The sequence below is a fragment of the Drosophila kikkawai genome, chromosome 2R (genome assembly GCF_030179895.1).
Source record: "Drosophila kikkawai strain 14028-0561.14 chromosome 2R, DkikHiC1v2, whole genome shotgun sequence".
NCBI classification, from domain to species: domain Eukaryota; kingdom Metazoa; phylum Arthropoda; class Insecta; order Diptera; family Drosophilidae; genus Drosophila; species Drosophila kikkawai.
In genome coordinates this window covers 9,089,421-9,161,509 of record NC_091729.1, presented here as the reverse complement: position 1 = coordinate 9,161,509, position 72,089 = coordinate 9,089,421, and the positions used below count along the sequence as shown (strand labels likewise).

Sequence of the window (72,089 nt, the reverse complement as noted above, 5' to 3'; positions counted from 1 at the left end):
AAGAGGTTGCCACAATATTCGGGGCGTAATTAAAGGTATTAAAGTGTTGACCAAGAGTGAAAATTCCTGACGTGGGTTGTTGGCTGGCACGAGAGATTGCTTCCCTGGGTGAGAAGTAGGTGGAGAAAGCGGACAATGTAGAGATCGATAACAAAAATAAGCTTCAGAATAATTGGGAGAAAAGGCATGGCAAGAACTGGATTGCAATATGTTTGTATATACCAAACAAATATAATATAGAGCCAGAAATATCAGAACGAAAAGTAAATATTAATGTGTCAAATATAATATTCTTATATTCTTGTAAATATAAAATAATTCATTTAATTGAATAAAATCTTAAAATTCTAAAATTAAAATTCTAAAAAACCTCCAGACTAAAGGTGTGTCATCTTCAGGTAGTAAAATAAAGCCACAATATCAAGTTCTACCAGCAACCAATCAATCATGGCCAAAAGCAAATAATGACACCCTCGCACCAGACAGCTGAAGCTTCCGCATTACTAAGCCAGATCATCGCGATCCTTGGACTCGAAACTGCGGAAGGTGAAACCCAAAAGATGAACAGTTGTTAACTGGAGCAGAAAACTGGTACTGTGTCGTGTCCCACAAAGACATGATCCCAGAAGCTGCAACAATGGTGATCAGGTAGAAAAGCCAGCTCACAGCATGAATTTGCGATATGCAAAATGTTGTCCCGGGAACTCTCTTCTGCCGCCTTGGCAGTCCAATTTGGCTCGCTCGTTGTTGTCACCATGATAACCATCTTTCTTGCACTCCGACGAAAACAAAGTATTAACTTGCTGCCGCTGATTTTATGGCCAGAGAGACCTGCAGAAGGTTGCGATGCAGCAAATGACAAGCAAATTACTCGGCGGGTATTCCAAAACAGTCTCTTGGCTGGACTTTGATTAACTGAGATTTAGAACGTCTTAAGGTCATATAGGAGACACTTTTAGATGAAGCTAGAATGTAACAGTTTGAGAGCCATTGTTGTTGAGGTTTTTGTATCATCCCAAAAGTATGCATCCAAGGAAATCGAACTGAAACGCCCAAAGAAGACAAATAAAGGGATATATCTAAAATAGTTTAAGTTGTATATATGTATGTACGTTTTAATTGGAAGTACAACATTTGGAAGTTTTGTTATCTTTGGAAAATATAATCAAATAACTTTAAGCTTGTCAAAAAGGAAGGTGTATTACTATTATGACAATAATTTGTTTAGTTGGAGATAGTAAGAATCAAACTATAATTGTTTATTTAAAATATAATTACTATTTTGAAAATCAGCTGCCATCTGAGAGCGATCTTGGTATACATATTAAACTCTTCTTACTTAGACAGTTATAAGTTTATACATAAACGCAAAGTAAATTCTTATGGTTTAATTTAGAAGCTCCTTTTTATCCAAACCTTAAAGTCGTGAATGTAAACTTGTTATTATATTATAATAACAAAGGTTTCGTGTGTTAATAAGGAATTCTTTGCAAGAATACAAACGTCACTTGCATAAATTACCAAAGATACTTCACTAATCTATCAATTTCAAAAAAATCCCAACGCGAATTTTCATAAATAATGAGTCTACACATTATTATAATATTTTTTGCTGCTTTGGCAGAAAGTAACTTTTCCGTAAGGCAAAAATAAATCAAATTAAGTTCCGTTGACGCATGCAAATTTTCCTCGCTGCCTGAAAGTATGCAACATGCGGAAAGCAAGATTCCCCAGCAACAAGGGAAAAGCGCCTAACTTGTTGTTTGTTTCTCCCTTTCATCCCTTTAGTGTATCAGGGAGAAAATGTTGCTGTGTGATATAATAACCAACACGCTTAGCCAATTATATGGAATATATTTGTACTTTCTAGGTCGCTGCTGTCGTCATTGTCCTGAGCACACAAAGTATCGTTGTGAGAATCGGAGGCTTCAACTTCAGTGACATGCGGGTTGGCAAGCGGAAAACAAGCAAGAAGAATTGAAAAGCTAAGAACATGATGATTTAAGGGTCTTAAGGTAGTGACGAGTAATATGTACATATTTCTTGCCGACTGTGGAAGCTAGCACTAAGAACGACATTAAATAGTTTGTGTTCGACCAAGTGCTAGACATTTCTTCCTGGTCACAAATGCACATCTCACTCACACTGTCAGCCTCCATTATCCGACTAATTTCCACCCGACTATCGTTCTAACTACGAGTATCATCTATGAATCCCATGGCATTCCTCTAGTTGCAACCCACACAAAGCTCTCCGATCGGGTCGCTGCATCTTTCTTTATTTTCTCCGCTGGTCAGCCGGCAATTTACAGCTGCACATTGCGCCAATTGCTATTAATTTATGAGCCCTGGACAGAGAGTGTCAATTATACTATAACAAGAAGATAGTCAACGGCGAACAACAATAGCAATATCAGCGAGACGAATCGCACGCGACATAAGTCACATTCCTTGAATAAAATATATTTCCATATGTATTCCCATTCCTGGTCATTGGTTCTGTCTTTGGTGATCACTGATGGGTCATCTGGGGCAAAGATGCACTGTAAATGCATATATTTTCAATGAAAATTCCTTGCAATTATATATACAGTACAAATTTGAAGAATTATTCATTCCGAAATAAGCTTATTTTCTATAGTTAAGCTAAAATTTTATTATTGAATATAACTATTTATTAAAAAAAAAGTTACTTTAAATTTCTTTAGCTTATGGTGACAGTAAGCTACACTTTAATAAAAATTAAATTTCAAAACAAAAACAAGCTTTAACAACATTTCCTCTATAAATAAATTACATCATGAATAACCTTTTTGTCGCCTTCCTTAAACATTTTCGCACCCAGGATGTAAAAACAAAACCGCCAATCCGCAAGTTAACCCTGAAAAGCAACTAATAATTTCTTAATTTTTGTTTGGAATTGACAGATCAACAATATTTCTAGCATTAGATTCGTTAATGCTGCACAAATCCCGTATATATAATTGTCAAATAAATAAAAATAAATAAAAAATATCATTCATTCGCCGTGTTGCTGTCGCCAGAGGTGTCCATCAAAATGTCTCATTGAGTTGTCTATTCTTGCTGCCGTGGCTATGGATTTGCCTAGATGACTGTTGAACATGTTGCCGTTGCTGCTGTTGCCATTGTGTGGCTGCTGCTGCTGCTGTTGCTGCCGTTTGACGTTTGGCGCGTGAGTTAAAACGTCAAACTGTCAGTTCCAACAATTGTCAACATTGTCGCTGTCTCTGCTGATGTAATACCCGGTAAGTGGAGGGTAGAAGGGTATATTAGCTTTGTGTGAATAGGTGTGCAATAGGCTTAAAACGATTTTGATTGGGGCTATATATGGGATGTACAATATATCGAGAGAAGAAGTTCAATTTGATCATACTACAAAAAGATCGCACATTTTTTAATATCAACATAGTTAAATTTAAAGAATCTTTACAACTAAATTTGTAGTACTCTTTCTTTAACTATTTCCAAGATTAAAGTTTGACTTATGTATCAAACAGGACATGAACTTATCGCAACTTTAAAATATTGATGTGTGTTTATTCATACAGTAATTATACGTCAATGTGTTCTGTCATCCCTGGAGTGCACATATTAATGGGAACTTAGGATGTCAAATTCAATTTTATATTATTTATATTTACATAGTTTTGTATTCTTATACTATTATTTACATATTTATTTTATAATATATATACATATTGTTGATAGTTTGTTACATAAACCATTTCCGAGGATATCCTTAGATAGTGAGTATCTCATAGTCGGAGCTCGACCGCAGCACTCTTTCCTGTTTAACTTTATTTGGTTGCTGCTGATGCTGCTGCTTTTGTTGCTGTCTCGCAAGTGTGTTGCCGGTTTCCTTGCCGTGCAATGCGATTCGCATTTCTCACTTGCACTTACTTACATTTCCTGATTTGCCGCGTTATTTGTGCGCATTTTCTTTTCAACACTTTTCGCTGTGACGCATCATCTCAAAACTCGGCCCGAAAGTGACGTTCTGCACGTTTCGCCTTTTTTGGATTGTCTTTGCAGCCGCTTTGTTTTGCTTTTGTCGATTTCCAGTCGCTTCTGCACGTTTCCCAGTCGAATGTCACGAGCGATGCATGCTCAAGTGGGTCACCTGGCTTGGGTGTTGGCTCTGGCTGTGGCTTTGGCTTTGGCTTCGGGCTTGGCTATGGGCCTGATTAGCCGACGTATTATCCCCGAGCCCAGTTGCAGCTGCCTGAATAAAAATAGAACACGTTAACCCCATAATCGAATAAGAGACAGGGGAAATTTAAAAAACAAGAATGAAAAAACTACAGGCAGGCCTTTGGATTCTACCTCTATGGACGTTTTAGATAGTATTATTGTATTTCTTTGTTTTAGATTTAAAAATAGAAAATTCACTATAAATCTGACTTTAATGGGTTAACGACTCTCAGGCTATAATCACATGTCTAGCACCTGCCGTGTCACGTGTTCCTGGGCCACCACATGCACCACCTCATCTTTCTTGGCCAGGTCTCTGTCATTTATTTGCACAGCTGGAAATCAATATCCGTTCAAATCCCACACGGCCGCCGGAGCTTAGTTCTCGCCTCAATTGCAAATGACCAGGCGGCGCGGCGCTCAGGTTTTCGTTGTCTGGGCTCGCTTTCTGGTTTCAGCTTCTGCTTCTGGCTGGAAATCGAGGCTCTTAAGCGGATTAGTTTGATTTTGCAAGCTGAACCCCGTACCCAGAGTCCCCTTTGTCTGGATGATGTTGTCGCCGTTGTCGCATTGAGAAAATCGATAGGGTATTGTACTCGAGAAGGTTCATATCTAATTGCCGGAAAGGTGAGAATGGCTTTTATTTTTAGTTTCAATAGTGCTTGCTGCTGATAGGAAATTCTTTAAATTAAAACCTTCAAGTGAAGCCAATCAAGAAAGCCATATTATTGTACCAATTAAAATAATAAATTTCGGTATAAATGAAGACAAGTTTGAAATATTCTTGTTTAAATGCTATTTATGAAATATAGTTCATTTCAATGGTAATGTAGATTCTATATGTTGAGAATCGATGCCTGTGAGACCACCCTTTTGTTTTAAAAGCTAAAATACAATACCGTTTAAGCAAATAATCTTTAAAAACAAGATGAGTGTCTCCAAGCGATTTGCACTAGATTTGAAGATTGATCCACGAAGCTTTACCTCTCTTGTACGAATTCAGGACATTATAGATCTAAGCGCTCACATACGCACTTGCTTGATCTGAGTCTATACAACTTGGTAAGAACAAACTCTCCGCTCGTACCAAGCTAAAAGCATACGCATATGGTGATTCCAATGTATGGCCGTTATGCATCTTGTTATTAAAGAGTCTTTGATTATTTCAAAACGAATTAACTCTGACAGAGGCAGCTCCTCTGAGGTGCACACACCTTTCGGGCATATAAAAGAGGTGATTTATTTTAATGAGGCTTTCTTCAGGCCAGACACTGCGATCGAGTCGGCCCCAAGCCAAAAATGGGCGACTTGCGCACGTGGGGGCGGGCCGAGAGATGGCGGGTGAAAGCAGGAAATACAAGGTCTGGCCAAATCGGTGGTTTTTACGTCCTTGCCCCAAAAAAAGCGCCACAATGGCATTGACAGGGGGAAACTGGGGATATCCACACAATGGGCCGAGCTGTCAAAATTGACAAGCGACACTGGCCGTATGAATCAGATGGTCATTACTCATTGGATGCGAGCGCCAAATGCTTTACGCAAATTGTGTGCGCGCGCACATTTGTTACATATTTATTTTTGAATTTAGCAACTGATTTAAGCGGCTAACGGTAAAAACGGGTTACCCCTGACGCATGCGAGCGAATTACAAAATCTTTTGAAATTACGCCACAACTGTCCGCGGGAAAGTGCCAGAAGACCAGACCTCTCTCGCCCTCCGTCTGGTTTCTGCACTTTGCCTTCAAGTTGCCTTCCAGTTGCTCGTCTTTACAAAAGAAAGTGCGTGTGAGTAGAATGCGAAGCAGGCAAAGTACAAATTAAACTTCAAGCAACGCAAAAATCAAAACACAGCAAAAGACTTTGTGCTCTGATCGCACCTAAAATACTCTTCAAAGTCATAAAAACCAGCGAATGAACCAAACATGAACATAAAACTCGGCAAAACATGCTATCTTAAACGCCACTTGAAATATATAATTTTATAGAGGAAATTAAAAATTATATTATATTTATAAAAGTATATATTATATGGGTGTATAATAAACATTTCTGTCGCTTGAACCCCTCTTTATTTAGGGTGTAACAAAGCGAAAGTAATGCATGTCGCTGCTTAAATGTTATTTTAAAAACAATGAAAATAAAATGCCCCGACAGATGGGAAGTCGTAATTTTCACAAATTACCTCAGCTCGCAGTGGAGGATCAGCGGCAAAAGTGGGTTAATTGCACAAAATGTGTTCCATATTAAGGTGTAAATTGTTATCAATTTTGCTTGGGGTAACCCAAATTGCTGCCCAGCGAGCTGAAATTATGTGTGTTGTATTCGCTTATTTGTTGATCTGCCAATAATTGCCTTTATATATTGATCGTGATGAAGCATTAAGCAAATGAAACTCGAAAATAAATAAGAAATTTCTTATTGCCATAGAACAGCAAATAAGTAAGTACTGACTTGCTCGACAAGGTCTGTGAATGTGTATATTGGCAATATATTTACAAATGGAGAATGCAATTATAGGTTAAAGTCAAGATGGGTCATTCTTTAATATCTAAAGAATAATATTTATATAACAAAACTTCACCAAAATTACTTTATAATAAACACTTAACAGAACTTAAAAACTATTTAAGGTAATGAAAGCCTTTTACAAAATCTCGGCCTATTTCATTAGTCACTCAGCATAGACTGGTGTCAATTAATGCCAAATTTTCCACCCACACTCGGCTATAAAATGGGATAGCATCACCAGACGATGTGCCAGCCCAAATTGAAGATAAATTAACATCAATTTTTCACACATTTCACTTTTGAGTGCACCGACCCAATGCATTTTCCCAACCGACAATATTTATAAATATTTTCTAAATATAACACCGATGAAACTTTTTTCTAAGGCTTTTCGACACGGCAATTTATTAACAATTTTCACACGCTGCCGTTTGACAGCGGTCACGCCCCCACATAAATCGGTTGCCCCGAATGAGAAGAGGCCATTAGTCAGGTTCGTCTGACAGAAACACTTTAAACGCGCCTCTGCGGTGAGGTTGCACTTGCATTTCGAAATATTTAGTATTGAGTTTTGTGGAAGATATATTTGACAAGTTTCTGCGTCTATTTTATAATCAGAAGCGAGCGAGGGGCAAAAATCAATTGAAGAATTACCCCAGGCTGTGGGGGACAAGGTAGCGCCATATGGCGCCCAGATGCTCATGCCTTGCTGCAGCGAGGTCCCCTCCACCGAGGAAGGGCACCATCGCCTTGTGGAATTTATATCGTCGTTGCAAGGCTTTCCTAAAGATTCCTTGCTGGCTGTTTATTGTTCTGCAACCGATATGGCAATAAACAGAATTAACCTTAATGTAAGTCCATGGGAAATTGCTTGATATTTATGTGGCTGCGCCTCACCTTGGTCGGATGCGGGTGTTGGATGGTCGGTGTAAGACCTCCAAAGACGGCCAACTGCTACGTGTTGCACGCTTACTCTCGTGAGATATTTCCATTTTTAAGAAGGCAGAACATTAAGTTCTATATTAAACAGTCAAGGGAAACGTGCTGACGGTAGTGTAAGACAGACTAAGGAAATGTATAAGAAGCTAAAGGTAATCTGAAGGCAAACAATAAGCCACGAACCTGGAAATATTATTCATTGAGATTTAATAGTAAAATTTAAAAAATAAATGGTTTATTTACTACTATTATAAGAGAGATTATATTGTATTACAAATTATAGTTTGAACCCTTAACCCACACTCCTGTGAATATGAATATTTAGTACTTTGTTAATCAAAATCTGATAAAATATCTCACTCTCAGTTTGAGCTTAATCAATGCTTTGATTAATCCTTGCATAACCCTAATCAAACCAATATGCAATCCCAAGTCGCCCACATCTTCCTCTAATATCATAACCCCTCTGACTTTTTCATTAATATTAATGCGTGGCGTGAACCTTGGGCACTGTGCAACCGATTCGACTAGTCTCCGACTAAACTCTTTCCCAAAAACAACTCCAAATTCAACTCTATTTCCATGTGTTGCTTGCATTTCTTGTTTATGTTTACAATAACAAGAAAACGGAACGAACACCAAGCAAAAATAAAACCGACTTTGGAATTACGCTTATCTGAAAAAGAAAAAATAAAACACAAAACCCAAAAAAGCAACGTAATATTTAAACGAAACTAAACGAACCGAACTAAAGGCTGGGGGTGTCAGAGAGTGAAAGTGCCAAAACGCAAGCAGAAGAGTCAGATACACAGAGAAAAATGAACTAGAATTGAAAATAATCAATTAAATAAATATTATTTTGATTTAAAAGTGAAACTTGAGCTGAAAACTTAAGCTTACATTTAAGATAACCTTTTAATGAAAATAAAAAGTGACTTTTATATTTATTTGCTGATCTTTCTAAAAGAGAAAGTGGTTCTGACCTATAGTTCCGGTTCTGGCTTCTATACTTAATACCTTTAGAGAGAGATAACCCTAATTTCGAGGTCGACATATCTGCTGATTCTGATATAAAAAGTTGTAAAAATCGCACCTATTTTTGACAAGTGCATGAAAACCAGCCAGAGACAACAATAATCAAAACGCACTGCAGTCGAATCTCCAACGTGCCCCCAACCTGCCCTTCCCCGCCCATGAAAGTCTCTGATTACGGCACTCAACGGTAGCAGTAGCTGTGGGAACAGAGCACTGCCCACCCGCCACCTCGCCAACGACCAGACTGCACTTTTTCAAGCGTGCAAGTGAAATTTTCCATATGAGGCAACGTCAGTGAAATTTTACGTTTTCATCTCCGAGAAGCAGAAGCGAAAATTAAATTTTCTCGTACCTCTTTTTTTCGCTGGCGTTGGCGCGTGCGTTTTGTTTACAATTGCGGCCTTTTGTTATTGTTATTATCACGAGTTGTTGTTGTTTTTGCTTTTGATGCTGCTGCTGCCTTGTTGTTGCTATTGTCAGTCAATGACTGAACTCATTGTTGTTGTGGGTAAAACTCAACGAGATCGAGAGGGGCAACTCAATAACTGATTTCATGTTGCGCTTGCCTCATCGCCTTCCTCTTTTGGGGGAAATCAATTTTCCTTTATATTAGCCAAGGTAAAATATGTATTTATTTATAATTCTCTGCTTTGATTGGCGGAAAGTGAAAACTATAAAGTATTAATGATGTAGAAATTTTAACTAAGGATGAATTGTTAAATTTAATATCTAACAAAGTTCCTGTGCTGCAAATATGTGTATTTTTATACCCTTGCAGGGTATTATAATTTCAGTCAGAAGTTTGCAACGCAGTGAAGGGGACGTTTCCGACCCTATAAAGTATATATATTCTTGATCACCATCAACAGCCGAGTCGATCTAGCCATGTCCGTCTGTCCGTCTGTCCATCTGTCCGTCTGTCTGTTTCTGCGCAAACTAGTCCCTCAGTTTTAAAGCTATCTGAATGAAACTTTGCATATCGTCTTCTATATACTCTCACTGCTATATATGTCGGAACGGGCCGGATCGGACGACTATATCCTATAGCTGCCATACAAATGTTCGATAAATTTTTAGAAAAAAAATTATAACTTTGCTGTTTTTCAATATTTTTGCACCATTTTTTAGATATGGCCATTCTATATTATTTCTGAATTTTGATAAAAATTTTATGAAAATCGGACGACTATATGATATAGCTGCCATAGAAGCGATCGGGAAATGAATAGGAAAAAAATTATAGCTTCGTTGTTTTTCAACGTATTTTTATCTACTCTGAGATATAGGCTTTTTTTATTGTTCTAGAATTTTGGTATAAATTTAAAAAAAAATCGGACAAATATATCATATAGCTGCCATAGAAGCGATCGGTATATGTATAAAATATGTAAAGCTGGGAATGTAAAACTGTAACTGTCAAACTGTAAACATAATAAGTATAGGTAAACTGTAATGAAACTCTGTTTTGTGAGTGTTTTCAACATTTAAATCTATAATATAAACATCGAAACCAATCTGCAAGGGTATAAAAACTTCGGCGTGCCGAAGTTAGCTTCCTTTCTTGTTCTATGTTTTTTCATTCATTTGACATGTTACATTTAAAAATAAATAAAGAGAGATATCTGGAACATGCAGGGTAACGGATAATTCCTTTGCAGTAACATAGCTATAAACTGCTTTAAAAACATTCAGTACTCCCACTGTGTACAAGCACCGGTTAATAAGAATTTGAAAGCTTATACTTTCTTCTCTTATTAGACATAAAAAAAATGTTAAACAAATATATAGAAAATTCTGGATTAGTCTGGGCAAAAGATAAAACTGGAATAATAACAGTCAGTATCCGGACTATATACACAATTTCGTTTAATAAGAATTTGAAAGCTAATACTTCGTTTTCACAGTATTTTTAATTCCTATGAATTCTTTCGAGATCCAGGCATTATATTCCAACATTTGCTGTTGTTAAACCTAAACACAAATTAAACAAAAATCACGTTTTTAAGTTTATTAATTATTATTAATAGATTTTCCTTTATTTTTAAATAGAGAAAATCAGTTAAAATCTATATACTGGTGTCCGTTAAATCTTATGTAGTATTTCCTAAATTCTCTTAAAACTCTAAATAAATATCGAGAAAAGCTGTTAACAAAACTCTGTTATGTATCTTAGCTTCAAAATTGGGGAAAATGAAGTTTCCATTCTGTCATATTGACGTCATGGTGTTGAGTAAGTGTCGGCGACAGAAATTCAACTCTGCTGTAACAGACAGACTCCCCATTGGGTACAGCTTTGACGTCATCGATGGGGCCGTGAGTGAGAGGAATGTTAATGTCAGCTACAGATTTGGCATGTAATAATACTCCAAAAATGTTGCTAACATTGCATAACTGTTGAGCGCCGAAAATGCAATGTACCCTCGTGGGAGAGAGCGAAAGAGAGGCTGCACTCTCGGTCATATTGCGCATACGCACTGAGTGTCCTTCGGCTCTGGCCAACAGCTGTGGATGCTGCGGCTGCTGGCGGGACAACTTCATCCATGACGTCTCCTTGAACTCAACATTTGGCGAGGCCATTGGAGAGAGATAGCTGCAGAGCCATCGCATGCCAGGGGTATTCATGCCTCCCCCGAGAGTGTCCGGGTGTGTACATCAGAAACGGCAGCTCCCAGTCCAACTCGGTGGGCAATAGTTTCGCCAGCTGGCCATTCGAGATTTGTATTTCCTCCGCTGATTAATTATTAAAAAGTCCGGTAAAGTTCATAAAGATGCGCGTGATACTTCTTTTCCGCTGACCCGCTGAGATCCTAATTTATTTTTGTTTGTTAAAAGAGGAGAGTAGTAATGACTTGATTCAAATTAATGTTATGACCCTTTAAAACTTATTCATTCCCAAATATCAAATCGAAAAAGCTGCAGGTCCTTCTGCGTATTCAAGGCTGCCCATGGGTAATAAAAAGCACATTGCATAGTCCAACAGTCGTAATCGAGCCACCCTCCAGCACCCAAACCTCTTCCAACAGCCAAAATAGCAGCCAAAACGGACTCCTCATGGTCGGTAGTAGAAACAACATTGTGGTAGATACAAATCGATAAAATTAAAAGGCTACATTCAACAGAGGATGCCAAAATGGCCCCTCAGACAAACGGAAAGAGATGGACACCGGAAAAGCAAGAGAAGCGAAAGGAATCAGAAACCGAAAGGGCGAAAAAGTGGAGGTTCTGGCCAAAACATAGAAATGATTTCAGCATTTCCAGCTTTTTCTGTAGAAGCTGAAAGTGTTGCCAAGTTTCCGCTTAATTAGGCTAAAACGTTGTACGGAGAAAAAGCGGAGCGCTGACTTGTCTGGATGCTGTATCCTGTGTCGGGGCGAAAAGAGATGATGACTCATACAGCTGTCTGCCAGGACTTTGGGGTGCGTAGTCTGGATGCTGTTGACGTAGGCTTTTTGCTACGTCCTTACTCCCGCTTTTCTTCTCCCTTTCCTATGGAACCTTTTTTTTTTGTTAGAGATAGGAGAAAGTGATATATTATGTACACGAACATTCTGTATACATACGTATTTTGTTTAGTTATTATTCTATTCGGTGTAACTTCCTGGGGTGCCAAAAGCTGTGGATGGTTGTCTGGGACTTTCATCACTGAGAATTTGGTAAATTTTAATATTAGTTTTGTTATTCCTGTAATGAAATTAATGAATTTCCATTATTTTTATGATACCAAACATTAACCATAAGCAAGTCAACTTATTGACGCTACTATTACCATTTTTTCAAGCATAACATTTGTGTGTTGACCACAATTCGTATTTATTAAAAGGATTAATTGGTTGACAATCTTAATAATCAACAAGTTATCTCTAAAGTAAACTTCTCCACTCCATTAAGCTAATGCCAAAATCAAATCTTAATTATCTGAACCCAGAAAATGAACCCTCATGAACCAATGTGATTTTGTAATTTATCTTAATCTGTTACACTTCACACCGAGGCGTCGCACTGAAATCGCCGATATAATTTGTGTGTGAACTATTAGCGGGGCTATAAATCCGCACATGGCAACCATTGAGGAGCATGTTCCCCTTCCCGGGTGCCTCAATCAATTAGTTTTAATCTAAACACACCGACACACACGCTCTCCGTATCCGAATCTGCTAGCATCGTCACTCATACGCCCCATGTGCCGCCGTTCCGCCTCCTATCCAAAGCGAAAAGTTTATTCACATTGCGGCGAATTTTGCTGGCGCTCTTGCCTCTTTTTTTGATTATAATTAAATTTTCCATGGCGCTCTCTCATGGCGGCAATATTTTGTGTCCGTTACGTGTATCCGTGTAACGTCTATCGCAGTTTTGTTATGCCAATAGGAATGCAAATCTTTAATGGGTAAATCTCAGTCTGAATCTTTGTTCCTCCACCCCCGCCTGTTGCCACCCACTCAACGAGCGGCACACGATTTTGGAAAGCGTTTTCGGGCGTCAGGCGTGACGGTCAATGATCACTTTTGGGCAACGAGAGCCGAGCATCTACTGGTCTATATGATATTGACGCACTCTAATAACTTTTGTAAACGCGGCTTGGGCAATTTTAAGCTTAACAATTATTTTTCGTCAGTTGATTACAGTTAGAGTAGTTACGTTAACTAAATACGGGGAAATTCCCGCTTGAGTGAATACATCCGACTGTTTCAATAAATATTATGAACAAATTTAAAGAAATTATTCTATGATAGTTTATTCGTAATAGAATGTAATGAAAGCAGATAAACATTACGGGCTTTCCTTGCTTAAGACAGAGTATTTCCACTTCGGTGCGTGAAGATCGATTAAACATTTTCATTTTCATTCCCCCACCCAGCATCTTTAATAATTTAATTTGGCTGTGAAAATTAAACACGCAAGGCTTGTGGTGCCTTCACCCGATCGCCAATCCCCATTTCTCACTCCTGGAGAGGGAATTTTTTGCAGCATGCAATCTGTCCATAAGATACACTTACTAGCTATCCTTTACAATAAGACTTCCGTTTTTATTTATTTTTTTCCACCGGACTCAGTGTATTTCCGCCTTGGACGTTCAATGACTCCGGGGTTGGACACAACTTTTGCGTGACTCGGGAGAGCTCATGGGAGCTGGATAGAAATACATATAGTATACATCAAATTGCTCACAAAGCCGTCGATTCATAATGTGAGCCGCGCCTGTCTGGACACTGTGACACTGTCTGCCACTAGTTGATTAATAGGCTAAAGTGAAATCCCGGCCCGGGCTCGGGTGGCTGACCTTCCCGCAGCTTTTCCATTTCCTTGTGCTTTGTTCTCGCTCTCGCCCAAAATAATTGAGTAATGTGAAATATATAATGCCAAAAATATCTATACAGAGGCATTTTCTGTTGGCTATTTTAATCAGAAAGCGGCTTCCGTATAATATTGAGTAAACAAAAGAAAGCATATATCGAAAGTCCCATTGGGATTTTATTTGGCTCATATATTTGTGTTCCGAGTATTTCTCTTTCACAATTTGTCAGGTGTAGAATGCATTCCAAGAATTACTTTTCATATGGTTGGTCAGAAGTGATTCAATTAAGAGACCGTTAAATGGAATTCCAAGAAAAATTATTGTTCACTTCAGTGAATAAAATTAAAATTAAATCGAAGATATATGAAATCAGAATTAAAAGACGTGAAAAAGCAAGGAAGGAAGCAAATTACACAGGCAAAAGGGATTAATATAATCTTCACAGATTATAGAATGGTACTTTCAGGTTTCAGATACCCGTCGCTGACATCAATCATTAGCTGCTTGGCCTATCTTGGCACATTTCTCTGGAGCCTGCCACTGACAAGAGGAGCTCAAAGGAAGACACAGCGTGGCCTTGTCCTGTGTTGGTCTGGACTTCAATTTGCCTACATTTAGTCTGTCGCATCCTGACAATCCGTACGTGATTGAGTGCCTGACATTTGCAGACGCCAAGGGACAGAAAACAGGGAGCTAAGCCGAAAGGCGTAAGATGGATATCGTGTGAGCTGGAGGAGGCTCCCCTTGTGCCACTGATGATGCATCAGTAGCAACTCATTAATTCCACCGTCCCGCCCCAAGAGAGGGAGCAAATGAATTAATGGCTACACATTAGAAGGAGGGACCGGGTCAGTTTGAGTTTAGATTTCAAGGCTGCCCCGAGCAAACACATCTGGGTGGGAATGTGGATAAACTTGTAAATATATTTTGCAAGAATTTTCTCCGAGTCGTTAGGTTTGTGAAATGCCTGGAGTGAAATGCACATTTAAATTTCGAATTCAGCAATTGATATACAAGACTCGCAAAATGCGCATAAATTAAATGGGTCAACATTTGGCTCGGATTTGGAATTTCTTGCCAGCCTTCTCTCTCTAGCTGGACCTAAATCAGAGGAATATATTTATACCCGATACCCATAGGATACAAGGGTATTATAGTTTAGAGCCAACAGGTACATTTTTGACCCCATAAAGTTTATATTCTGGAATCACCGTAGTCATGTGGGCTAAAAGTTTAAATGACTCACGAATATCTCTTTTAATTTAATACTTAATGTATTGGGTTCTGGGTATTTCACATTCGAGCACACTCTATTGTAGCTTTCTTACGAGATTTTACTTTCAGGCAACAGTTGTAGTTGATATCATAAATATTTATGATATCAAAGGGAATAAAATAGCATAAAAATCTAGTGTATTATTTCAATTTATTTCAAAAGAACCATATTGTTTACCAATTCTGCTTGTTTATAAATAAATATTTATTAAAAAATATGTAAACTATAACTATTTTTGGCAAGACAGAAATAGTTGTTACTACTTACGTACATACTTAATAATTATTAATTATTTTTTGCTTATTTAGCCTTTTTCCCCTCTTCCAAGTTTGCTATATCATAATAGCTAGTCCTATTTTCACACTTTTCCTGCATGGGGGAAAAACAAACCATCTGGCTCGGACGAGTGCGTGTCTTAAAAATGATTTTGCTTTCGCTGTTCGCAATCCACTGGCTTGTACAAAATCTTTTATTTTTGTGAACTGCAACGCGTGCATTTTATAGTTTCAAAGTTGTTGAGTGAACGAACCGTGGGTGTAGAGGTCTCTGGGCTCTTTTAGGCAAATTTCACGCTGTTCTGGAGGAAAAGAATGCCAGCTAAAAGTGGGAATACTTTATGATGCGTTCTATTTAGCTTTCAGCCAGGAGGAAAGCAAATAAAACTGGCAACCTCAGTTGCGAGCTAAAAACCTTTGCCAAAGGCAACCCTTGTGCCGTAATTAACCCATTAGGTTGCTCAGAAAGCGACCTTTGAGTGACGCAAAAAATCCACTACAGACAAATGAAAATTTTCACTTATTTTGCGATTATGCTGTTCGTACCGAGAAAATTTAGTAATTTCCCTATTTTCATATTTTCGGCCTTTTTAATGGTATGTGGGTCGGAGCTGGGGATCGCTTGGCTGATCACCCCGGCGATTGTGTAAGGTCTATGTCTGGGTCTGGGTCTCGTTGTTCGTGCCTTCTGGACTGTAAACTACGGCAGTGCGGAGACCTCTATTTGAAGGTTTTAATTACGCCAATTGCCCGGAGAGTAGGTCAAGTGGCAGAAACTATTTTGCATTGATACATGTGTATATTTCTGTTAGTCAAGATCAGAAGCGTTCCAAGGAGAGAAACGTCCATGCAAAAATCAAATCAAATTGTCATTAAAATGGAAAGCAAGCTGCTTAAAACTCTGGATATGTTTTGTTCAGAATAAAGAATGTTATCCGGCTCGAAGGACCAAAATTTAAACAAATGAAGTTTTTGTAAGAAACTAGATCGATTTCCAAGCTATACGCTTTAAATAGGTGACATAAAAGAAAGCATTGATACAGAAAAAATATATATATCTTCATGCATTGATCTAAGATAACCTTAGATATTTTACAGTAGTTGAAACCATTTTGTTTTATTTCGATAAATTCCGTATCAAATTTCTTGTTAAATTTGATTTGATTGCTAAAGTTGAGTTCTAACATATGGGATTTTCTTATAAAGCACTTGCTAGATTTCCACAGAATTTGAGCGATGACCTCACCACTCATTACCCCAGAGAACTTTTCCATATTTCATTCTAAATACCATTTTCCCCCTTTGATTTATTTGACTAATTTCCATTGCTGGGACTTTGACCCAAGTCTGGGTGTTTGATGCGTCGCTGTCATGAACTTCCAACTCAACCGGTTTTCGGTACTTGAGATTTTTTCTGGAGAATCGAAAATGGGAGAGTGTAGTGGAGAATCTTATCGCCTGCACTTTGATCTGTAGTTTACATAACCAACACATTTCTTCGCGGAGCCACTCTTTCTATTTTCATGTCTATTTCTGTTTTGGTTCTGGATCTGGTAATTAACATTCTGATGGCGTTCGAGTTTCGAATCTGATTCGACGTTGATTGCCTGTAAAATAATTAATTTATGCGTGCATTAACCGTTACTTGATAATGAGTGCCAGCCGGGGAGTCGGCAGGGAACTGTCGGTCTTATCTGGTCTCTCAGAGCCGATTAAGTTCAAGTCTTCAAGTGCGGACTGAGCTCGGGTGTGTCAGAGAAAAAGGCGAAATGGGATCCGATGGGGGGATTTGGAAATGGGCAGTGGCAGTGGAAGTATATAAGTATCAGCCACTCCAAGCTCGTATTTATGGACTGGACCCTACATGTACAGTGCGTTTCACAACGATTCGATGGGAATTCTGTGAATTTTTCTACAAGGGAGTAAGAAACATTTATTTTCAAGATCAATTCGTCCTGACACAAAACAGGGCTTTCTGAAATCGTTTATTATTGCTAATGTTTTTTGTCACAGTTAATAATTTCCCAATTAAATCAGTTTTATCGCTTTGCAACGCACTGTATGGGTTTATGCACACATTCCCATACCCCGGATCATTGTGATTAATTGTCAACATTTGCGGTGTGGCTTGGCTTAAGCAACTATCCACGCAGGGCGTAACTTTTGGGGAGTCGGAAAAAAGGCTGGGGAAAGGGAAAGTTCGGAACAATCCAGACTAAATGAAGATTTACGTCCACTGCCGGATATTTATGGAGGCAGAGTCAAGGAAGTGGAACTCTGACTCCTCATTTGCTGAGCGTAATGAGCTTTAATTATACCATTTAAAATCGACTTTCTTGGACTGACACATCGAAAAGGAATCTTTGTTGTAGGGAATAAACTCTCCCGATATTTAAAGTTATTTCTATACAAGAAGAGTACCAACACATTAACTCAGTAATCAATACTTCTCAAGAAGTATTCTTTATTATTTCTTGACCTTTAAAATATCAGTTTAGCTCTACTACCTTCCCATCCGATAGTTAAGTATCTTCCCACCATAAAATATTTAAAGCTGCAGTTCAGTCAGGTCGAAATATAATTATTTTTCAGATCTCTTCAATTAAGTAATCAGTCCGACGACTGCCTTTAATTGTGAGAGGGTGGAGAACGCATCCGTGAAAAAAATCCACAGAAGCCAGAAGTTATTTTTCCTTTTTTTATTTAGAGCCCATGAGACAACGGCAACTCATCATCGAGCGACCGCAAGAAATATCATAATGTCTTTCCGAGAAATCAGCATAGGTCGCCAGACAAGACTGGGGGCTCAGCGCCAATGATTGCCCATGGGCGTGGGTCTGCAAGGGGCTGCTGAGGGGTCCGAAGGGGTCGTTGTCTCGCCATTCGTTCGATTGAATCAAGACCCCGACGACGAACTCAGACGGCCAGGCCAACTAAATATACTTGTAATCAAGAAAAAATAAAGTGGAGGCAGAAAGTTGCGTAGGATCCGCAAGATCTTGCGCAGACAATGCAGCTGCACCACTGCTTCCTCACAGCCTTTAGGTTGTTTGATTACTTTATGTTTTTTTGATAAACGCTGCTCATCATGTAATTTTAAACGAGCCGCGCATGTTAAACAATTTCCCGTGACAGTGTAAAATGTGTTTTAGGAGGTTCAGGCTGGGTCCACAGAAAGAAATTATTGGAAATAGTAAATAAACTATTTTTTATATAAAATTATAATTTCTGAACAAATGCATCTACATTAGGATTACCTTTTCAGCACCCTTTGGATATACATATGCTATTTGTTTTAGATTCATTAATTTAAATACTTGAGCGGATAGATTCTATCATATTTGAAAGGAAATATCGTTCATAAAATCTTGACTTAAATAAAAAAAATAATGTGTAAATTGTGTTATTTTTTCACAGAATAACCTTTTTTATTAAATATTTACGTATACTACCTATTTGACGTTTTTTCCAGTGCAGGATTTAACTAATGCTAAAGGGCAGACGACCATTCGTCAGTAGGGCCCCCAGCGCCCATTACAACATGACTCGCAAAGAAAGCGAGTGTTGAATGCAACTTTTATTTTATGTTTTTCTTGCTCTCTCTCTGTTTCTTGGATTTTTTCTGGCCGAAAGACTTTTGGCCCCAAGGTAGGCCTAGGCTAAAAGAATTGAGTTGATGGATTTCTTCCTGTCGTAAATGTTGTGAGTAAAAGATACGTCCAAAGCGTTCAGCATTGCAGTGGCTTTAGCTCTGTGTCCCTAATGGTAGTTTTGTGGCCTCTTCTTCACTTTTTGCTCACTTGACTTATCATTCATGATGCGTTTTTGGCCCTGATACTGTTGATGTACGAAGATTTAAGCCCCTGACAGCCGCAATATGAATTGTGGGAGAGTTCTGGATGTAATATGTGGAAAATGTGTCACAAGAACAGTCACTATTATTGTAAGACAAGCTTACAGTTCAGGACAAAGAACATTAAGTGTAGATCAAAATATTTAAATACATTTTTAGAGTTAATAATAATAAATTTAATAAAAAAGTGGACATTTGCAACCGTATTTTTTAAAAACATCTTAAATTTCTTGATATATTTATAAGACATTTGATTTATACAACTTTTTTATCGAAGTTTCTTTGAATATGTCCTGTATATTAGTTTCTCTGTATTTCAGACTTTATAGTATGTATGTTTTATCATCGATCTCTCATGATAAACATTCTAGGCAGATCCGTTCCCAATAACATTACCAGCCTATATTCCCTTATTCTTCTTGTAAAAATCTGAGCTTGTTTTGATTTCTTGGGGCTGGCCTTTATTTTTCTTTCTTTTGCTTCTTTTGGTTTTTAGCTCCAGCTGTGCTCACATTTTGTAATTTGAATAAACAAATTGTTGTTGTTGTGCAGCTCTTGCCTTTTTTTTTGTTTTGCTGATAAGAGTGGATGGATGCCGCAGAAGATTGCGAGACCGCGGGTCTTTGTTTTGCCTTGCTGCCGCATTATCAGCACTTGCTAAATGTCAAGCCATAGCAATTCCGGCTTTGAATCAACTTCAGTCATTAATTATTATTATTATTATTGAAATGTGTCTCTCAAGATAACAGTGTCACTGTTAAAACAACCACCCGCAGAGCTGTTAACAACAGGAGAGCGATGTGGAGAGCGAGTTTAGCTGAAAGAGACAGCGTTTGCTTGTTTGCTTTTACTTTTTGTGTTTGCTTGCCTTTGCTCTCTGGCACGTGAGTTGCAAAAGAAGTGTGTTTGCTTTTGTTTTTGCGTTTGGTATTTGACTTTGGCGTTACCAGACGGTCGAGCCCGTTGAATTCTTCGTCATAAGAGATCAGCCTTGGAAATTGGAAATTGGAAAATTGTCAACAGCCAGGGGTGGAATTTGATCGTTCCTTGTGGGAAGGCCAATCAATCTCGTAATAATGTATTTTCAATGGCCATCGGTCGAATGCGGGTATCACGTTTGAAGTGTTTCGTGTTTCATATTTCCCGATATGCAAGTAATGAGATGTCATTACGAATGCCCATAAGGGTGGTTTCATTCGTTCGCTAGAAGCATGCAACATGATCGATCTGTACCATAATGTGCCTATATTTAATGTGGGCTGGGTAATGTTTGTTGTGGTTTCGTGAACGGATAAGTGCAGGGGTGGCGGCACTCCAACGGGGAAGTTTGTAAGAACTTATTTACATTAAAGATATGGGGTTGTAAATGCTAATAACATTATTTTGGACTAAATCATTGTATTATAGGACTAATCAGGGTATTATGACGACTGTATATTTATTAATTACTAAATAATCATTAGATTAGATACTGTAATTTCAGTGGGTTATAGAATATTGAACAATTCACAAAGCTGTCAAAAGATACTTAGCTGTATCTCATAATTTACTTTTCATGCCCACTGTGCTTTTGTGCCAAAGCCGCAGCGCTTGCAACAATAATAAGTCCACCAGAAGCAAAGGCAACAACAAGAAGCACGCACACACATACATACTCTCCCACAGAGATGGCGCTCACAACATTTAATTTTCCTGCTCCATTGTATTTACTTTGCTTGTTCTCTCTTGCTCTCGTACTTGGCGCTCTCTGGCTCCCTCTCTCTCGCTCTCTTTGTGTTTGCCACGCAGCGTTTTGTTGTTGCTGCGTTTGCTTTCTGGTTTTAATACCCCTTATTTGAAGGGTATATTTTGTCGTGTCATAGGAACACAAGTCCACCGACATAAACTGTTTTAGTAATAGTCCATACGATATTATGTCTTCTTATACCCTTGCTGGGTAATATAATTTAAGACAATAATTTTCCGACCTTATAACGTATGTTATATGTACAATTTCTTGATTAGCATGAATAGCGGGACACCGGCTAGTATCCTCCTGGTGGTAGAAGCCACTCCATCCTGGACCACTTGGAAGCTGCGGATAATCTCGTAGAGCTGTGGTGGCAGAAGCTCTTTGATCTTGGATAGGAGCCACTGATGCCAGACCCTGTCAAAGGCCTGCTTAATGTCCAGAAAAGCAGCCACCGTGTACTGCTTCTTCTGGTACCCCTCGACTATAAAGTCTACAACTCTGTGGAGTTGTTCGGGGGTGCCAGGAACCCAAATTGGTGCCTGGGGATCGCTTCAAGGACCTGCGAAATCCTCTGTATCCTGTCCAGGATGCAGCGCTCAAATACCTTGGCCAACGTGGGCAGGAGGCCCCTTCTTGATGATCATCACCACGTTGGCGTTCTTCCAGCTGGTCGAGAAGTGTCGAAGTCGCAGGGCAGCGTTGTACACGAGGACAAAGAAAAGGAGTGCCTTAACCGGAAGGAATTTTGCAACTCCCACGCTGTACAACCTGTTCGCGCACGATGCTCCGTTGCACCTGAGCTCGGTCTCTAGTTTTTGGAATGAATAAAAATATGCAGATGGTCTTCTCTATATTCTCAGTTATATATGTATAAATGTTGCACCGGGCAAGATCGGACGACTATATCATATTGAAACTATATGAACCATCGTGAAATTAAAAAAATATATATATAAATAAATTTGTCTATGGCATAGTTTATTTTTATTATTATAGAATTTGTTTTAATTTTATGCAATTCGGGTAACAACATCATAAAACTGCCATGTAAAACTGGAACATACTTATGTATGAATAAAATGATGTCTCCTGTAGGTTTTCCTTTGATCAAAATGAACCGATTCCCTACGATTCAATTGCACTCTGCAGGGGAATACAATTGGAACTGTGTTAATGAGTAACTCGCAGTCGACCCATTCGACCTCAGCGCGCGTATTGTGTTTTTGCGCCTGCAGCTGCTCCACTCGGTTTATTTCGTTCCGTTGTGTTCATTCGGTTCAAATTCTCGCGCTTGTGCGGTTGTGCGGAGCGGACGAGTTGGAAAAAGCGGAAAAGCGAAGCGATTTCCTTTCACACTGTCGGCGGAGGTTCAATATTCTGTGTTCGGGTAGAGAACTGCAGGCGTTCGAAAATCGGAATCCGAGTTTGAGAATCTGAGGCGGCACTTTTGCACTACAGTATCCGAATCCGAGTCCGCGGTTTAGAGTCGAAAGTGAAATTCGTCAAGCCAGCGCCAACGGTAAAGTAAACGCAACGCAACGCGACGCGACGACGACGACGCGCAAAGTAATTTTTGTTGAATGAATGGATGGAATAGCGACAAAACCCCAATCACGCTAAATTAATCAAATCCAATTGCAAATTATTGTATTCAATCCAAGTCCCCGTCCCCCAATAATAAGAATTAGTATTGCAAAGAGCAGATACTACAGTGTTTAACAGTTAAATCCATCAGCCAGAGCAAAATCGTGTGCAATAAAAAGTTGAGAAAACCAGAGACCAAAACAGAGGAGATTCGGCGGAGTCAATTGTCAAAAGAAGGTACGAAATACGTTAAAATTTTGGTCCCGTCATAAAGGTATACACATTCGCGGAGTTGACAACCGTCCTCCCCTTCCCCTCTTTCCCCTCTCACATCACATCGAGGCAGAGCAACAGTAATACGAGAGTTGTGAGAAATCTACCACGTACAAACTCCCAAAATAAAGTTTTTTCTCGGACGAGAGCCAGAAAGTCATTGAGAGAGAGAGAGAGTGCAGAGAAGTATTGAGAGAGTTGTGCAGCTTCCACAAGGATATTTGAAACCCGTATGTGTGTGTGTGTGTGCAGAACTTTTGCAATAATGTCCTTCGCAATAAAAATATGTTGAGAGCGGCGTTTCAGAAAATCCATTGAAATCTATGTACCAAAGGGTAAAGTGAGGTAAATCAAAGAGGAAAGTGAATAGTAAGAAAGTAACAAACGAATTACATAAAAGATATGAACAACTGTATATTTGAGATTTTAATAATGACGTAAAAATATCCCAAAGATTTAATTAAAATGTTAGAGACGTGTTTAGGAATATATCATAATAATAAATAGGAGTCTAGAAACAAGCCAGACTGAATATGTGAACAAACTTTTTTAAAGTATATATATATACTTTTTTACTGAAATAAAATAATAGAATTAATAATTAATTAATGTACGAAAATCCCGCGTTTTTAACTTGCTCATCATACACTCACTTCGTACACTGTAACTCTTAATCAGAGATCTCATCTGATGCTGATTATTTAATTACAAAATAATGCTTTAGAAACAAATTCGTTGGGGCAATGACACGTTTAATATTCATTATCGCTCTCAGTAAAGTGCATATGTATAATTAGTATTATGTATATCTCACTATTTATTATTCATGAAATTGTTGTACAAGTTTAAATTCATCTAATCTCTCTGACAACGCCATCTGTCTGTTTATAAACAACATTTAAAAGTACCAGCCGGCAGATCAGATTATTTTTTTAATGATTTAGAAAAGCATGTATTATAATAAAAGGTGTTCCACAGATTTGCAAATACAAAAGAATATTTTTAAAATGCCGCTCAAAACTCATTAAAAGTGTATTTGTGGCAAGAAATCGATTTTACGAGCCTCTTCCCTGAGAACCTACTCAATAATTCTTCGCGGAGGATAGATATAAACGGATTTCGTATTCTAATTTTGTTTTTTGCTTCTGTTTTTCAAAGTCAAGCGTATTTCAAGAACAATCAATAAGAGAACAGAGAGGAACACAAGCCAATAGGCAAAGAAAAATAGAAAAAAAAAGGCAATCCAGGCCATTTTATAAGACAAAGTCAGTCAGATTCCACAACTCGATAGCCATCTGTGGCTAAATTAAGATTAAAATCTGCTGTATCACACAAAAACTAACCAAAGGTCTTGTCGCTCTTGAGCACAGATTGAGATAGCAAGCTGAAAATTCATGTTGCAGTGAAATCTCTCGCCACACTCACCCATATCTTTTAAATACTTTCCTCGGTTTTTTGTTGCCCTAGGGCCGGCTAATCAACGCGTGGTTGTCTCAGGTCTCCCAGCCATTGTTATTAATCTTTTCGGATTTGTTAATCATTTTCAGAGTGTTTTTTTCATGGCCTGCATACAATTTGCAACACGTTTTGTATGTTTTCTGTTTTGCTTTTAGCTTTCCATTTCACTCAAGTGTTGTTCTGTCCTCGCCCGCAGCTCGTCCAAATCCATATAATTTTGGACTTTGAAATCATCTTTCATTTCCATGAGAAGGTTATCGAGTGATCTTTGCATTCAGTCGTTCGAAAGTTTACTTTTGGTGTTAATTGGATTCGAGAAATGCAATTAATTATCCCACTTCCATAAAGAGTTTGAGCAAAAGTATCTAACGCTTCTATTTTAAACGAAAAGATTTTGATTTTATTAATGAATATTGAATTTTTAGAATGTAATTAGTTCAAATTCAGCCTTGGCTTTTAATAAAATTCGATAAGCATTCCAGTATTCCTCATTCTTGTGCTATATTTACTACTAAGGAAGCAAGAGTATAGCTGTCACAGAACTCATCAGTTTATGCAAATTCATGAAAGAAAATTAAATGAATTTTTTAGGTCTGGCTCGTTCCGATGAAAGCCTGCTCAGAAATTCTAATGAAATTCACTCACAGTGACACAATTATGCGATGCCCTCAGGTGTGATTCGGCTGTTCCTACGCCGACTCATAATTTGCATATGGATCTTCATATATTAACATACATACATCGCGCCGGCCGGGTGAAGTGTCATAAAAAGTAACCCACATTGGCCCACAAGGGGTTTCCTAACGGACCCTAAAATGTTATTATTATAAGTATTTATTTTGTAGTTTTCTTCATTGTTTACTCTGTTTTGCGCAATTTTTTATGAAGTGCGCAAAAGTTTTGCGGCCTCGTCTCAAGAGGAGTCGAGTAAGTTTCGGGCCTGGGCAACTAACAGCGATGAAAGAGCCGTTAGGTGACCCCAACCAACCCTCGAGGGCCAAACCAATTTGCATGAAATGTGGCAATAAAGAAAAGCAAAAACAATCAAAGTGAAAATGCTGAGTGGTTGCTAAGAACGGGGAATAAGTGAAGCATACTCGATGAGACGTAGGAGAACATTCGTTTCAAAAATGGAAGAGGAATCTCAAAGCATTAATAAGCAATTTTATGTGGAAGCCAGCAGACCCCACAAGATTATATTTAGTACAAGACTTGTTTATATATTCTACACGTTAAAGCCTAAACAGACCTACCCAAAGAATGTTTCTGTTTCGGGTCGTTGCCTTTGTCTAGGGAACTCTGTCTTTGGAAAAGGTACTTGAAATAAATAAACAAAAAATATTCCTTCCCTGAGTACTCGAAATTCAAGAGCATACTGCTCAAATTTAGCACTCAGATATAATTCATGACTAAACACTCACACCCCTAATACCATTATCAGAAAATGTCGGAAAGCCATGGTTGAACTTAAGTGCCAAAGTTCTGTCTACAATAAACTGTATACAATGTACTATATATTATTGACGGCAATTTGATAGACTACTGAAACTAACAAAAAGAAACGGTATCTCTAACGAAACACACAAATATACCATATACATATGTAGTCCAAAGAAGGTTGGACTTGAGTATATATGGTATGTACGTTTTATCGGACAAGTCCGCAGTTGAGAACACGGCAAAACCCCGATTGCGATTAATGATGATTTCTACGTCATTGATGAGAAATCACGTCTGTTATCAAAACAATATAAACTGAAGAAAGCGGTTGGCATTTTTATGAACTTCCGCTTAAACTTGGTGACGAATATTTTGGTTCCGATGAACTGTGAGATGAATCCGGCGAAATACAAACGAGAAACCCCCATTAAGGTTCGAGAAGACAGCACAAAAACAGGTGTCTTTAAGAGACTTGCCGCTCAGCTGATTATTCAACATAAACCCATGCGGAATTATTATTGTTGCTCTCCCAGTGCCAAGTTTTCCATTGTTAAATTTAGCATTGATCACGGAGAGACAAGTGCGTCACAGATCTCTGAGAATTTAGTCGCTATAGTAAACAGTACGACACATTGTGTGTTTGTTGATATTTATAGGGTTTCTTGATCTATCCTAATCGTATTTATAATCGTATTAATTATTTATAGCAGATTGTTTACAAACACTAGAGGAAGTATTACTTCCATAGATCTCACTGTTTCTCAACTTTTCTCTCATATTCCGCAGTCAATTTGTACTATTCTTATCACGGTCAATACTTATCAGCTCATACATATAGTTTTGTTTATCACTGCGCTGGACGGAGATAACATTTAGGCCGCGCGCACACTACGAGCTGAAAGCGGAGCTGACGGCTGAGAGCTTATCCGCGGAAAGCTTATCAGCGAGTTGAGCTTTTTGCAGCCGCGCACACTGCGAGCTGAAGCTGATGTTGATTTGTAATTGTTTTTCAAGCAATACGTTTAAAAAAAAACATTTTTTAATTCTTTAATGTTTTTAAAATATCCTTGTTAATGCGATGACATATTTATTTAGATCATCATTGCATTTAAATTTTCGAAATCGGACCACCCAGCTCTCCAGAATATGGTTGACAAAGTAGGTTTTTTTAGTGTACTTTGGCACACTGTATCTCGGAAAGTTGACAATATTTTTATTTTAATAAATATTAAAAAAATTCTTCATACTTTTTTATGTAACTGGACAGAAATTTAAATTTCTCTTACTTAAGCGCTAATTAGGGCAATTTTTTAAAGAATAGTCTAAAAAATCAGCTCGCGTCAGCTGCTGCAAAAATCAAACATGTTTGGTTGATCAAACAGAGCGGAGCGGAGCTGACCTTATCAGCTTTCAGCTCCGCTCTCAGTGTGCGCGCTCTCATACAAGTAGTGGGTTTGTTTCAGAGAGCTGAAAAGCCGTCAGCCGTCAGCTCCGCTTTCAGCTCGTAGTGTGCGCGCGGCCTTACAGCTAATTTTCTATTAATTGTTAGTAGCATGTGTCGTGGGAAAGAAGCATTTTAGAAACCATATAAACCGCCTAATTTTAGCATGTTCAGATAGATAACTGAGGTAGATATGCGAACCGTTTGGAATAATCCAGAGCGATTTGTTACCATTTCACACACAAAGCAAATGCATTTTATTTTCAACAACAGATAACGGGCAAATACTAGAAATGGCATTTCCTAATTAACAACTTTGTTGAAACAATTAATCACATTTTCTATGAGCAAGATCCTAATTTTGATTTTCCTTTCTATTTGCAGTTTCGGTGAGTCAAAATACCTCAGTGCAGCAGTGATTAAGGTTCTAAAGTCCATTTCCTTTCAAGCTGGGTAAGCTTTGATCAAGCCATACTCTTTTTTTGTTAACTTAAATATAATTACATAAAGCAATTTCTATTGTAACCTTCTGCATGCTGATTTCCAACCGGCAGACAATTAAGTGTGCCTACGTCAGTTTCTATTTCAGTTGGGCCTAGCCTGACACCTTCAATTGAAATTGATTATGGAGACGACATCATCCACGCACTTATTTAATTAACAAAAGAAACAAAACCAAAGTCTTGACAACCAATTATGATTTAATACAGTTAAGTGTCTAAATCTCAATGCTAAATGGATATTTTCATAGAGATTTCTAGGAATTTCCCCCAATGCTATGGACTAGCCAAGGGAAAGGAGACCTTCGGTGGTATTTCCAAGTATTTTCGTAGGTGGTCGATGGTGATGAACTACTTCAAGTGCACCGAACAGTGGGTAGACAACGAGATTTGCGTGTTTGGGGCCAAGACAATTAGAGAAACATGTGTACGTATCCGTATAATATTTTAATTGTCGCCAAGATCTTTGCTAGATTTAGCTTCTGCCTTTGTAATCGAGACCACGCAAAGAGACATTCAATATGCCGGCTCAATGCGAAGTCGTTTTCCTTTTGTCATCGACAATTGGGTCTTGGTCGTGAGAGAGACACGCACGAGGGCGTAACGCACTTTAGGAGCAACTCTGGGCCAAGTACTTTGGATATTTTCGTTTTAAATTTTGCGATTCTCAGTTCTCTCACTGTGCCGATATGTGGGTCAAGTCTAAATTGGAAGGCAACCTCTGCGTTTTTTGCTTTCGCATTAGAAAAAGTGAAATCGCAAAATGTTTTTCAAAGTTGTAATTAACTCTTAATCATCGACGCTTTGTTTGCTGCCATTTGCCGTCTCCCTCTTTCTAATTATCACTTACACTTTTGTCGTTAGATTCTATGTAATTAGTCAACTTTTTTTTCTGTTCGTTGCTTGTGATTTGCATTTCCCTCCTGTGACACGATAAGATGTCGTACTCGCTGCTTAATTATATATTTATTTATTTGTATTTTTTTTTTAATGTTAACACCTTGGTAAGTAGTAATGTTGATTGGCATTGATTTTTGTCTAGACAGGGCGAGGAATACATATGCCATTAGTTGGGTGAAACTTTTAATGAAATTGTTAAAATCGTTAGCTTAACCTCACGAGCTCTGCTGAAAGTTGTAAATGGTAATGTTTAGCTCATTAGTATTTATGTTCCTCATTTATCTCATTTTGTTACTAAATTAATATCGTAGTGTCACATCATTATTTGGTCTGTTAGGCGTTGGATACCGGGCATATCGTAGTCAGTACCTTTCATTCTTTGTTTAATTAATTTATTTTGTTTGTATCAAGTTACCATCAGCATCAAAGTGCAGTGTCAGGCTCAAACAGACTTTTTTAGCTTGACTCAAAAGATTACACAACCTGCTCAAGCACTCGACGAGGCGTTATCGATGGAGCAAAGCCAGGTAGGGTGGCACAGGTGAGATGAATTCTGCCCACTAGCAAACCAAAGTGCGACGCCTAATTAAGTTTTGCTGCAATGGAAATTTCTCAAAGAATATGAAAATCAAAGCTAATTGAAACAAGTATTAAAATGAGTGTGCCCGACTTTGAGATACTCGGTATGTTGCATTACAAAGAACAAGTACAAAAGCTACAGCCGAAGAATTTTCTATTTAAATTAGTGCTTTTTATTGTCAAACATTTTGAAGTTATTAATTGAATATGTAGTGCTTACCAAAATGGTTCAAGAAATTAAAAGGAAATTTTTTTAAAGAAAAAGAAACTCCAAAACATGACTCAGCGTAGAGATTTTAAATTTTGTATTATTTAATTAAACCCCATTCTTCATTGTGTACTTTATTTATAATTTATTTCATTTTTGATTGCCTTTATTGGTCATTAAATTAAGTTTAATTATGACTGACATTCATTTTCGTTTCTTCCCATTACCATTTAATGGGAAGAAACGAAAATGAAACTCAAACTTTAATTAATAAAAATCTTCAAAAATAAATTAATCAATATTGCAAGATTGGTATATTTTCTTTAGTTAAATTACTAATTAATTATTAATCATTATTAAATATTCAATATAAAGAACATACGCGATTTCTTCTTTAATTTATTGAAAGGCTTTTGCAATCTGCAACCTACATTTTCGGCTTGAAACACGTTGTACCTTTTCCCTGATTTTTTTTGCGTACTGACTTGTCCATAAACCGTAAGACGAGTGTTCCGTTAGCTTCTTTTTTATTGCCCCACTCATTCCGGTGACCGCAAATGCAATCATCACATTTCATCACCCACAAGAACCCCAACCCAACCGCTTTCATCTCGCTTGGAGATCTCTGACTAAGGCGGCGGACTTGTATTAATGCCTCCGAGATTATGCCACGACAACAACATCGGCGTATATCATTTACCGTTTAAAAGGCGAGGAGGAAGATGTTTATGCACTTGAACGCCGCAACAAAAGTTGGTTCTTCAACCGCAAAATAATGAGTTGCAGCAACAGCAACAGTAAGAGCAACAGCGACAGCACAACACCAAAAAAGCAGAACAAAGGCAGGCTTTTGGGACCCAAAGAATTTCATCATATTCTCTGTAAAGTACTGTCTTCGAGAAGCGTTTTGGGTCAAACCGCACCCGCTTGCGATCCTTGGCTCACCGGCCACTCGAGTAGTGTCTGTCCGCATCCTGTGCTGGGCATATTGAGTTTCTGGACCCGGGCTAACAGCTGGTCGCAGAACCAGTTTGGGTCTCGACTGGTACTACGGCAGCTGTAAACAATCAGAGCTAACTGCCTGCCAGGCACTCAGCCATGAAAAATGAATGATGGCCATGATGGTCAAGTCAACTGTTTGCGAGGGGCCAAAGCACCAGAGAACCCGAGTGCTGTGTGCTCTCCGCAGCGACAGTCATTGACCAAAAGGCTCCTGGACTTCCTCGGCCGAAGAAACCTGATTTTGTATCTATCCCAAAAGTGCGAGTATCTCGAGTCTGGCTCAAGTCTCGATCCCAGTTCTCTTCGGTGCTCCGCCGACTGCCCTTTGCGACTCGTTTGGTTTATGGCCCCTCAAGCTGTGTTTTCTACACTATTTGTTTGTTGTCTATATGGAGGAGCAGAACCGGTTGCCAGGTTCATAGGCGATGCTTTGTTTGAAAGCTATAGCTTTGTATAGTATATATATCTCTTTCATTTACTGCTGCACTTCTAGTTTTGGCTTAAGAATTGTTATTTGCGGGGGTTATCACCTGAATATCTTGATGGAGAAGCAGTTTTAGCTTGTTCTCTGTTTCGATTGTGGGATGGTAAGCCAATACAAAGTTTATTGGCCTTGTAGTATCTGTTTTGGAGCCATATTGTCCAATTTCTGGCTACCCTCAATTATTTCTGGTCCATGATCGCAACCTTTAGCTGAGTCGCGGCCTACTCTTTCATTTGGCTGTCAGCCAGTTAACGTATTCCTCATTCTGCAAGTTGCCATAAAAAGACTTCAATTGCCAACTGTCAACTGGGGTGGGGAAACAGGTTAAACTTTTCGCAAAAAAAAAACTGAAATCAAAATAGTTTGACTGTTGCATTTGGTGCACATTTCTGCCGACTCCTCTTTATGGCCAAGACAAGTTCTTGACACTCATCGAGTGCCGGGCTTGCGGCAAGTGAGTGCACAAAATGGCTGGGACGGACGCCCACAGATAAGCACCAGAGTATCCGTAGGTGAAATATTGTATCTATGAGTGCGCTACTAAAGCCAACACACAAACGCAAAGAGAGATTTATTCGATCAAACTTTTGGCTAGGTTACAGCCGACTGATTTCACATATGCAGGAGCGATCAACGATGCATGCCACTGGAGAACATGCAATATGTGTTCCCCCAAAACATATTTTCTCTTCGGCATAATTTTGCCAACATAATAAGTGACGTAAAAAACACCACTATAAAATCATTAGATTAATAAACCTCGCACATTTATTTTCATTAAACAATTTCTTACAAAAATTGTGGGCTTTTTTGGAACATTTTTATTTGCTTTGGTTGGTTACTGGTAATGAGGAATTAAATACCTTGTGATTATACATTCAGTAAGTTTTAGTGATTGCAGTAATTTCGACTTATATAAAAACTAGACTAAACTGAATTTATTGAACTAAGTTGGCAGCAATAAAGAGCATTCAATCTGTTGCCTTAAAAATACAAATAAAATATACATTATATATCACATTTTATATATTTAAACATGGAGCTTCACTTTAGGCTCCTCCGGTTTTAAGTATAAAACATTTGGTTACATTGTTATCGCTTTCAAAATGCCTACTTGCACGTGCTTAAAACATCTTAGCGGATACCTTTACCTCAAGATTTTAGATAGTCCAGCCACAAATTAAACTACATCCACCACAGTTGTTGGCCATTTATGACGCCAAGCCATAATCGTTTAGATGTTGTTCACTTCTCATAATGATCGTGTTGGCTAGATTTGGGGGATCGGTAGCTGGAGATCGGGCTGGATATGAGCACAAAGAGATGGCGGCTGGGACAGAGACTGAGCCCGAATGACTACTGTGTGCGCAGGTAAAGCAAAAATCAAGGTGTGCTTGGGCTTAGCTAAGCTCCAATCTGCACTTCGCTCTCCATGGGGGCAATATGCAATGTGTCTGGTGTCTTGGCCTAACTGTTTTTGAGTATTTTACGTTAATTTACGCCCAGATGGTTGAGTATATTTTCGCTAGAGTCGTTGTCTGCTTTCGGTTTCATTATGAGTGGAATATCATGCAATGGCCGACTTGGCTTGGTTTTGGCTTGTATCTGACAGTTGCACACTTGGATTGCTGGTTGCAACACCCATTTTGTATCTTTCACTGCCTGCCTCGTTACTCTGCGGGTAATCATATTTCTACCCGTCTGTCTGTTGTTAAATTAGCAGCTGTGTTCGAATACCGTATTTTTTAGTTTCAGGATATTTCAGCTTGCTAAAGAAGGCTGAACTTTCAGTGGTTCCATGTTTTGTTTCTTGGATTTCCACATTGTCACTGGGCTCTGTTGATAAGTGACGTCTCTTCTAGCGTTTTCCGTTGGGGTCTTTTGGATTTAACGCGCCTTGCTGACTCTATGTGATTTTCCTAATTGGATTTTCCGTCTAGGCAAACATTTCTGTCCACGTCTGCTTTGGGCTTGCGCTCTTTTGGCATTGTCCAAAGTGTCAATTGGATTTGAGAACCATTTCATAACAGATATTTCACGTTCACGGCGCACAGTGCGTATGTGAAAGCGCCGTCACCTAATTTAAAGTCACAATAATAATATTAATTTAATGATTTGTAGGCCATAAAGAGCACGGTTGATTACGTCTTCGATTGATGACAATGATTTATTATTATTTTTATGACCAGCATTCGGAGTAGCTCTCAAATTGAATTTATTTGCGTGCCTTACTTTATGCGCTCACTCGAACCGACAGAGATCCATTCGAACAACCATAAAATAGATTCAAAATCAAAATAAACTGAAACAGCTGGTCGATATGTATTTGTATTCGTCATTTTTTTTAGCGTTGGCGCTTTCACTTGCCATTTTTCTTAGTTTTTTTTTATGTCGGCGCATGAAAAAATGAAAATATTTATTTGCCTTAGTTGCTTTATGCAATAAGAAAAAGATTTTTATTTTTTGTTTATAATTCATTCATATTAAAAGTAATGCCGGGATATCATCAATTAAATGGAGAGGCGTTTTGAGTTTCTGATTCAGGCTTTTTTGGGGCTTGGTCAGCTCTGCCAGCTGCATCCAAAATAAAAGCAAACAGAGAAAACCAAGGAAGCTCAGTAAATACAAAATGAAAAATTGCCCAAGCCTGCAAATTTAAAGAGCAACAAAGCAAAAAATATATATAATCTCTGCCGCGATTTGCGCCACGGAAAATGAACAACAGACCCAACGCGATCCCATTCGATTTGAGAGATTCAATAGCCTTGTAGATATACTATATTTCATTGTCAAAATGTTAGATATTTTTCTATTAAGAGAAGAGAAACCCATTTCCAAAGTTAAGCAGATAATATATTGAATTTGTATATGTTTTTTCATATATATCTGCACATTTGATTTGATTACAAGAAACTCAATCTCGATTGTTTGCAGCGACATTCCTGGTCAGTGTAACGAGCCTGATAAAAAATAGTTGGATTCCCACTTTCTATCAACCACTGACTCACAAACGCCCCCAATTACTGATTAGGCCAGCTGGTATTCCACAGATTTGATTTCACCTTGCTTATCAGTTGAATATTTACGCTGCAGACACGCACGCCGATAAGGTGGAGCGAAATAAAGTGGCTGATTTTATTTGTCTAATTTGAATGTGAGAGGTATTTGAACAATTATTTGTTTTGGGATTGTAAACGGTGTAAACGGGAGATAAGATAGGGTCTTCACATGGGAATTGTGCCACACAGAGTGACATAACTAGGTCGGAAATTGGGCAGCAGGGGGATTAATGCTACTTGTCTTTGATTGATAGCTTCATAGTTACTAAACACACCTTTTCTTTTTCTTTGCAGAGATCTTTATGTTTATAAAGAGCATATTGGGAGAAACAACTTTTCAAGGGGATCATATGTAATATCCGGTAAGATTCCACAAAGTCCTATCCTACCAGCTCTTGGGTGACCATATTTATATATTCCATATCTCGCCATTTGGGTTTTATGTAAATAAACTGTCGCAAAGGAAACTGCTTTTCAAGTCGTAATGAGATTCAAACTGCTGTGCAGGGAATACTAAGTGAATACGTTCTGATTATTCTCATATTTCTTAATCTTGGCGAAGCTTCAAAAATTCATGAATAAGTAATTGCACTTTATCGCATTTTCAGACGATTCCTACAGAAATTGAATTAAAGACGCATTTCTATGACTTTCCTGGCGTCGCAATTCGCTCTCGGATAATATAATTGAATCACAGCTTTGTTTATGGGCTTGCCGCCATTATTCGATAACACTTCTGGCATATTTCACTGTAAGCCGCGGGACCAGCTGGTAACGTGCTGTTCTGATAAGGCGCAAATTCAATTAATTGTGTCGAATCAGAAGGAAATGTGCTTGCAATGGATTTCCCAGAAAGTCTAGCTTGAAAACACATGTTGTTTATAGGAATGAATTGGAAATTTGAATGAAGTTTAACAGAATTTAGAGAAACCTCTGTATCGAGGCTTTTTGTTTTATCGTTAGGGTATTACGCGATAAGATATTCTGTAAACCAAAACCGTCAGGCTACAAAGACATTCGATGAGTAAAAAACAACCTTGTTGCACATTCAGTTTGCTCACAAATTGCGATACGAAATCGATTTCGAATTACAAAATAATACAGAACTGTAAATGGAGGCAATGAAATGGAATTCAACACGATACGGACGTTTTCATGATGCGTGAAAGTCAACCTCAGCCTTGTGCGGCTAGGAAGCGAAATAAATCGCAGCAAACAAAAAGTCAGAGTGAAATGTAAACATCGTAAAATGCGAATGTACATTTGTTCATGTGTGCGGTACAATAAAATCAAGCTAAACAAGAGCGTTCAATGAGCCACTTTTCATGCTTGCCGCGGCGAACGAGTTTGGTTAAAAAGCGAAATACATAAAAAATAACGCCAATTTGAACTTATCTTAGATGGAGCGCTTTGCTTTTATGTATATGTTCCTTTTTTTTTGCTGAGATTTGGCTGTGTAGAAAGGCTTCCATGTCAAGTTTGTTGAGCTTTTGCCAGCAAGGTTATTGCAAACGAGAAGCGCTCATAAAAACAAAAATATAATATAATATATGGTGTGGATAAGCAACTGCAGAGAATAAATTTTAAGGTAAAAACATGCGATAATTAAATATTTGATCGGTACACCACAAACGAAATAGATACCCGCCAGACCTCATGGAGTTCTCACTGCCAGACCGCACCTTCTGGCTAACTGAGTAAAGTGAGACTTCCGCAAATTCCCGGATTAATATTAGTCGCAAGTGCTAGTGAGTCTCATGAATCGCAGTTGCAGTCGCACTTATGGTTAAGTCTCAGCATACGCTGCATTTTAATCGAGAGCCAAGACAACACCTCAGATCCCAGGGCGACAGCTTGGCATTCGCCTGGCATTTGCATTTAAACGCGTTGCATTTTCTTGGTCGGAAAATGCCAAGACGCAAGTGGGGAAATTGAGGGAAAGACAAGACAAGACAAAACAAAGCGGCGCGAGTGTAAACTATTCCATTCATCAGCACTATGGCTAATGGCCATAATGAATATGAATAATTATCCACACTAATGCCGCGTCTCGAAGGCTTTTCAATATGCAAAGTATATTGTCCGGAAACGGGTATGGTCTAATCATCTTTGTAAAGGTTTTTGCCTTCGTTACGCATGAGAAGAAGACTAGTTTCCTATGTAGTGGGTAATTAAACCACAATTTGATTGGAAAACATAATAAAAAATATATTTCCCATTATAATTAGCTTACTTTGTTCGTTCTTTGAAAATGAATTGAAAGTTTTTTGTCCCGTTTCTCCTTTGGAGATGCTTGTATAGGTATTTTATATTGTATGTTAGTTCTTTATTTTATTTTCACACACCAGAATTTTCTAAACGCCAAGATGAAGTAGAGATCGCAGATCTCCGATATCCTTCTATCGATCTCACTCGCTTACTATCGATATACATATGTGTCTACTTATTCATAATAGATTGTTTACACTTATGCTACAGGGTGTTTCTACTATGTTCCTACTCTTGTAAGTTCTATTTTAAACTTTTCTGAATACTCAACTTCTTTATTATATTTAAAACTTATTATTTAATTGATCAGAGATATCTTAGAGCTTTATTGGTTGATGTAGCTTATCAAATCCAATTGGCCTAATAAATGCCAACGTTCTGAATTCAAACTCCAATTAGCATCTATTAATATTGTATTATTTTCAAGTCAAGTACCCAATAAGCTGCTGCGTATTTGCTTCACTCAGAGGGGACTCGCATGACACAGATACCCGCACTCTCCATCTCCATCGCTCGCCCGCATACTCAGATTTATTATCATGTAAAACTTTTGTGCAACAATCCGAACAACAAAAGCTTGCAAATCGCAGCTACTGTGCAGCTGCTATTGAGCTGGTTCTCCACCCAGGCAATTGTTCTAGTTGATAATTTATTTGAATATTTGGCATAATTATGCCAAAGCGAGCAGCGAGAAACAATAGCGCCAAAACCCGTTATAAAATGACAAATGTTTCACAAGACTGCAAAGCCCAACTATGTATCTTAAAGATACAAAATTGCACAGCGAATTGGGTAAAAAAAAATAGCAGAAACTTCTATAGTTGCTCGGTTCAGCTTGAGTTGACATTGAAGCTGAGTTAATGACCAAATAACCAGTTGCAATTCACGTTGGAGTTGAGTGCGTGAGCCCTCGTGAGGCTTCACGTCTTCCAATGCTTTATAGCTTGTAGCCAATATCCGTGTTTTCCTACTAAAACTGGCCTCACGCTGGCCTCTCTAGTTATGATTCAAGTTACCTGTGTGCGAGTCTAGTATCTGATTGCTGACAAATGAAAAATGATTGTCGCTAATTGAGCGAAAGGAAAGGAAACCAGCTAGGCTCTAACTTTAGCCACCGAGGGGAAGACAAATGATATGCTTAACATTGTGGCCAATCGGCCTTTTAAGGCACGCAGACCAATCACTTAAGGTCGATTAACTCGGTGGCCCAATGAAAGCCCACAGCAAACGAGATCGGGAATGAGATCAAGAGGGAGAACTCGATCTCGATCTCGATCTTCTATAAGTTTGCACTTGGCGCCTCTGGCTCTCAGCCGTTGCGATCGTCGTGCGTCTCGAATCAAAGCGCGCATAAATTTCTATGCTTTTGTAAGTCTACACAGTAGCGGCGTTCATTAATCAAAAGGCACAATAGTCTAGCCGTTCCGAAGATCGCATATTAGTTACACTTTAGCGAAGCGCCCAGAATTCTGATGGCGGGTTATTAGTTCGTCCAAGTTATGATGCAAAGCAGTTGGTGATTGATCGTTTTACATGATGAGGGGCCAGCTGAAGATAACCTAAGCCGACACGAGACGGGGCTTGGCCGGGTTCAAGGCAGCTTCAGAACAGAAATTTATTGTGGGAAGTGTTTCACTAAGCTGCCAAAGTTATGCAAATGTATTAGGATTAACTCTTATAGCTGGTAATTTAATAAGATAATCAAAACAATTACGTATCTCGAGCAAAGTTCAAAGTAATTTTAGTCCATAAATATACCTCAAGTATCACGATTTTACTTTATTGTCCATTATGCATTTATGACTTATTGCAAGTACGCCAGAAAATGTATCATACTTTGATGAATTCTTTTTTCTCTGAAATGGCTGAATAAATTTGTTTGCATTTCTATTCAACTTTGCGTCAACGCTTCGCGAAGGGAAGTGCCAGCGAGGGAGAAATGTCAACAGCGCCTCTGCAATTCGCTCGCTCACATTGGCAAATTTATGCAAATTTTTATTTATTAAATAAACACGCAAAGTGCGTGTCATCAGCTGTTACACCGGGGGGAGGATTGGCTGTGGGCGTGCCTGTGTGTATTGTCGCCTGTTTGGGGCCAACGAACGACAACGATGGCGACGAGGACAACGCCAACTACAACGACAATCGCTGAATGTTGATTGCCAATTTGTTGTAGTAACTACCCGAGTTTAGGTTAATAGGAGGGGTTCTATGGGTGCTAACGAACTTGAGGTCACAGCTATAGGCGGATAGAAAGATGGGACCGAGTGCGTCAGAGAAGCGATAATGCGAGGGAAATTGTTATGAAGTCTATAAGACACATATATCTAGATGGGGTTCTTTGTGGGTGCTTGGCTTGATATTAGAGCTTACTTGCATGTAAAATTACTTTGTAATGGGTAAATGATGGAGTGTATTACAAAAGATAAGTAATTTCTTAAAAATTAAAAAGGACCTTGTTAAACGACCAAATAAATATTAAAATATCGTAGTGTATATTTCAAGGTAACATTGACTTACTCCTACTTCTGCCTGTGAGTTGACTTGCACAAAGTTCGCAAACTTTGTCAAATTGTGTGTGCCTGAAGATTGTTGTGACTTCATGTAACCACTCTGTTTATAGTTAGTTTGTTCGTCCTACCCTGGCCCAGACTCTATCAATTACACAGGAACACAAAATTAAACTTTGTGAAATTTCCACGAACCATTTCAAGTTTTCCATGATATTTGGGTGCTCCTGAGTAAAAGTCCCATACAAAATTATTTTCCATCACCTACAGGTTCCGCGGTATACCTAAGAATACAAAAAACCTATGTTTGCCGACATTTTGTATTACGTGGCCTATATAATTGGACTTACCTTTATTATTTTCGGTAGGACCTACTCTCAATACATCACGGCACTACTAAAAAATAGTCCCAATCGTGGACCATTGCCCATGTCTTTGGAATTCGACGCCAAAGTTGAAACTCCCAAAATTTTCAACATTTCTGTGATGAAAAAACAATTCTGAGAATAAAATCTTATATGGAACTAATTTTAAATATTCATTGAATCTATTGTTCATTGTATTCTTTAATTTCGGATTAAAGCGTTTGCATGAGGACATTTTATTGGATTTATTAAACGAATAAAACAGCTTTTTTGGTTTTATTATCTACTCCTATTTGCTGTCAAATTTCAAATAAGTCAAGGCAATCTACAAAATAGTAGTAGATATGTATCTTTTTATATACATATACATTTTTTCTTTTTGACTAAACTTAAATATGTAAGGATTATCGCTGGCTACTAAGCTGTCTTAAAAATGTTATGTTCGGAAGACCTTTTTATTTAATATAAAACTAAATGTATATTATATATAAAAAGAAACATATCTACTACTATTTTATAGGTTGCCTTGACTTATTTGAAATTTGACAGAAAATAGTAGTAGATAATCAAACCAAAAAAGCTGTTTTATTCGTTTAATAAATCCAATAAAATGTCCTCATGAACACGCTTTAAACCGAAATTAAAGAATACAATGAACAATAGATTCAATGAATATTTAAAATTAGTTCCATATAAGATTTTATTCTCAGAATTGTTTTTTCATCACAGAAATGTTGAAAATTTTGGGAGTTTCAACTTTGGCGTCGAATTCCAAAGACATGGGCAATGGTCCACGATTGGGACTATTTTTTAGTAGTGCCGTGATGTATTGAGAGTAGGTCCTACCGAAAATAATAAAGGTAAGTCCAATTATATAGGCCACGTAATTCAAAATGTCGGCAAACATAGGTTTTTTGTATTCTTAGGTATACCGCGGAACCTGTCGGTGATGGAAAATAATTTTGTATGGGACTTTTACTCAGGAGCACCCAAATATCATGGAAAACTTGAAATGGTTCGTGGAAATTTTTGGCTGTGTACCTGTGTTATAAAAGAACTGCGCCACTGAGCATGAAATTAGCTACTTGCTGCAGACAGAAGTATCCTATCCCTCCACTCACATGTTCCCTCCCTTGACTAAGCCCGACTGTCATGACAATTTGCAGATTGTGGGTTTTACTGGAGTAGTTACACGGCCCGTCATCGCACTCGATATCATTTCAGAGCATTATTTACCATTTTTCCTTTCTTTTTCTCCTTATTAATTTATGCACTTTTCCGTTTATTGTCTTGTGTTACAGTTGACAAGTTTTGCTGTTGGTCGGTGGTGGGCGGTGGTGTTCTCCGGCTTGTTTATGTGGTTCGGGTGGAATAAGTAACACAATTTATTATCTCTCCTACATGGCAATGGGTTGTTACTTAACGACTTTGATTAATTTTAATAGCCTTGCTAGAACAAGTTGTCTCGATGACTATAATTATTAAATATTATTATATGATTGGTAATTCTGTCTGGCATTTATCTAACCATTGTCTGTGCTTTTTCTTGTTTTTTTTTTTGCAGACGTCTAAAGAAATTGCGAAAGAATAAACATTTCTGCTTGGGACAAGGTGAGTTGAACTTTGGCAGACCGTGTGGAGTGTCATGTTGCCCGACAGGGAATACACAAATAATTAATTGAGCTTTGTTGCGGGGCGTATCGAATGCCCAAGAAGTTCTTGCGCAAGTCCGGGTTTCGAAATCCCAACTCGGGGTCAGTAATCTCTCATTAACCTCAATCGAAATAAATTTTATCAGTGCGCTAGTTGCTCCACTAATCTAGTGGTAAAAAAAAGCCTTTGATTGATACGAAATGAACATAAGCCTTTCTAGAAAACCCCTAATAAAACCCCAATGCAGCTGAAAGTGCAATGGGCAAAGGGAGTTATCAACTTCAGATACTTTGTGCGGCACCACCGTCTCTTTGAGTCAACGAATCAGTGACCCACTTCCGAGTGGCAACGACAACGCGACGCGACTCTCTAATCAGTCGGCCTGATAAACAAATCGTAGATAGAAGGCAAATGAGTAGGCTAACGAAAACAATTACAAACCAGAGCACTGGCTGACAGAAGCTGAAGCGTACTGGGAGTGTAATAACCCCGAGAAGAGTTCCCTGTTTCCTGTGTGCGATAAACAATGAATGGTCTCCAATATGTGTCAACTTTACGTAGAGATACTTGCTGCTGCTGCTGCTGTGACTGCTGCCATTGAGTCCTGAGTCCTTTTGTTCTAGGTCCTTGGCCTAAACCCCAAGTCCCTCCCGCCGTCAGATGTAAGTCCTTGGAGTGAACTTTTCCACAATGCTAGCTATTTTTATAATTAAAACTTTTCTATTGAGCCAGCTGGAAGCCCACATTTCGATGGGCTTATTTGGTTTAGTGAATTTTTCCACTTGGCGCCGCCTTAAACGGAAATGATGGAAAGCGTTGTCGGCGACAAGGTGGGAAAAGTGGGAGGTTCGGGCGACCACATGTGGTCCTCCGCCAAGGCGCTTCCAAAACAGACGAGACCTGACGTATTTCGCCCCCCGCCCTCTCTCCCTGTATCTCACCCCATCTCTGCTCTTCCCCAGCTAGATATGGGCTTGATGTGCTTCTTTTGTTATTCCACACAATTCGCGCGCCTAACCCGTCAAGAATTTCAATGAGTTCGTTTCCCTTTCGGTAGTCAGTCGGCAGTCGGTTCAGATCGGTGTCGGGCTTAGAACCAGAAAAAAAAAAAATACATGAATTTAGCAAAACGAAAAAAAAAGAGTAAAACATAATGCAGACATTTAAAACAGAACCTGTTGGCTTACTCATGATGTTGCCATTTCAGAAGAAATAGCTTTAAAGTGAACAAGAGGCGAAATTAAATAACACTTGTAAGCTGTGTTTAAAATGTAATAAACCATTTTCTATTAAATTTTGTGAAACAGAAATGATTAAAGTGGATTTGAATGAACAATTTAGAATGGCTTTAAGGTAATAAGCAGCGTGGAAATTATTGTTTATAATATGCATTAATATGACTGATTATATGCATATATTCTTGAGAGTTTTCCATAAAAAAAGTTCCAGTATCGACTGTGTTGTGTCCATTTATTTCAGTCAAGATATAACAGTAAAATTTGTGCCTCTTCTCTTTAAAAACTCGTTATCCAAATAGGCAACATAGCTTAGCTTTAAGAGCAAAACTGAAAAAAAAAATTCCCTTATATAGTTAATTGTTATTTAGTGCCACCAACACCTGATGTTTGGAATCTGACTCATGAATATTCAAACAAAGGTGTACATATATGCATGATCAAAATCAGTTCAGGTTCATCCAACTTTGTTACGTCACACACACTCTTTGACACTTGGCTGATGCGAAAAGTTGTTGACATCTCTGTAAGTGAGCTTGGCCCATAATCGATTTGCCCTTTGAGAGGAGTTGAGGTTGCTATTTTCTCCTTTTTTGCTCAGCAAAGTTTTATGAGCCAATTACATGCAACACTGGGCACAAGAACCCACTACCGAGGCACTGAAATATCACATCCATCACATGTTAAGCTCGCATCATGTAGCCACTATTATGTGAATGCGATGCGACTCGGCCCCCTCGTCCTTCTCCTTCTCACATAGGCCCTCGACGCATACATGACTCTCTAGGCCCATGAGCACCGTCGTCTATCATTAAACTGTCGTAAATCACAAGTAATTGACATTACACAACAGCCAAGCGCGGCGGATCGGTCAAACAATCAGCTGCCTGGCAGGCGAGCATGCAGGCAAATAAGCAACAATTATCCCAAGACAACAAACATTTACTCAAAATACACGTAGCAACAATTAAGCTAAAGATATCACATGGAAATTGTCAGTAAGCGAGAACGACACTGACATCTCTTCATGCTTTAGATATAAGCGAACTCTCATATTTGTTAGTTTAGTAAAGTTATTTTTATAGTATTTAGGGAAGACAAGGTCCTTTTAAATGGCGTTTGTGTAGGAGGGAGGCTGAAAAAAAACCACTGCTAATGTGCTCGACAAATATCCCACAAAGAGCAAGAAAAAATATAGTCAGCATAGTATATTCAGGGAAACATGTCATTTAGAACTTAACTTGTTCGGTATTAAAGCCACCAGAGCTGCTGGAGATAAAAGAATCCGGCTCGAAGGACCAATGTTTCGGGAGAGGCCGGCTTTAACTCGTAGAAACACAATGTAAATAATAACAATAAAACTTATGAACATTTTATTAACTTTATCGTTGATCGAAACTTATTAAGCGTATATAAAACTTGTTATTTTCAGTTTCAATCAAAATTACCACAAAGCATTCATACGTTTTAAATGAAAATAAATCAATGTATAAAACGCATGTTTAATTGTTTGGTTTTGTTTTTTTTTTTTACTTGATAAGATCACCATACGTTATATCCGCTTTACTCCCACAGAGCCACATGGGACGATCTCTCGATAAGACGGCATTTTGAAATAATTCGACGTTTGTCTCTGGCTCCCACAATCGTCCCGCCTGCTCCTCCGTCGGTTGATCAATTGGCATAGATCTCTTGAGATCTCAGTGCTCGAATGAAATGCACAATTGAAATGCAGCGAAACAATGAACGGCGAATATATATTTAGACTGACACACTAGGCAAAACCCCGAGTCAACCCACTTTTGTCTGAAGATTACGAAATCCGTTGAGCGATGCTGTGAATGTGCCACGCGTAATTCTATATAGAACAGAGCGGCTCGCGTCACTCGGTGGGTTAGATAAGGCGGTGGCACAACCTATAAATACATCAAGATGCAAACCTTATGTACACACTGAAGGAGACTCGCAATGTTAGCTAATAGCTGCAAAAATGACGTTGCAATTGCATTCGAAGGTCTTTACTGGCATGTGGTCAAGGCTTTTTTCAACCTTACTTCAAAAGTGAATATATAAATGCATAATGTTTTTGTTGCTTTAAAATGATGAGTGTTAATTATTATTGTTGTTTGAATAGTAAACATTAAGTTGCTTAAGAAAAGTGATGCTATTTGCATCTAACGTTATTTTTCTGTATTTTGCAAAAAAAGACTTGTTAAAAGTTAAGTTGTTAAGACTAAGGGTACTTGGTGTATTTCAAAAAATAGAAAGTACCGCGAAAACAAAATTAAAATCAGGAAGAGAGTACCTCATTAAATGTATATTATTACAGTCACTTTCGGAATACATAAAATTAGCATTCTTGAAGTCTGTTCGACCCTCATTTTCCGTTCGCCACTGTTGGGCCCCGAGAACTGCAGTCAAAACTCCGTTCGTCACGCCTTAACAACTCCCCCTGAACTGGCTGCTTTGGAATTTGTTCCCAATAGAACTCGCTGGTCCCACTTGGGATGAATGGAATTCGAGTTGTTCTCCCCTATTTTATTGTTATTCCTCTTCTGCTTCATTTGTTCCATTTTATTCCATGTTATTTTGTTCTATTGTTTATCGGAAGTTGCGCTTGTTGTTAATTTATGCGTTTTGTGCAAGTCCCCTCCTCCCGCGAGCCGACAGGAAATGCAATTACTTTGGGGGGTTCTCCGCATTCAAAAATCTTTTTGTCAGTGTTTGACGGCGGTTTTGTTTATGATTCTGCTTCTGACTCGGTTGTTGCTCGCTGCTGTGTGTGGCCCCTCCGATTTTCTCTCTGACCCACATGTCGTTAAAGTCGCTTTCAAATGCAAATGTGTTCGGGCCTCTTAAACAGTTTAATGGCCTTTTTGACAAATTTGTTGAAAATTTACAACTCTCGTCTACTGTCGATGAATGGAAGTGTTGCCCAAATTTTCAGGCAATTCTGGAAGCCAGATGGCGGAACTGAACTAGGGGAAACTTGTGTGGCATGCAACGTTTTAATTTTTAGAAGCAGTGTAATTTCCTGCAGGCATAATTCTGGAAAACTAAATGTATTCAATTGGATATTCCCGCTTTCTGTTTATTTTTTAGTTAGTTAGTTAGTTTACGTTACCGAATCCCACACTTAATCTATAATTTTGTCTATGAATTTTGATCATACTGTATAGTTAAGTGACTACTTGTACCCTGCAGACTCCCCTGGGGTATTCATCATTTCTGTTCGCATTTTATTTGTAAAAATAAAACACTTTTTACTTACGTGCCGATTAAGACAGGCAAAGCAAATAAAACAATGCCAGGAATTGGCGCGTGAAAATTGTTTCGTTTGATGAAAAAATAAAATTCAATTGGAAAGCAGTTCAAACGGACAGAAAGAAGCGCTAATTAACGAACATAAACAAAAGCAGACAACACAAAACAGAGTTCCAAGATGCATCTTTGCAGTCAGAAAATTTCACTGGGAAAATTATAAAACGTGCACACACATCGATGGCATCGACGGTATCGATTTCACTGCGAAAATAGGAAAGCAAAAACCGGCGGCTGCAGAAAACTGTGTGTGGAAAATCCCAAACTCGTTCGCGCTTTTCATTTTCAAAGCAATGACAATTTCGTCGACAGCGGGCGGCGCCACACACATGTGGCACCCTGGCCACTGCTCCCATTAATCGTTCTTTCTGGCTCGAAGTCTCCCTCCCCCTGGAGCACCCCCCTCGGTTATGAACGGCGATCGTTCATTATGCCTGTGTGTTACGTGTTCGGGCACAAACGAAAATTCTCATAAATTCCTTCCACTGCGGGAAATGCGAATTCCTTTCTCCACCTCGTTTCAGCCCCATCCCATCCGCTCCAGACTAGCACAACTTGGTCACTGGGTCGGTCTAGATGGCGTCTGGTGCGGCGATCTTTTGGAGGCCAATCCAATCCGCACGATCCGATCCGAACTCCTCCCTGCTGCTTCAGTTGCTCTCGTGTTTATTTACTTAGACATCAGGTAACCCCAGGTCCGTCAGCGCCGCCTCTTGCCACCTCGTGCTGATTTGTTTCTACTAATGCCCATTTAAATGCCTCGGCTCTTAGTCAATGCAGATGCTCTGCTCCTTGGCTGGCAGGTTTCATTGTGCTTAAGAAATTTATTGTGATTATTGAGAAATATTTGCCTGCGGTTAACAGGTTGTCGGTGGCTAAGTGGGCTAATTGCTGGTGGTTGCAAAAGCTATGCAATCGGGATGGGAAGTTTTTGATTCGAGTACAGAATAGGAATATAGAAACTTTCTTATTCTGAGAAACTAAAAAGAACCCAAAAATTAGGCAATGCAATCATAGATCTATCAAATAACCTCTTCTTGCATCTAGTTGATTATATATTAAATAAGGCATCCCACTATATTCAGCACAAAATATATGCCTGGACTGGAAAAACGAAAGCTTTAAGAGCATAATCAGTCCTAGAGCAAAACGTGGCGTAGGTCAGAGGCAGTGAGTCCAACCAATAGATAGATTGTAGATAGATAGATGCAGGAGGAGGGGACTGGATTTAGAAATTGCCAAGAGAAACAAAAAGACCGCTGCTGGCGAAGTAAAGCAAGCATCTCTGTCTTGGTCTTGGTCTTGCTCTTCGCGCGGTGGCTTTGGCTCTGCTCCACTGTGATTAGGCAGCGGCTCCGGGCCGATGATGTCGTGGTGCTGGTCAATGGTCAGCAGCAGTAACGAAAAGAGAGAAAAACATAAAAATTGATTGGCCATGGTTGTGGCTGCAGGCAGTTGTTAAATCAAATGCTTCCACTTTTTCAATTTTTGTAATCTTGTTTTGTTGTTTCGACTCCGTCTTGTCTGTTATATATTAAAAGAGCTGCTTTTGTCATAATAGACAACAACAGAAAAACGAAACTGCAGCCAGCGAGTAGGAAATTGGGTTGAGCAGGCTTGGTTCGTTGACTTGCAGCTGCAGCTTGATTAAAGTCACGGCGCGTCTTGGTAATTAATGCAACTCCGCCTGCCGGCCCGACTCTGATGTAAGCCCGGCTGATTGACAATGGCAGTCTATATTTAATTGATTAGCTCGCACCAATGCATCACTCAATCAGGCAGTCGCCTTGTTAAGGAAATGGGCGGGGCTGTCAAATGCGTTGCTCGTTTGTTTGGAAATGAAAAGTGAAAACATTTGTCGCAATCATTGGAAAGTGAAATGGAGTCAGTTGTTTCTTTTTTGTGGCGGATACGTTGTGAGTTTCAGGGAAATCAATTCATCAGCGCTTTAGTGCTTCGAATGCGAATCTCTCAGCTTTGGCTGCGAGTATCTTTGAGATACTTTCAACGACGCGCCACAGACACTGACAGCTGTCGGCGCGTTTCTTTGCAAGTGGCCAAAAAACACGAGTACAAATATACATACAACTAAAAAAGAAAAACATAACAAAGAAAGAAAGAAATACGCACAGGTTCTTATAAATAGCCAATACGACCCTGGCTGCCCTTAAAATGCCGGCAGCACGCTCTGGTTAGCTCCTCGGATGTTTGCCGAAGGTTTGAGTTATGCGGCCAGACAAGCAGACAAGCAGGGGATGATTCCGAGAAGAAGAAAAATGCCACCGACCTGAAAATGGGCGGAAGTCTGTCTCTGATCAGGTTTATCAATAGAACGGAACTCGAAAAATCACACCAAAAAACTTGGCTTTCTTTAAAGTGTCTTGAAGAGAACATAAAATTCACACAGGCAGGTAGATTTAAGTAATTGATAAATACATAAGATTGTTTTCGTTTAAATGTTAGCTTTTACTTATAAAATGTTGTTCTCTTATCATTTTAGGTAAGCAAATCCTGCCAAAGGAATGGAGTACTTGGAAACTTGGAATAACTTAGTAGTAGTATTCGTGCTCCATTATTTCTTGGCACACGAAATCCCCAGATGACCCTCGGCAGAGTAGCTCAAATGTAACCAAATTACCCGTGCATAAAAAAGAATTGTGGCCACTCATAAAACCGTAGAACCAACCGCTTCCAGTTTTTAATTAAAAAACAAAACCAGACTCTGCCGAGCCGAGCAACGGATCTCGCCAGAAGTTTTTCCAGCTCTCTTGTCTTCGGGATTAATTAACAACTTCCTCTCTCGAATCGGGTTTCTACCATCTCTTGGGTTGTTTTTTCGTCTTTATTGCCATGCGAATGGTAATAATAATTATTAATAAAATTTTCGTTGCTACTTTTTCGGTTTTGCTTAGTATTCTGCGGGCACACTTGACCCAAATCAAAAAAAGGCCGACAGCAGTGACCCATTTGGGCCAAAAGGCAAGAAGAAACAATTTCGTATTCATATATATTCACGTTCGGTAGCCTTTAGTTTGCTTATTTTATTAATATGCCGCCTAAATTGATGCAAAATAAATGGAAATTTAAGTCAATAAACTCGACTTAACAGCATTTCTCCCATCTTTGCGTCTTATGGCCAAAGCCTCAGCACATTAGTCAGTTAAATAATATGTCTCCTAAATTAACCGCACGACGTGAGGCAGTGAAAGTCCCGAATTGCATGCTGCACATGTCGCATCGCGCAACGCTGCGTATGCGTAATATTTGTCAAAATCAAATCTCTCGAAAAATAAGAGATGCAGGAGAAAAGCGCCAAGCAAATTGATGGCAATTTATGTGCATGGTCCTAACGGGTAATTATTATTCACGCATTTATTGGTGCATGAAAATGTAAATTGCGACAAGATCACGGATAGGAGTTGCAGCAACTCAAGCAACATCCACTGCCAAAGGCAACCAAGTTTGGTCAGCAAAGAAGCGACAACGAACTCAAGTGCATTAACCTTAAAAATCTTTAGCCACTTAAGTGCATCGCCAACACCAACACCAACACCAACACAACTCAACAACAACACCAACGAGTCATGCGTTTGGCGACAACAACAACAACAAGAGCGGTAGAAACAACAAGTTGTTAGCTCGCTGGACCATGATCTTCAAAAACCTGCAATCGAAGAGTGCCAGTGCAGTGCGGGCCATGTGAAAGAGGCAACGAAGGAGCCACGAAAGCCAGTTTAGCAAGTTTCGGGCAGTAGGAGTCGGATCTGCAACTTGTTAGGGACTTTAGCCGGGCTCCTCGAGCACAATTAGTACAACTTTGTTTGAGTTGAGCAGTTGGCAAAGGGTTTCCCTCTTCTGATTGACATCACATCATAATGGATTTTCACGTTTGATGTAGACTCTCATTAAGCAACATTGAGACCTTTTAACTTGCACTTTCCGTTGGGTTGATTGTGGAAATTCGTTTTCATTTACTTTCCATTTTCGTTTGGCTTTTCCATTCAATTGCCACATAATTTATTTATTCCGCTTTAAATGTTCCATTTGGAACTGAGTTGACAGACCTTGACTTTTAGTTTTTTGAATGGATTTTGCTCTCTTATACTTTTTTTTTTTTTTTTTTTTCTTTTTGTGTATCTCTAAAGAAAGCCTTTCATATGGAAATTTTTTGTGACATTTCTTATTTACGAGTTTTCCCATATATCTTTGTGTGAGAGCTTACTTTGTCGGTGCGACGCTGTGCTTTCTGATGATGCTGCAGCTGTTGAGTGATATATGGGTTGACTTTACCCTAAACGGAATAAATACGAGTAGTTTGCATGCATAATATGTCAATTGGGAAGTTGTTGTATAACGGAGTTGACAGGCTGTAGCAATTGAAGCTCAAATAGCGACTGAATATCATTTAGGATTCTCTCGTTGATGTTGCCTCAGCTCGGTGCTTGAAATATGAGCAGCTCGGCGGACGTGTTTTAATTACAACTTTGACATTACTTGTACTTTCAAGAATTGCATGTCTAATTGCTTTGCGCTTCGCGGATTTTCGGTGTTTGGTTTTCGGTTTGCCAGCTTTACCAGTTTTTTCGGTTTCATGACGATTGCCAATTTTTCATTGTTCGAGAGATGTAAGATGAAGGAGAAACCAAACCAAAGCCCAAACTGCAACTGGAACTGCAAAGGCAGCGAGTGAATGGATTTGTTACAGCCTTGGCTGCCACACAAATGAGAAACAAAGGCAGGCCAGCAGTTGCCGTTCGACGGGGGAGATTAAGGCTGGAGCTGGAGGTTGGTCATCGGAATCGGAATGGTAATCGGAGTGGCAATCGTTATCGTCACTGCCTGCTCGCTGCATGCCAGGTGCGAGTTATGCAATGCCCAATAGCTATGGAGCGGCGTAGCAAAGTTCAAGAAATCGGCACGGGCTTGACTCACCAGAAACTGGGTCAAGTTTTTAATGATTCTCCCCTCGCACACGACAGGTAAACAAATAAATTCGCTTGTTCTCTCGCCGCAGCGCGAAAACCTTGCCCAGCCCCAACGAAAACTCTCGAAACGGTCCAGATTAAAATAAGATTCAGCCGTAAAACCGCGACATAAAGGCGCATTTTAATGGCTGCCAGTGTGCACACAAAAATAACGAAGGAAAACTGCTGCCAAACAATGGATTTGGAAAGGGGGTAAAGTCCCCTAAAAGCATTTTTATTTTGTCCCTGAATATTTGAGTCTGCCGGGTGTTACAAACAGCTTTTCGTGTAGGATTTGGCCCAGCTGCAGCACTCGGGAGGATGTGTTTCCAACCACTTTAGAAGCTCTCGGTGTGCAGTAAATGGGTTTAGAGCAGAAGCCGTGCAATTTGTGGCTTCCTTTGATATTCCTGGCACGTAATCGATGCATTTGCAGCCGAACTTGATGTGTCTCATTTATTTTCCCGAGCTCTCAGGTCTTAGAAGTAAAAACAAGGTTCGATCGAAACCGGAGCAGATACCACTGATATTTATTTCTTTTAATTTCCTCAGCGAGCGGTCTAGTTCAGTGAACTTCCAAATTTGGGATTATAAACAAAGCCGCACACACAAGTTATTGTCTGTCATCGGATAAATATTTGTCTTATTTCTCAAAAATGTAATAAAGCAAAACGCAAGCTGTGAAAATTAGCAATAAAAACACAAAGACCAAATAAACCCTATAAAACTTGGCCAATTGATGTGTTTATCTGCTGACGGCAAACGCAGAAACTGGTTCAATGCTACAGATATCTACACAACCATATAAAAACTGGGCTCAGGGAACCCGACAGTGTCTCACTTCCCGCTGAGCTCTCGAAAAAGAGTCCATTCTCATACATCATGGGCGATGACGATGGGGGCAATCATGATGGCTGTTGGAAGATCGCCGACCACTTGATAATTTTATTAGAAGACTTTGCGCAACCCCCTAATTAGTGTTATATTCAAGTTTTCCTCTTTTATTTCACATGTCAAGTGGGAGAATTGTGACCCAATTCAGCAGAAATTTCGCCTTCTGACGAATTTCTACTTCTCTTCGGCCTGACGTTGGGCTGGCAAAAATAGTAAACGGAACCGTTTTGTGTTAAAAATAGTTTCATGGCAATCGGGGCTAGTCCCACCATTTCCCAATCAATTTTCAAGGCAATTTTGGGACATTCGACTCCATCAGTCGGGGGCGAGGAGGTCTCCTATGAAATCGAAAGCAATTTTACTTTGACGCCTAATTGTCAAAAAACTGACAAACAACTGTCAGTCAATCAAATGTCAATTGTATCTGTCTGTGGTTTGGTTTTCATTTCTCGTTTTGTTGGGCTTTTCGTCTTTTCGAACAAGTTCAACTGAAAGAACGAGCTACTTTATGGGGTTGTAAGTCGAGCTGGAAAACAAATCGAGCACAAAAGCCAGTGGAATAGAGACAATTATAAATGAAATAGTGCAAATTAGGATCAGTTAACTTAGTTAGTTATAGTTGTATACGATCGTATAGCTATTTTTCGAAACAGGGTTATAATCATTTATCTATACTATGAAGAAGAGAAGTCTTGCTAAATTACCCCAATAAGTCTGTAATATTTATCATGATTTATAATTAATAATTCATAACAATATCTAAAAGATCACTTGCCAATGGCCCCATCTGCCCAGTTGGAAAAGCTTCAGATCTCTCTCTCGACTTTATATAACAACTGTCGCACAAGCTCATGAAGAAACTATATTATGGTTAATTGTGTTGATCGTGCTGGCTGGCTGTGTGTCGCTTTTAATAATTGCTTCAATTATTTTCATATTATTAAATGTTAAAATGCTTTTTGTTCGCTTCTTTCACAATTTATGGTCGAGTAGTGCTTCCCTCGCCGTTGCCATCTCGATCTCATCATAATCATCGCCATGGCAGTAGCCACATCAATTCATTACGCTGTCTTGGAATCGGGGCTTGAAGTGCGATGTCTGGTGATACGGAAAAAGAGGGATGAGAGAGGAAAGGGGTCCGTCCTGAGCCACGGAAAAGTCTCGTCTCGTCTCGTCTCGTCTCGCTTTGGCAAAGTGTGCTCATGTTCATTAACGCCAAAGTTAAGGCAATTGTCGCGAGTCGTCAACGTCGCTCTGAGTTTCTCTGCCCTCCGCCGTCCTCCGCCTGCACCGTCTGCTGTAATCCGAGCGCGGTGGCTGAGTGGCGATTGCTCGACTCGTTCCATGGCTCATTGTAAAGTGCCAACGCCCGTTTCCCGCCCCCAAAAGCTCACACACACACCCATAGTTCATAGTGAGTGGCTTTCGGGCTTTGGTTTGGTTTTGGTTTCGGTTTTGTCAGCTGTCAGCAGATTTTTTCTCCGTTTTCTGCGTGGAAAGTGTGACATTTTGATTAGTTTATATGTATGATTTTTGTTGTTTTTGTTTTGGCCTGCCCCCGGGTCTTTTGTGATTGAACTTGAGGCGGTCTGCTGGGTCAATGAATACCAAGGTTGAGCAGACCATTAACCGAGAATTGAATAAGTGGCAAAGATTCTGTTTTTGGGTGTCGTAAATTTGTGCCCAACATATGTGTGGCAAATTGTCTCAAGTAATTATGGGCTACGTCATAAAAAAGGGGCAATAAAAAGGTTGATTAAGTGGTAAAGCTGCTTAAAGCATTAATGGTTTTCTCAACATTGATAATTTCAAAATATTTCTAAGAAAGTAGACTTATATTTTATCTTATTTATTGATGATCAAAGTATTAAAGCTAAAGATACTATCAATTTGATCAAGCCTTAATCAGTCAAAGGGAAGGGGTATCTCCACCCTTTCACCCTCCGGTCCCGATCGTTGTTAACTCTATTTTGAAAACGAATAACCCCCCGTGGCTAATTTCAACTCGGAGTGTAACAGTTTCATTTCGCTTCCTGCATTTTCCATCCGACGTCGACAGACCCATTAACCAAAATCTGCAATGCGCTTGCAGCTGTTGTACACAGATGCACAGATACTTGGATGTTTATTACTCAATCTGGAATCGCATTCAAAGACTTCCGCGACGAGCTACGAAAATCAACATCGAATGCATCTATGTTTGTGCGCCCGTTTCGTTTGCGTTTTCATTTGTTTCCACTGTTTTCATTCCCATTTGCATTTGGCTTTCGTTGTTTGTGTTTGTTGGTAAAGAGAAATGCAGTCAACTGTCAAATGAGCGGGCCAAGAGGCGAGGGAAAGGCACACGGCTAATTGTCATTTTCCGACAACAAAAGCGACAACTTCACTCCACTCCGCTCCACTCAAAGCGGGCAGTTGTCACTTTTAGCGATTTCACGATTGCCAGCCCCTTGGCTGGTGCTACAATTGGGTCCAATAAAGCATAATGCTCCCCGCTGGACACCGTTGCCTGCTGCACTTGTTTTTCGGCCCAAAGCCTCCCATTTCTGCCATTGTCTTTGTGCAGTCGATGGCCAGTGAAAAGTGTTTCTAGAACGGAAGTTATTAAAATGGTTATTGTTTTTCCTATCTACCGACTTTGGGGGTTACGGCTGGGGAGATTTTCCAATCTAAACATTGCACTGCCCATTACACATACGCAGTGTTGGCCCAGCACTGTCGGTGGTCGGCGGTGTGGCGGTATTAGGGTTTATATGTCAGGCGCACACCTCGCCGTGTATGACATCTGTTGCTGCTTGAAAAAGCTGCCCTGGTTTTTGTATGGGTTGAAACCTGAGGCCCTTCTTGTGGCGGAGTCTTTGTAAATAAAATAAAAACTAACTTGGAAGCCAATTTAAAGCAAATAATCCCAATCGGTTTCTATATTAGGCTTTTATTTTAATTAATAAATTACTAGGTAGCCTGGAAATACCTCTCTGACAGCCAACGACCGCTCACCACTGACCACCACGGAGTGGTTCCCCTCTGGTGACCCAAGCACTTCCGCTCCCACTTGGACACCCTCGGACTGGGACTGGAATCTATATGGGATCCGCTGACATTTCGCGCCCGGGTCGTTACTTAGGGCCGGGGTTAGTGGGTCAATGGTTTATGAGGTCACATTTTAGGTGCCTAGGCTGCGGATAGGCTGGTTAATGCCCGGCCCGCTTTACCGGCCCTAACCGAATTAGGTGGCATGCAATTCGTGGCCTGCTTTCGGCATACGAAAATAATCGTAATAATGAAAACTAAATGAATTTCACTTATGTTTCATGTCTGCGCGAAATTAAATGAGCAAAATGCCTGTAGCATGTCGCCTGGCCGGGCCGGCGCTCATTTTGAATTTATTTATTTTCTATTTTCGTGGGCTGCCACTTTTCTGGGCCACGCGAGGTAATAGTTAGACGATTTTTGCCGGTTGACAAATGATGCTTTATTTGCACGTTTCTCGGTGTTCCGTATAATTAAATGGAGTAAAGCCCATTTGGGTCACGTGTGCCAAAATATTCGACAAATTCAAAGTTCTTTTATGTGAAACCCTTTCGATTTCTTAGAGAAATATCATCTAAACATGCAAGTTTATCCTTAAGCCTTATAAAATATGGGAGCAATTGTTGCACATTATAAGGTGGATCTTACCATGTCTGGAGGTTTTAATGTAAATTCAATTTGAAGAACTAAAGATTGTATATCGCTTGATTAACACTTTCTAGATGGAATATCAGCAGTTCAACACCATCAAATTTTTGTTATTAGAAGCCTTCCGTCGATTCTATTGTTTATTTTAATATCCATAATTTGAATTCCCATCGCATCGCCTGGAATCCAGCAGATCAAAGCTCTTTGATGTGTTTTTTACCCCCAAAACTTCAAAGTGTCAAAAATGGTTTGGCATTTTTGGGCCACAGACAAACGAATCAATAAAATACCAGCGAACAATGGATTCTATAAAATAAAAACCTTAGACATGATGTCTCTTCAAGTCTCATTACGGACGTGTTTCGTTCGCAAACGAGAGATATTTCTTTAAAAAAACAAATTGAATGTAAAGTTTCTGTTTTATATGCACATGGACAGGGACTTTTGGTGGGCCGCACTTGGGGCGTCATGAAATCAAAAGAAAACAATTCAATAAATCAAAGCAGACAATGAGCCGAGTGCCCAGCACAATTTCTGACAGCTTATTGACACGCTGAGGCCATCGAAATTCAAAAACTGAGACTTCATAGGGAAGCCAGAGTGAAATTCCAGGCGGGAGAAGAGCGGAATCAAAGCCTCCAAATGGCACAAGACTTGACATTTAGCAGCCACTAGCAAAAGCTGGTTCCTGCCGAAAATCAATGAAAAAAAATAAATGAAAAAGAAGCACTTACTTTACATGAAGATATGTCGATCCAATGGGTTTGCATATAAATCTCGCTTCGGGTCTGCCCAAAATTATTGCAAGTGTCAAAAGTCAACAACCAAATGTCACGTTTTGCTGTTTGGTCTTTATTTATTTTTCTGCTCTTCAATGTTTGCATCGCTGACGAAAAGAGAAGCACAAACGAATTCACCGCCTCGGTGAGCAATTGACATTTATTAAAGACGAACAACAAAATCTACAAAATTATAACCCCAGCGAAGCGAAGTGCACTTGTTCAGTGCACCCACAGTTAGGGATACCTTTCCAGATTGAAAAGATTTTCCCGCTCCTGTCAAAACAAGAGTCTGTGCCATAAATTGACAAATTATTCCCATAAATTTCCCGACGTTTTTATTGCTTCTCCGAGATGGTTAATTTCGGAGACAAGCAACAAAATGTTGGCTTGCTGCAACTCAATTACTTTGAGTGGCCAATTTTCTTCTTTTTGTTTTTTTCGGTTTGATGGTCCCCGCCGACACTTGGCGTAGAAATTTCAAATTAATGGCTTAATATTGTATCTTGATACTTTGGGTCAGCGGAGCAGCAGCAGCACAGCCAAGGGTGAAATTATTTGAACTGACAAAAGCAGATTATGCAATTAAATAACTACATTACCTTTCACCCCGACTCCCAACATAATTCCGCAATTGAATCACAAGATTAAAGAGCATTTGAAATGAATCAGAGCTCTGATATCAATCTGTCGTTTGGAGGTCTCTCAATGCGAACCTGGACTCGACTTACCCACAGCTCGATAGCTTCAATGCCAAATCAACCAAATCTGAGCTTGTCCAAAGACTTCTTCGCAAACTTGAGCCAAAAAACAGCATTGAGTCTGACATTTGAATTCAGTGTCATTAATAGAAATTGCAGACTTCAGACTTCAGACATCGGGTGGGTGTCATAGCAATGACAAACGATCCCCGGTGATCTTGACGTTACTCAGTTGAAATCAATGCGAAATATCGAGACCAATGATGGAAACGATAAAGGCGGCGTCATAAAGTGTCGATAAATGGTCCGGTTGCCGGGGCGTGTAATTGTTGGAATTACTTACAATTGACGACGGCAGTCGCCTCAATTGATTTGTCATTTGAATCTGGGAACAATGCGACTCGTGACCGTCAGCAGTGACTCCTTTTCAATGGCCCAAGTGCGCTCATGATTGTCCAACCTTGCAAGAGCTTAGGTTCGAGGTGGGTTCAAAAAACTTTCGCTTATCAAGCTACACCCAGGCGCACAGTCCGAATCCGGCCTGACTTTTGGTCTTTAAAGAGCTCTTCGCTTTCTTCGCGAATTGCGAAACCAAAATGGACGGAAAATGGCAACCAAAAATTGCATTTAATGACAGACAACCCGAATGACTGTATAAGCTGTTGGTAGCCGTCAGAAACCCGAGAGTAGGGAAGGAAAACAAGTAGAGCTAACGACTTAACCAGCGGACAATGCCGAAATACCTCGTGATGTATAGGAAGGCTCGGAAAAAGCCTCGACCCCAACCCCACACAGTAACTGTCAGTTTGATGAAGAAACCGAATGCTGTAAATTATCATTTTATGACAGAAGAGTTTTTAAAGCCAATAAATTTTACCGAACAACCATACGCCAGACAGACGGCTAATGGGAAAATGGTATTCGGGTGAAATAGGAACTCTTTCTTGAAGAGTACGGGAAGTTGTCAAGCCGTGCACTGAAAGAAGTGGTTTGTGGCTTCTATATATTTGTTTTATTGTTTATTAGTTAACTTTGTATCAGTACAGTGCACTTCCGAATAACTGCTTTCATTATGGCTCTATTCATAAGGAAACTTACCAAACAAACTCAAATTTCCACTGCACTTACCCTGCGAAAAGGGTGGCTTTAGTCCGCTGAAAAGGGTTAGGATTATTATGCATATTGAGTGCGAGTTCGAGTTCGAGTTTGGGTTCGGGTTCCCCCACACTCGCCCAACTGTCAAATGCACAACGAACCGAACACAACGAAAGAGAAAAAGGCTAATAATTGGCCATGACTTTGGTTTCCAAGTTTTTGTGCCTGTCAGTCCGCTGCAACCTGGGGGAATGGGCCAGGCTTCGGGCTAACTGGGTTGGGCTTTTCGGGGGTCTACTTTGACTGGTTCCGCTCTTTACGACCCTTGCGGAGAAAATATGAATAAAGTTTTCGGGCCTTTTGATGAGGCCGCTTGTCGTCGCCCGCCTTGACAATGAAAACTGCTAACTGCTAACTGCCAGCGGCTAACTTAGGGTTCTCGCTGCCGGCTTTTTGTGTTAGTTATAGTTATGGCCTGTGCTCCGACATGTCATTGATATTGGGGGGAGTTTCTGTTTACCATTTAGCGTTTTATTTACGATGTGCACTTGGAATGCGCAGTGCCCGCCGGTTCTTTATTATTTATGTTCATCATATCTGGTTGACTTCTTTTTTGGTGACGTTAGTTACCGGAAAAAAGGGTTAAAAGTCAATGGTTTAAAGACTTCCTCACATTGTACTTTTGTTCATGGATTTCCACCTTTTCCCTCTTTGCAGTTGGCCCCAACAACGAAAACAAATGCAAATGTGCGCCCCACAGACATATTACCCCGAAAGTTATCAATAATATTTCGCCGGAAGAGGAGATACAACTCAACCAGTTAAGCACCGGGCTCAGGGTGACAACACATAGGCACCGGGCTTCACTTCTTCGTGAAGGCGTTCCTTGTTTTGGATAAAATCGACAACACAGCGAAGGCGATACACAATGTTGGATCGATGCGAAATGCCGGTAAGTCAATGTTCGATGATACGGGGGAAGGTATTGTAAACTGTAACTGAACTAGTGATAGGATCTCTCTGTGCGTATAATTCTTGGACTGCATCCTATTCGAGTCCCAACAGTATAAATGAACAGTATAAAAAAGTATAGAAAATATCTTTTAAATAATAAGAAAATAATATACCCCGAAGTTGGCTTTCTTTTTTGTATTTTCTACGTTTATTTACACTCCAACAACTCTGACTGATTCGTCAGTAAAATACATACTAAAAGTCAGGCGGTATTTTAAAATAAAATAGAGAATTAAAATAAGAATTACCTGCAATGAAATGGAAAAAGCTACGCAAGCGAATCACGGACAAGAATCCCAGCCGGAAAGTATGCTGCTTTCTCCGCAGCAGGTTCGGTCCCTACGAGTTGCTGCGTTCAGATCTCGTTAGCTGCCCGGAAGTATGCTACTCCCTGCAGAAGTTGACCCTCGATTTCGTGTCATTATACCCTTGCAGGGTATTATAATTTCAGTCAGAAGTTTGCAACGCAGTGAAGGAGACGTTTCCGACCCTATAAAGTATATATATTCTTGATCAGCATCAACAGCCGAGTCGATATAGCCATGTCCGTCTGTCCGTCTGTCCATCTGTCCGTCTGTCCGTCTGTCCGTCTGTCCGTCTGTCTGTTTCTACGCAAACTAGTCCCTCAGTTTTAAAGCTATCTGAATGAAACTTTGCATATAGTCTTCTATATACTCTCACTGCTATATATGTCGGAACGGGCCGGATCGGACGACTATATCATATAGCTGCCATACAAATGTTCGATCAATTTTTCGAAAAAAAATTATAACTTTGCTGTTTTTTAACATTTTTGCACCATTTTTTAGATATGGCCATTCTATAATATTTCTGAATTTTGGTAAAAATTTTATGAAAATCGGACGACTATATCTTATAGCTGCCATAGAAACGATCGGGAAATTAATAGGAAACAAATTATAACTTCGTTGTTTTTCAACGTATTTTCATCTACTCTGAGATATAAGCTTATTTTATTATTGTAGAATTTTGGTATAAATTTCATGAAAATCGGACAACTATATCATATAGCGGCCATAGGAGCGATCGGTAGATGTAGAGAAAATGTAAAGGTGTGAATGTAAAACTGTAACTGTCAAACTGTAAACATTATAAGTATAGTTGAAATGTAATGAAATAATATCTGCAAGGGTATACAAACTTCGGCGTGCCGAAGTTAGCTTCCTTTCTTGTTTTCATATGGTTCCGTCTTCCCTTGCAGATCCAACTGGACAACGAGAAGTTGCGACGGGACGTTCGCTTGACGGGCTCCCGACTGGACCTGCCGCAGCTCTGCAACGGGTCCCGGCGCCTGGATGCACAAAACAACCACATGGCAGGGGGTGAGACCACCACGGCCACGACAGCCTCCAATGGCAATGGTATTAGCAACAGCAATGGAAATGGCAGCGGCAATGGCAACAACATCGGATCGCCAGTGTCCTCATCGACCACCAACAGCAGCAACGGCGGCAATGAGCGAGGCTCCTCCACCAAGTCCAATAGCAGCAGCGGCAGCGGCAGCTCCGGCAACTCGGCCAGCAGCACAGGAAGCGCCGAGCCCAAGTGCAATACGCCCATGACGCCATCTGGTAAGGGGAAATTTGTTTAATTTATAGGAATTTGTGGAAGTGTTTCTTGAGGCTTTTTACCTACATCCTTGGATATCCCTCTTTTTATTTAGTTCTCTGGGTGTAAAAGAACGCTTTCCGACAATGTTCACCCACAGATTGGACTGCAGGAGCTGCTAAATTGACGCTGAGTCTGGCCAGGCTTTGTGCGTTTGCTCTCTGCCTCGCTGCAGCCCAATGCCAATTAGTTGAGCACGCCCTTCAGGCATTTGGTAGCCGCACTCCGTCATTCCTCTGCTCTCTAATTAATTTTATACAACATTCTGGTGGGAAAATAAATGGCATTGAGGTCAGGGTCAGTGGGTTTTTAGAGTGGCAGTTGCCACATGAGGAAATTCTCGATGACCCCCTTACTTGTATTTACCTGAGAGGAGCGCACGCATGAAAAATCTGTTGATTAAAGCAAGAACTTTCTTCTGATTCAATTTTAAACATTATAAATTTGTCTTGCAGAGCTGGTGAAAAAGTTTCGGAACTACCTAACCGATCAGGAGTTCGAGGAGCTTAAGGTGTACAAGGAGGTCTATTATTTTGGCCAGCATGCCAGCAAGAACTACAACAAGCCCGCCCCCACAGCCAACACCACCAATCTGGGCTATGACGATGATAATGGCAACTACAAGATCGTAAGTACATTTCGCATAATTTGCAATTGCAAAACATTCAAGCTTGAGCCTCTTTGCATTGCAGATCGAACACGATCACATAGCCTTTCGCTACGAGATTCTGGAGGTGATTGGCAAGGGCAGCTTCGGACAGGTGATCAGGGCCCTGGACCATAAGACCAACACCCACGTGGCCATCAAGATCATAAGGAACAAGAAGCGCTTCCTCAACCAGGCCGTGGTCGAGCTCAACATACTCGATGAGCTGCGGGAGAAGGATGCAGATGGATCTCACAATGTCATACACATGCTCGACTACACCTACTTCCGCAAGCATTTGTGCATCACCTTTGAGCTGATGAGGTATGTATAGCCCATCCTCCCACAGCATTCTATTTAGCAGCACCTTCTGACGTCAATGAAGTCGCATTTAATTTGGGTTTTGCCTTGCCAGTCACGGGACGAGTCGAGTTGGCTGTTACCCGCTTCAATTAAAAGCGCGTATAACTCGCATTTCTATTAACATTCTGCCAATTATTTCCAGTTAACTTTCGTTGCGTGTTTGGTGACCATAAAATTTCGGCTATTATTAATTTCCATGCTCCAAGTACCTAGCACGCATTGCGATATTTCCCCCACAAACGCGACAGACATATGAGCCTTTTCCGCCGAATTAAGGGGGGGGTAAGGTTAATTCGGTGCAAAAAAGGCCACTTTTCAAAAAATTATTGTGGCGGAACGGCTAAAGTTAGCTTAATGAATTAAATACCATATAATAACACAACATTTGAATAATTTTTGATAAATTTTGTATTGAAAAATATTTAGAGGTAGAGAAGTTATAGGGAATCTCCAGAGTCGCCTCCAAAAAAAGTTGTTTTGCGGTGTACATCCTAACAGTCCACAGGATCATCCGATCTAAAAAAATTATACCTCATTCGTTAAAGGATAAGTGTCCCGAGGTATTCACGAAGCGTTTTTTTTTTTTTAGTTTTTTTGTGATTTTTTAGGATATTTGAAAGTCAAAAACCCGATTTTTGACTTAAAAAAAAACGTTATTTCTTAATTTAAAAATATATAAAAATTAAAAATTAAAAAAAGGCCGACGTGAATACCTGAGGAATTAGTTAAAGAATGTGTGTGCCAAATTTCAAATCGATCGGTCCAGTAGTTTTTCTGTAATCGTGTACACCGATTTGAAATATTGAATTTTTCAGGAGAGCGCTTTAAACTTTGTGATTCCCATGCATTGAACACCAACCGACCTTCGTTCAAATCCGCATAACTTCGTCAATTTCACTCTGATCGATGTAAAACTTGGACACAATATTCTTAAGATGTTAAACTTTAAAAATAAAAAATAAAAAAAAATTTACGAAAAAAAAAATTAAATACCTTACCCCCCCCTTAAGTTCAGTTTATTGTCCTGTGTGTGTGCTTCGGCTTCGGTTTTCGATTTCATAAGGCCATAAATCCTGGCTGCGTCATAAATGCTCCTAAGTGCGTTTCATAATTCTTTTTACGATTGTTTGAAATAATTTATCGGGAGGTGTGGGCTAGATAGTGTACCTGTATCGATAGCCTTGCTAAAAGCTGCCTTTGAGTGTGCATTTCTCCATTCCCCCTTCCCGGTATAGACAATATAATTCCCTATTTAATTTCCTGCCCGCGTGTGCTTTACATGCCGCAAAACGCAGACACAATCGAAATCAACAACCGCGGACCGCAAGCGTCGCTCGGCCATCAATTTCAATTTAAATGTTGAATGTTGTGTGTCCTCCTTGCAGGCGCAGTGCACCCGCATGTGTGTGCACAGCCCGGGAAAACCTGTTGTTTTAGCCGGCACTTTGGAAGTGCCTGTGTGCAGAAATCTAATTGATTGGCAGGAGGCAAAAAATCAGGTGTTCTGGGTGTTGATTTTCCGCCAAAAGGGGGCTGTTGGTGGAGGCATGCCTGCATATGTCAAAGTTTAGACAGCAGGCAACGCAAATATAGTAAAAATAAATCCCGGGGAAAGTACAAAGGCGGCACGCGATGCAAAAGGAAAAGTTGTCAAAGTTTTTCGTTAGGAAAACAAGCGCTGAAGGTCGGTGGTGGTCGTGTACTTGTTTCCTTAGCCCAACTCCCCGGCAAATTTTTAGGCACCCATCGAGCCTGACATTTCCGTAAGCCGACGGATGACTAATTTGTCTTAATTGCAAGCCCAAAGAAGTTCAAAATTCCAGCAAGCTGACATTTTTGAGCACTGATTTGTGGTTTCAAAATTCAAATGGGTTCCTTGCACGCCATGAAATCTGCAGATCGATGGAGGGAAAAGCCTAGAATCCTTTTCCCATTTCCAGACAGTTACACAAAGCTAATTAATTATTTGCACTGCGACTAATTAGCCGCAAAATGGTTTTTAGTATCCTTGGCTGCTTGGAGTGGGCACTTGGTGTTTTTTGTTCTTGTTCTCCCAAAGGAAGTTTTCCTGTAGCGGATAAAGTTAGTGCCTGGAAGTGACCAGGGGCGAGACAGGGAACCGCATTGACAACCCGACGGCAAGTTTAAAGTTTGTTTTGAACGAGTAAACAAATTGTACCGAAAGTTTTACGTAATTAATTTACGTGCACGCAATTAAATTTGCCTGCTATGGGTTTGAGAGAGATTGGAACTGCCTGATAGGATTAGTCGGACCGAGATTATAGAAATTGTTTTATTGGCCCGGGAAAGAGTAGTGTAAGGTTCAAGGTTTGTAGTTCCTAGTAAAAGTTATTTTAAACCATATATTTTCGGGGAAGGAAGCTCCCTCACAATCTGATTAGCTAATTAGCCAACTGACCTCCGCCCCTTCGCCCAGAGGGTCTGCAAATATGAAACCTAAAACCATGTCCCTAAAGTGACACACTTATTACACCGCCACATTCAAGGACTTCATTTCACAAAAGGGACAGTGCCACGGGCAGCTGGGATGGGAGGGACTGAATTGACGCCAAGTGACACATTTCGCACACACACACACATATTGGGATGATTTCCCACATTGGTCCCTGGCAGGTGGTATTTTCTGTCGGCCGTTTCGGTCTTGTTCTGGCATTATGGGCCACATAATTTACGGCGACAGCGATAAAATGAGAGCTGCCAAAGTGCCAAAGACAGGCAGCACAACGCCACACTCTCGGCCCCATAACTATGCAGCATATTGTCCCGATGAGGACGACGCTGCTGCCAAGTCACCGGCAGGCAGCGCGGGAGTGTGTGTGTCAAGCACATAAATTTCAGCTTAATGCTGCCCGGGAGAGAAGCACGACCGAAGGACTCTGCACCCCGGCCCCTAGGCTCCTCCTTTTCGTGACTCCAATGTCACCGTATGCGCCTCCCAACTCAACGCCTTGTAGACAAGCAATAAGTAAAGATTTAATTTCAATTTTTATGGCTCATCACGAGATCAGGATGGCGATAAACACTAGGGAATTAATTTTTTTAGGCAAACAGATAACATAAATAAAAGGCAATAAATATGGTTCATTATAAAAGGCAAATTAGTGCTTTAAACGGTGTCAAGCGATTATCGAAGCGATACTTTATTGCCTATATCCAAATATTGATAATCAACAAATAATGCAAAAGGCTGAAAGTCATCGTAATATAAGCTTCAAATGTAGTATATAAAACTGTACAGGATGTAGATTATCCTTTTTATTTTGGGAATGTGGCAATTTAAAGTTCGCTCGTTATGCATCTTATAATTTTATTTATCTATTGTAGAAGTATAAATAAGTAAATTTATATTCCCCCTTAAAGCCCCCTTTAATTATTTGACCCAAATACTGTACTTGCGACCCCCTATTGCACTTTAATCCACTTCAAAGCTCATCAATGTCAAACAGATGTGGCCGTGTGACCGACACTGTCGTCAGCTGTGTAATTGACTATTCCTGACATGCCCACCGACAACGTGGGAGTGACATAGACATCTGGCAGGATGTCCTTCTCCATGTGAGGACTGAAAGAAATGATTTTTAATTAAAATGCAACATGCGGTTGATGGCGGCGCTTCAGTCTGCGTGAGCAGCGGGCGTGGCATGCAAATGAGCCATTCCAAGTCCTGCGAGTTTGTTTTTTAAATTAATTTTTGCACTCGGAGCGTGTAAATTGCAATTAGGGGAGAGCAGAGCGCGGCTGCAAGGACGACTGTCCGTGCTCGCGAATTGAGTTACCAGGAGAATAGGCATTCGGGGGCCGGGAAACGCGGTGTCAGCTGCTCTGCTGATGTTGATGTTGATGTAGGTTATTATTATGCCGTGCCATGGCACAGTAATTACTGCTAATTGACATTTCCCGAGCACTAAGTTTGTTTGGCTGCACGTCCCGTCAGACCGTCAGGGGGGAGATAGAAGAAGCCAGTTAGCCTGGCCAAGGCCAAGTCATTTATCATTTGCTAAAAGGTACATCGTCTCCACTTCTGACAGTGCCAGTGGCAGAATACTTTTTGCATTTCTGTGATTATTTGGGCTACCGTCACACAGCCGCGGACTAATTAAAATGCCGCACAACGACTGCCGGGGAAGGATATTCGTTCGTCCTTGAGCCGATGAGCCTGGCCCGAAAGACAAGGTCACAGGCGTCCCAGCCCGGGACAGCATCATTAATTCAGAGGCGGTTTTCTGCCCGTGTTTCGGCTAAGAGGCTTAACTTTGAATATTTATGGATATTTAAGGGAAAATTAACCAGGAAAGATGGCAATATAAAAGCGCTCCGAAATAACTTGGTTAATATTTTATGAATTTCCGCAAGGGAATCAATATTCGGAGATCCAAGGAACCACAGATCCATTCGACTTGCAAATGCAGACAGCGAAAAGTCAGTTGTCAATCAACTACTTGGCATTTCCTTTAGCTTTTTCAACCAGCAAATTTATGCTAAAACTTGGAAAGCAACGACAAAGTTGCTCGTCCGACCAACACCCAGAAGGTGACACAATTTTCGACTCACAGAGAAGTTTGTTTACGGCCAATTGACAGCCGCAAGATATGCAATAAAGCACGATTTTCACTCAGATGCACTTACATACAGCCCAAGGACTTTGAACTGTTCTGACTCTGTCAAAGAAAGGATGATAATAACATTGAAATCCATTCGATTTACTTAGAGATAAGACGAAAATAGTGTCCTTCCCGGGAAAGACCTTCAGTCGGGCTTATCTATATGTATTTATTGTTTACTTGGGGGCGTCAACCGTCATTGTTTATCCAAACTTTTACTCTCGGCCGCATTTGGCATTCTTCTGCTCCATTTTCGGTGTGCTAAATGCAGGCATTAGTGGCTCGTTACAATTGCATGTTGCAGTTGCAGTTGCAACGGCGCGGCGCATTGGCAAATCAATCAAATTACGAGCCGAATTTCGGCACGGAATTCTGCCGGAATGCCGGAAAAAGGCGCGGAAATGCCGGGAAAGACGCTCCCAGCCAGTCAGTCGGCAAAGGCAGTTTTCAAGTTCACGGGAGAACCGTGGACTTCTGCCATTGCCGTCTCTGTGTGGCATGTCATAATGCAGTTATAATATGCAGACTGCCAAGCATACACATGTAGGAGCCGGGCTCGCCGATTGAAATTATGACATTTTGATGATTTTCTTATTGGTTTGTTATAGACTCGTCTGTTTGCCAAAAGCACTCCTGCCTCCCACAGCCGCTCGCCATCTATTTTTGGGTGTCGTGGCCGTAACTAAAATCGATTCCAATGCCGCTCTTCCAGCGCCTTTAAAGGCCGACATTTTAAAGCCCGCTATTTCGGGGCTCTACGGCGCCAGTGCAATGTGAAAGTTTTCAAATTAAAAGCCGCCGCATGACCTTTGCGGCCGTCGTTCGGGCTGTTCCTCTCCCATCCGGCGGCTCTGCTCAGCGATTTGACAGTCATCCATGCCATTATGTGGCTTAAAAGGGGGAAGCTTGGCAGAACGGCCTTGACACTCTGTTAGCTCAATCAACTTAGCGCGCTTTTAAGCGCTCTTAGCAACTCGTGTGCTGGGTTTTGACATAAATTTAAATTGGATTACGACACTAGAAAGCTGTAGAACACGGCTCAAAGCCTTAGCAGGCGATTAACATGTGTTCAAGTCGCACAGGAAAATCCATATATATATTTTCCTGGGCATAACCACACATATCCTGGCCTCTTTCATGCCAGGAACAGTTATTACTTTTGGCAATCTACTGCTCGTCTCTTATATAGGTCAAACATGTCAGAGCAGCTCTCATGAGCAGGCGATAAAGTTATTGATGGCAATATGCTCGTAAAAAAAAATGGTGAGTTGACGGATATGAAGGCGAGTTCGATGAATTGAGCCATGTTGAGCGGGAGAAAATCTGCGAGGAGATGGAATAGGAAGTAATATCCTGACTCCTAACCATCATCAATCATCGGCTTTCATGCTGAGACATCCACAATTGACAAAACTTTCGCCACGATAAACTACAGAATGAGTATATATTTCAACCCCCAGATGGTTATCTCGAATGGTTGTCTCTTTTGTGGTTACATTGACATTGAGGAACAAGAAACCATTTGTTATCAGTTAATTAATCGCTCGCAATCGCATAACTGCGAATGGTACAGAAATGGCAATGTAAACAAAACAGCCATCAACGGGTTGACAATAAGGGGTATTTTGGCGACTAAGGAGAAAGAGGTCCTAACAGTGTTGTGAAGTTGAAGATAAATATAAAATATTTCGTGAAATGCTAATAATAAACACTTCTTTGCACTTGAAAGTCTCAAGTCTGAAGTCTGTGACACGCTAGTAAGACCAATATAAGTAACAACAAGATGCGTAACGCCGTAACGTAGTTATGCATCTTATTGTTTAGAGTTCTTTAATATATGATCGGACTGCACAAAAAATCTGACTTAAACGATCGGTTTCCCCTAGCTGTTGGCTAAATCTTTAAAATGTGCTCAGACACTGCCTTTGCCCCACTGTTTCCATTATTGGGGGCGGCTTTTTCGGCTGAATTTGCCACCATTTCTGCTGCTGACTGCTCACGACTGGCATTGTCAATATTGCCGCCGACTTAGAACGTTATCGCGCTGTGGGCCCAAATTTGAGCCCGACATGCAATGGGAATTAATTCAATGCATGTTACCCGTACTGCAACACGGACTTAAAGCGGCCGTTCCTAGTTTTGTTCTCCTGTCGCGAGTGTTTCCTTGTTTGGCAAACGGTTTCGGGGGGCTTCGGCGCTGACTCATGTTCGAGTCACACTTGAACGGGCCCTCAATAATGTCCTGTGTATCCTGTTTTCTGTCCTTGCAGCCTGAACCTGTACGAGCTGATAAAGAAGAACAACTACAACGGATTCAGCATGAGTCTCATAAGACGCTTCTGCAACTCGATTGTGAAGTGCCTGCGCCTGCTCTACAAGGAAAACATTATTCACTGTGATCTCAAGCCGGTAAGTATGTGGTATAAGTCGAGCTAGCCTTCCTCTAATGCATCTTCTTTACTTGGAAAAACAGGAAAACATCTTGCTCAAACAGCGTGGCAGCAGCTCCATCAAAGTCATCGACTTTGGCAGCTCGTGCTACGTGGATCGTAAAATCTACACGTACATCCAATCGAGGTTCTACCGCTCCCCGGAGGTGATTCTCGGCCTGCAGTACGGCACCGCCATCGACATGTGGAGCCTGGGTGAGTGTCCACTTTTAATTAAAAACATCCTGCCGAGGGTCCCAAGTGGGCTGAAAAACGTGTTCGTAACATATATGGACTGCAATTTAAAAGGCTTGCCCTGCATTTGGCAGGCAGGTTTATTGCCCACTCACGTTGGCCCTATAAATATCCGCTCGGCAATCGGGGGAAGGATTAAATATTAACCAGTGTGTGGCATACTCTGCACGTGGCCAACTTGTAGGATATATGCACATGTGAGGTGTACTAGGTAGCAACTACAAAATCTTTTTTAGTTTACCAAATTAATTGCAATTAATGAGAAACGATTTAAGCCGTATTTTTCCCAGGGTACCCTGCCACTTTATCCGTACGATTGACCTGGGCGAAACACAGAAAAGCCCAGCGAAGTGTAAGAACACGCACTTGGCCAATTAGCAGCAACAGGCAAGGCAAAGGTGGCGGCGGAAAAGGACCTCCTCCATCCCACCGAACAATGAGATATCGATGAAGGGGCCGGAGGTGAGGGCGGGCACTCAACAAGTGCCACCGCCCCTCTCGAAGTTTATGTATATAATAATTTTGCCAAGCCCTGACCGGGCTTTCAGTTCGTCCTGCCCTCAGTCGCCACTGAACACATCCTTTTAGCGCCCATTTCCGACCACAGCCACGTCCGGTCCGGTCAGCGGAGGCAGTAGCGGGAAAGCACCGTGCGCAGCTCCTTGGGCAACAAAGGACTCATTAAATGTGCGCACGGACGTGAGGTCTGCTCTGCCCGGGGTCCTAATAAAAGACAGCCCAGTTTATTTTTATCCGCTGTCTTGGCCTGCTTCATGTGTGGGGCTCTCTTATTTGAGTTACTGTGCACTGAGCACACAGCGTGGGCAGGCAATGGAAATGGGTTACGTGTTGAATGATGTGAGCTCTTAGCCAGTCCTCCTGCCACTGCCATATGTGGTGCATATGTATGTGTGGGTTTGATGGCTTGAAGCTTCATTAGGTAAATGAGGTCGCACCGAGGGAGGGTTAAGCTCTAAGTACAGACTGTGCAGCTAAAGGGGTTCTCGGTGTTAGTATCTGAAATTGATTAGGTTAGCAATAATGGGTAGGTGTCTTCCAAAAATCTATACTTTATAGAAAATAACACTAAGTGACTTACAAAGCTTAGTCATGACTCGGAAAATAAAACCATTTGTCAGTCAATTACTGCAGTCACTGAAAAAGTTAGATGAATGGCCGGAGGTCGAAGCTCAGTCACCAAATGGCCGTCAAAGGCATTGATCCTGCAATCCTGCTGTGACATCTCTCTCGCCAAAGCCACTCCGTCCGAGTCCGAGTCCATTATGGAGTGCAGCAGGAAATAAATAAGCTCGAGCACAGCAGGCACGTGTCCGGCCCAAAGTCAAGGTCAATGCGCTTGTCTGACCGCCCGAAATTACTGCGGAAGATAGATAGTTACAGATACGAGTACAGCTTCAGATGCATATAGTATATACATAGATGTGGCCCCTGAACCAGATAAAAATCAATATCAATTTGATGTCAACCCCTCTCTCTTCTTTAATTTTTCAGGCTGCATCCTTGCCGAGCTATACACGGGCTTCCCACTGTTTCCCGGCGAGAACGAGGTGGAGCAGTTGGCCTGCATCATGGAGGTGCTGGGTCTGCCGCCCAAGGTGCTCATCTCGGTGGCCAGGCGGCGGCGCCTCTTCTTCGACTCCCGCGATGCCCCGCGCTGCATAACAAACACCAAGGGACGCAAGCGGACGCCGGGCAGCAAGTCGCTGGCCCAGATCCTGCACTGCCAGGACCGCTATTTCATCGACTTCCTGCAGCGCTGCCTGGAATGGGACCCCGCGGAACGGATGACGCCCGACGAGGCAGCCCACCACGAGTTCCTGCAGCCCTCCTCCTCCAGTCGCCACCGCAGCTGCCGCATGTCCAGCAGCTCGTCCAGCTCGGGCCTAAACAGCGTCTCCCAGAAGTCCTCCTGCTACAGCTTCGCAGAGGTCTCGCCAGGCAGCGGCGGTCCGGTGGTGGCCTCGATCACCAGCACCACGGCGGTGCACAGCGCGGCCATGGCCACCAACACCGCCAAGTCGCGCCAGCAGCAGCCACCGAGCCACGGCCACCCCCATGGACATGCCCAGTCGAACGGACACCTGCCGGACATCAAGCTGAGCGCCAGCGACAAGTACAACAGCATGCAGAAGGTGGCGGTGCGCTCGAAGATCGCGTCCAGCGTGTCCGACCTGGAGTCGGTGCAGCAGTACTCGCTGCATCGCATCTACGGCGGCGTGGGCAGCGGCAGCACCCACCACGTCTCGTCGGCGGCCACCAGGAAGCACCTGACCGGCAGTGGCAATGTCGGTGGCATCGGCAGCGTGTCCTCGAAGTACGGCAGCTCGACGCTGGCGCACAACCACCACAATGTGACGCACCACAATGCGTCGACGGCAACGATTGCTACGGCCACACATCACCACCATCACCACGGAGTGGGTGGTCAGCAGCAGCAGCAGTCTTCAGGTGGTGGCGCCACCATGGCCATGTCGCACTCACAGTCCACCGGCGACGTCTCCGACAGGGCCATCTTCGGGCGGGCTTGACTCCGGGCCAGGCCCACCAAGCTGGAGCTGAAGAAGTGCAAGCTGGTCAACATGATGGACTTCTGGAGCTAGAAGTGGCGTCCGCAGCACTGCGCTGATGTTAGGGAGCGGGAGGAGGAAAAGGAGGAGAAGGTGAAGAAGAAGGATTAGGGCTAGGCTGCTCCTCGACCTCCTCTCGCCGATTTGTAGTTATTGTTATATAAGCTATATAGGAATTATATAGACGTGTGTGTATTGTACTGAATGCGAGCGCATTGCTGTTGCATCCCCATTGCTCCTGGTGATCCCTGCCCCACTCGAAGTAGTCGCGTCTGGCTACGGAGACTCCTTCCTTGCAGCACTTTGCAGTATTCCCCCAATTTATTTCGCTACTGCCATAGCTAAAGGTATTTCGCAATCGTATTCACCCCGAACCCCCCAGTCCCACCCCGATAGTATTCTCCTCCCTCCAGCTACCAGGGTGTTGCAGGTCCTCCTCCAACGCCTTGTCCTTGTATTCAAACGTGAACCAACCTTCGAAGGGTAAAGAAGATAAACAAAAACAGAAGCCAGCTCAAAGGAACAAGAAAACCTAGATATAGTTATTAGATATGAAGGCATACACTGAACATAGTTGTAGACAACCTTTGTAACGACTCACCCATCGCATCCCCCTCACCCTCAGAGATCCATCTTATACATAGGCTAACGACTCAGATCTGTAACAATTTCATACAGCTTCCATGTCTTTTGCAACAGTATCACGGCTGTTATTAGTTACATATGCGAAGGCGAAATGTATCTACATCGTAACTGTAATTGTATTCGTAGTTTAAGCTATTGGAGATTCGATTGCCAACATCAGACATCACACTGAAATATGCTAGGCCCACTCACTTTTTAGTCTGCCAATGCAAGGGAAGTTCGTAATTGTGTGAGGATAATGCAACTACATACCCATCAACCCTCCACACTGAATACATGTCATAATTTAATGAAATCACATATGTTTAATGAACTATATAATTCTATTAGACCTAGAGCGATATGAAGAAATAAACTACGGCCAATATCACAACCGAACAGAGTT

General features: G+C 40.6%; 1 protein-coding gene across 4 annotated transcripts; it reads left to right on the top strand.

Moving 5' to 3' along the window:
* The first annotated feature begins 22,408 nt into the window (after positions 1 to 22,408).
* On the top strand, positions 22,409 to 71,269 carry Dyrk2 (Dual-specificity tyrosine phosphorylation-regulated kinase 2). 4 transcript variants are annotated; one of them, XM_017166448.2, is made up of 10 exons: positions 22,409 to 22,943; positions 34,345 to 34,412; positions 40,758 to 40,804; positions 58,231 to 58,465; positions 59,750 to 60,119; positions 60,612 to 60,784; positions 60,849 to 61,126; positions 68,058 to 68,196; positions 68,261 to 68,432; positions 69,984 to 71,269. In XM_017166448.2, the coding sequence occupies exons 4-10, from the start codon at positions 58,442 to 58,444 to the stop codon at positions 71,018 to 71,020; spliced, it is 2,193 nt and encodes a 730-aa protein (XP_017021937.1). In that variant the 5' UTR covers positions 22,409 to 22,943; positions 34,345 to 34,412; positions 40,758 to 40,804; positions 58,231 to 58,441; the 3' UTR covers positions 71,021 to 71,269. The 4 variants fall into 4 exon arrangements, with proteins under 4 accessions (XP_017021937.1, XP_070140020.1, XP_070140019.1 ...); XM_070283919.1 differs by lacking the exons at positions 22,409 to 22,943; positions 34,345 to 34,412; positions 40,758 to 40,804; positions 58,231 to 58,465 and adding an exon at positions 58,642 to 58,834; XM_070283918.1 differs by lacking the exons at positions 22,409 to 22,943; positions 34,345 to 34,412; positions 40,758 to 40,804; positions 58,231 to 58,465 and adding an exon at positions 58,642 to 58,857.
* Positions 71,270 to 72,089: the final 820 nt, after the last annotated feature.

Bases quoted from the DNA above. Each gene is read 5' to 3' on its own strand.
- Dyrk2 (XM_017166451.3), top strand. From the start codon at position 58,781: ATGAAATGGAAAAAGCTACGCAAGCGAATCACGGACAAGAATCCCAGC. The intron at 60,785-60,848 runs GTAAGTACATTT...TTTGCATTGCAG, and splicing joins ATAATGGCAACTACAAGATC to ATCGAACACGATCACATAGC. The intron at 68,197-68,260 runs GTAAGTATGTGG...TTGGAAAAACAG, and splicing joins TTCACTGTGATCTCAAGCCG to GAAAACATCTTGCTCAAACA.